The sequence below is a fragment of the Ruditapes philippinarum genome, unplaced genomic scaffold (assembly GCF_026571515.1).
Source record: "Ruditapes philippinarum isolate M1 unplaced genomic scaffold, ASM2657151v2 ctg2760_1_1_1_1, whole genome shotgun sequence".
NCBI lineage: Eukaryota > Metazoa > Mollusca > Bivalvia > Venerida > Veneridae > Ruditapes > Ruditapes philippinarum.
Genome location: NW_026866332.1, coordinates 22338 through 92485, shown reverse-complemented (window position 1 = coordinate 92485; position 70148 = coordinate 22338). Strand labels below are relative to the sequence as shown.

General features: G+C 32.4%; 4 protein-coding genes across 7 annotated transcripts; 1 reads left to right on the top strand and 3 right to left on the bottom strand.

Moving 5' to 3' along the window:
* The first annotated feature begins 11800 nt into the window (after positions 1-11800).
* Positions 11801-29963, top strand: LOC132732183 (vesicular glutamate transporter 1-like). Of its 3 annotated transcripts, none has more exons than XM_060718564.1 (13): positions 11801-11892; positions 17988-18401; positions 19168-19286; positions 20189-20306; positions 22041-22128; positions 22580-22666; positions 22966-23099; positions 24276-24422; positions 25765-25897; positions 26296-26406; positions 27979-28106; positions 29003-29087; positions 29615-29963. In XM_060718564.1, the coding sequence occupies exons 2-13, from the start codon at positions 18024-18026 to the stop codon at positions 29953-29955; spliced, it is 1869 nt and encodes a 622-aa protein (XP_060574547.1). In that variant the 5' UTR covers positions 11801-11892; positions 17988-18023; the 3' UTR covers positions 29956-29963. The 3 variants fall into 3 exon arrangements, with proteins under 3 accessions (XP_060574547.1, XP_060574548.1, XP_060574546.1); XM_060718565.1 differs by lacking the exon at positions 11801-11892 and adding an exon at positions 12794-13483 and having other exon boundaries at positions 17991-18401; XM_060718563.1 differs by lacking the exon at positions 11801-11892 and adding an exon at positions 12794-13483.
* Positions 29964-31518: 1555 nt separating this feature from the next.
* On the bottom strand, positions 31519-33966 carry LOC132732185 (serine/threonine-protein phosphatase 6 regulatory ankyrin repeat subunit B-like). Its single transcript, XM_060718566.1, has one exon. It carries the CDS (start codon positions 33330-33332, stop codon positions 31521-31523), a length of 1812 nt encoding a protein of 603 aa, XP_060574549.1. The 5' UTR covers positions 33333-33966; the 3' UTR covers positions 31519-31520.
* A 3291-nt stretch (positions 33967-37257) lies between these two features.
* On the bottom strand, positions 37258-52408 carry LOC132732186 (invertebrate-type lysozyme-like). 2 transcript variants are annotated; one of them, XM_060718568.1, is made up of 4 exons: positions 52093-52408; positions 50964-51052; positions 50316-50436; positions 37258-39202 (listed from the first exon to the last, which is right to left on the bottom strand). In XM_060718568.1, exons 1-4 carry the CDS (start codon positions 52220-52222, stop codon positions 38994-38996), a joined length of 549 nt encoding a protein of 182 aa, XP_060574551.1. In that variant the 5' UTR covers positions 52223-52408; the 3' UTR covers positions 37258-38993. The 2 variants fall into 2 exon arrangements, with proteins under 2 accessions (XP_060574551.1, XP_060574550.1); XM_060718567.1 differs by lacking the exon at positions 37258-39202 and adding an exon at positions 48682-48954 and having other exon boundaries at positions 52093-52404.
* A 1677-nt stretch (positions 52409-54085) lies between these two features.
* LOC132732187 (invertebrate-type lysozyme-like) lies at positions 54086-60032 on the bottom strand. Its single transcript, XM_060718571.1, has 4 exons — positions 59787-60032; positions 59389-59477; positions 58844-58964; positions 54086-56188 (listed from the first exon to the last, which is right to left on the bottom strand). The coding sequence occupies exons 1-4, from the start codon at positions 59914-59916 to the stop codon at positions 55980-55982; spliced, it is 549 nt and encodes a 182-aa protein (XP_060574554.1). The 5' UTR covers positions 59917-60032; the 3' UTR covers positions 54086-55979.
* Between the last annotated feature and the right edge of the window lie 10116 nt (positions 60033-70148).

The following is a 70148-nucleotide window of genomic DNA, read 5'->3' as shown; positions in this document are numbered from 1 at the left end:
TAAGGCTATGTGGTATCTCTTTAGTTGATATTATACTCTGACTGAGTAAGTAATTTGCCACTTTGTTCATTTCTCGAGCTGTAAGTGGTGCAAAAATATAATTCTCATAACGCATATCTTTCACGGGGCTCGTATTTTGGACAAACTCCAGGTTGTTCAGCGTCCGTTTTAACTTTTTTGGTGTTGTTCGTCTGCAACTGCTAGTTTTTGTCCTCTTGACTGTTCATCGGGCCCAATTGATTTAATATTCTTTTTTTTGGGGGTTCCCCAAATTAAACCCTTTAGGGCATAAATTCATACAAAGCCCACCAACCACACCAAGGAAAACCCAACAATTACGGGCAACATTTGCAAAACCAAACAAAATCTGTTTGCAATTTTTTCCCTTTCTTTTCGTCTCTGAAAAGGGTTTGCCGTTTTTTTCCCTTTTCTGAAAAAAATTTCAATATTTTTTAAAATGTCCCTTTTTTTCCCGACATGTTTTAAACCCCCAAAAAGTATTTTTTGGTTTTTTTAGTACAAAAAATTTTCCCAACCCAAAACCAACCCTCCCAAAATTTTATAAAAAAACCGATTAATTTTAAAATTTTGCCGCTTTTTTAAATTTCCCCTTTTGATGTATTTTTTAATTTTAAAAAGGTTTGCACGAAAATTTTAAAAAAAAAAATTTCTTTTAGCGTAGATCAGTTTACTATAACTATTCTCCGTTTCCTTTTAAAACTGTGTACTTTTGAAAACCTTTGCAGACTTTAAAGGGGCCTGAAACCCCGGTACGGAAAATTTAAAATTTTTTGTTTTGGCCTTTTCAGGAATTTAAAAAATTCGTAAATTAAAGGGAATCTATTTTTCCCAAAATTTTTTTTTTGTTGATAAAAAATTTGGGTTTAAAAAATTGTTTTCAGGACTTTGGTTTTTTAAAAACATTAATTATTTTTAAAAAAAACTGATTTAATGAGATATGTTTATCAAAATTGGGTTTAAAAAAATTGACAATAATATGTTCTTTAAATTTTAATGCAAAAATTTTAAGGTTTTAAAATTGGGGAATTTTTATATTTGTAGCAGCCCCATAGTGGAAAAGAAAAAGGAATAGAGAGCATTTTTAAAAAATTTTCATTGCAGGCTACTCATCAACACAATACATTTTACAGTACTGATCGGGCATTACTTTAAGTTGAAACATATACACTGTTGGAACAGCTTAATGCTGTTGTTTAGACTGATTTATTATGTTTTCATATACATTATAATAGTACGTGAAAAGTGGAAAACTTACAGGCCGTCCAACACAGCGTAGATGATAATGTTGCACACTCAGTTTTATTTAGGTTTATAGACAACAATGGTAATGTATGGTATCGTTCGCTCGAGCACTGTCCTATAATCAGAATTCAATATACATATATAAAAAAGAATATACATTTGAATTAAAATAAATAATAAAATATGCATATGTGTGAATACGTCAAAAAGCTTAGAATATTAATTGTTTTAAAGTTGTATCAATGAGACATACTGACATTAATTTCGTTTAGGGGTTAACATTATATTTTGTCGGAGGTGATCGTTCCGTTGTTCAAATTCTTTAATATTACACTTCATTTATTATATCTTCATACAAGCGTGTCGTAAAGATTTAGGCCGTGTCTACACCCATTCAAGTTTCTTACATAAAACTTATTTTCGACAGCATTAATTAATACTATCTGAACTGTTCGCGTAAGAGAGCCAGACATAAATTATGTTTTAAAGTTAAAACACGATGTAATCAGTATGTTGACACATGCCCAATTCTCGCAATAACAGTTAATAAGGTAAGGGACCATCATCAACAGTTACTGTTATCGTCGGGAAATTACGTGTGACTTCAAATAAGAACCATTAATTGTTACTTTGTTATAGATTCTGTAGACAAATTACTGTTGTTTTTTAACCCAGTGGAATTATTGTATTTATACATTGTCATCTGTACAGAAGAATTAATCCTGTATGCTAGGGTTAAATATAAACACGTGTAGCAGAATGTAAAATATATATGAGCCGCACTACGACAAAACCAACATAGTGCGTTTGCGACCAGCATGGATCCAGACCAGGCAGTCTGATCAGGATCTCTGCTGTTCGCCATCAGTCTCTCTACTTGTAATAGGGTTTGTAAGCGAACAGCATGGATCCTGATCAGACTGCACGGATGCGCAGGCTGGTCTGGATCCATGCTGGTCGGAAACGCGCTATGGTGGTTTTGTCATGGCGCGGCTCATATAATAGAATTTAAATGGCAACATAAAATGTTTGACAAGCGAGCATACGTCTTTAAGATAAAAAACAATCACCAAGCCAATTTAGCCCTTAAAAAAACCGCGTACTAACAATATATATAAGGACATGTATTAATTTTCAACTTGATCATTACTGATATTCAACCATTACCACTCGGCGCAGTCCTTGGATAGTGTAAAAACTACTAAAAAGTAATTATAGAAAAAAAATGATGACACCCTTAAACGATAAAATATATGTACAAGAAAAGCATTGATTCAAAAGCATCAAAGGTGACGCCAAAATATATGTCTAGATTAAAAGTATTAACTATTGTGCACGAATAAGGGGGCGGTTTATATACTTAATTCATTGTTTAAATTTTCATGTCTGGTTTATGTCTACGAATAACGATGTACTTTATCAAAGTCTAAATTTTACAGAGACTGGAATGCGGCACGGAAAAATATAAATATCCAAATTCTTAAAAAGCCTTAGAGAAGGTTTTCTAGATAACGGAGTTTAGCATATTTGATTTTTGGATTAACTTTAGACGTTCACAATAATAAGCAACTTATATACGATTTAACTGAAGCACACACTGATCATATAAAAGGTTCTTTCATATATATTTGTTATACTTTCATGTGAGAGAAAATCTTAATCAAGCCATAAGCAAAAAATTTGCGCATCGTATGATAAATGTAGAATTGAACCATGCTTTTCTATACTGGTTTCCGTTTACAAAATTATCTTATAATGGTTTCTGTTTACAAAATTATCATAGCGGGTTTCGTTTACAAAATTATCATCTTGGTTTCTGTTTACAATTTATTGTCATATTATAGTATATATAGTCCTAGTCTAGTGAATGAAATAAATAGAATAACTTTGTCTTACAGGATGATTAAGTATTTTTTGCAAGCATTGTTCTTAAAGGATAGACACTACAAATGTAATGAGTTCAAACAATTACTTTTATATTTATTATTATGGAATATTACGCGAGTGTTTGTAAAATGCTTCTCATGGATGTTGTGAAATATTAACTTTATTAAATGATAGGAATAAAAGAATAAATATTCATTTTATGTATGCATTCATTATGTAAGACACGTTTATATTGGATGTATAAGAATTAACGTATCTTAAATGTTCTCTAGAGGCCCAATTGATCATAGTTATATTAAACTTTTTAAACTTATCTTAAATTTATGAACAGTTTGATAGCTTATATAACCATGCGTGATTTTCATTGTAGGTGAAGCATAAATATGTTCATATATTTATTTCTTTCTTTTCAAGATAACTGTAAAATATTCTGAAACAAGAAGAGTTCTAACATTAATGAAATTAAGCATACAAATAATGGAGCCAGCTTAGCCCCATCATTTCATTTTAAATATTGTCTTTTACTTTAGATATTGACATTCCAAAAGTTCAATAAAACAGAACTAATATATTATACATATGAGGAACCTGGAGGGCCGTTTTAATGATTGTGAAGTTTGATTTGTAATCTATAACTTGAGAGTTATTCTCATTTTAGCACGTGCGCTGTGACAATGTAAACTTTTAAGCTTAAAGGAATTTCCTTTATATTACTTATTTGATCTTTTAGAAAATGATATATTTATATATGAACAAAAAGGTGATGTATTTGTCACTGGAGATTTTAACAGTAGGGTTGGTAAAAAGAATGATTTTATTGTTAATGATTTTTTAAATTCATACACAGATGATGTTGACTATACACCTGATATGAACCTATTACGGGCCTCAATTGATAATGTAAATAACAGTCACGGTGTTAAACTTCTTGATCTTTGTAAATCTTCATGTTTACGTATTCTTAACGGTAGATTAGGCGACACTTGTAAATACACCTATGTCGGACCGTATTTGGTACAAAAACGAATATGGTACAAATTTGTACCATATTCGGCCGAATATGGTACAACTGTCTAATTGTACCATATACGTATCTGCAGTTTTGGGGTAAAATGCCTGACCAAATATGGTACAAACTTGTACCATATTCGGATGAAAAATGTACCACATTCGTTCCGAATATGGTACACACTCATCATCGTCATCATCATCATCATCATCATCATCGTTATCTCATCATCATAACTACAATTTGCATCAACGTCATCAATACCATCATGAAAATAATCATCATCGTCATCATCATCATCATCATCATCATCATAATCTTCATCATCGGCGGCCGGTAATCATTGGCGTCAACATAATAAAAAACTTTTTTCATCATCATCATTATAATCATTATCATCGGCCGATAAACATCGCAGTTATCATCATCACAATCATCAAACCCCAATCATCATCACCATTGTCATCATCATCAATTACATCATCATCATCACCATTAACACCATCATCATCATCGTCACCATTAACGCCATTATCATCATCATCGTCATGATGATGACAAAAGTTTTGATGATGATGACGACGATCAAAATTACCGTCATCATCATCATCACAAACTTTTATCATCATTGTAATCATCATCACCATCATTATCACCACAATCATCAAGGTCATCATCATCATCAACACCATCATCATCATCACCATTATCATCATCATCATCACCATCATCATCATCATCATCATAATCATCATCATCATCATCATCATCATAACTACAATTTGCATCAACGTCATCAATACCATCATGAAAATAATCATCATCGTCATCTCATCATCATCATCATCATCATCATCATCATCATCATCGTCATCGTCATCGTCATCATCATCATCGTCATCATCATCATCATCATCATCATCATAACTACAATTTGCATCAACGTCATCAATACCATCATGAAAATAATCATCATCGTCATCATCATCATCATCATAATCTTCATCATCGTCGGCCGGTAATCATTGGCGTCAACATAATAAAAAACTTTTTTCATCATCATCATTATAATCATTATCATCGGCCGATAAACATCGCAGTTATCATCATCACAATCATCAAACCCCAATCATCATCACCATTGTCATCATCATCAATTACATCATCATCGTCACCATTAACACCATCATCATCATCGTCACCATTAACGCCATAATCATCATCATCGTCATGATGATGACAAAAGTTTTGATGATGATGACGACGATCAAAATTACCGTCATCATCATCATCACAAACTTTTATCATCATTGTAATCATCATCACCATCATTATCACCACAAACATCAAGGTCATCATCATCATCAACACCATCATCATCATCACCATTATCATCATCGTAATGAAGATCACAAAAATGTGATGATGATAACTGCGATGTTTTTCGGTCGATGGTGATGATGATGACAAAAAGTTTTGTAATGATGATAACGACGGTCAGCACATCATCATCATCATAATCTACCGATAAAAATCGCCGTCAGCATCATCAAAACACATTTGTCATCATAATCATCATCATTATAATAATCATCATCGACCGATAAACATCGCTGTCATAATCATCAAAATACATTTGTCATCATCATCATCATCACATCAATTATCAACACCCCAATGATCATCATCGTTGTTATCTTCACCAACACCACCATCATCATCACCATCAAAACCAACATCATCATATCCATTATCATAATCGTAATGGTGATCACAAAAGTTTTTTTTGTGATGATAATGACAGCGATGTTTTCGGTCGATAATGAGGATGTTGTGATGATGATGACGACGATGAGAATATCATCATCATCATCGGCCAATAAACATCGCCATCATCATCATCACAAATATTTTGTTATCATCATCATCATCATTATCATCATCGTCGGCCGATAAACATCGCCGTCATCATCATCTAAAATCTTATCATCATCATTATAACCATCATCATCGTCCGATAAACATCGCTGTCATCATCATCCCAAAACGTTTGTTATCATCATCATCATCATTATCATCATCATCATCACCACCACAATCATCAAACCCCAATCATCATAACCACTGTCATCATCATCACCACCACCATCATCATCACAATTTTTTTACCATCATCATCATCATCACAAATGTTTTGTCATCATCATCATCACATATTCATTTTACATTTTGTATTTTATAATTTGTTTCATTCAAGAGATTCAACAAACTTGTACTTTTTTCATTTATTGGTATACTGACAGGATTTTTTCAAAGTAATATTGAAGAACATAGAACAGCATTTAAATTTTAATCCAACTGTAGCATTTTGACCAGACATAATATACATATATACATTCATTTTAGTAGCAGCCAAAATATCCCAAATGTGCTTCGTAAAAAAAGTTACCATTAAATGAGCAAATGACAACAAATTTCCGGTAGAAGAACATAATCATCAATCACAAAAATAACATAACAGGTTTCCAAAACACCGATATACATGTATATTCCACCTGTAATGTCTGTACATGACATCTATGATATCATACCAACCGATTCCACTAACACGCAAACGCAGCCATGCGTTTGCCCATTTTGGCCCCTTGATGATTTTCTTTTATTGCCGAAATAAGAAACCGCTGTTTCTGCCCGCTCTTGTTAATAGGAAACGAACGCTAACAGGATTTCTGTTACTAGTATCTAGTCCAATATCCGGCCGAATGTAAATTCTAGTGTTTGCAAACTCATTGACCTATTAAATCTCTAAAAGAGTTTGCCGACCTTCGCCAACACAAACTGGATTGACGGGTTTGATTGTATGCAGAACTTAAAAATTTCAACTTGAATGTGAAGTGGTAACATCAGAAATGGAAAAGTCGTTCGCCTCTGTGCCCTCCTATTGTTTATCATATCTTGAAGCTCTTTCAGGGCTGAACACACAGAGACGTCACCGTTGTCGCCAGAGTCACCGTTGTCGCCGGAGTCACCGTTGTCGCCAGAGTCACCGTTGTCGCCGGAGTCACCGTTGTCGCCGGAGTATTAAAATGTATTAAATATAAGCATTAATACCGAGGGGTATTAAACGATCAAATTTTCCAAGAAGCGCTGGCGCGCTTCATGGATTTGCTCGCCTACCTTTACCCTTACAAGTTCACACTCTATGAACATAACCAAAATGCGATAATCCTCAAACTTTTACAGAGTTACCTGGAGCAAGCACGTCATTAGTCTTAGAGTACTAGTACTTCGCCAGTAATTGACAACTGCCCTACTTGAAACAGCGGTAGGGGAAGAATGGCCGTAGAAATCATTTCGTGACCAATCTCCACGAAAGTATCTGGCCCGCCCGGGAATCGAACCCAGGCCACCTGCGTGCCAATCTGACGCGCAACCGACTGAGCTAGCCGGCGAAACAGTTACACAACCAGCAAAATCCATGTAAAGTGTGGTAAGGTTAGCTGTTTCTGTTACTGCTAGTTACGACGACGACGACGACGACGACGACGACGATGATGATGATGATGATGATGATGATACTTTTGTCACTTCCAATATTAGGTTAATACAATGTATTTGAGTTTGAAAAAAAGTTTACACATCGGCAGACTATTTCATTTATTAAGAAATACATAATTTATGTACCATATACGTAGGCCATTTTCATTTTATGAGTTTTTTTGGTATGTACCAAATACGTTTTGGCGAGCATAGAAAAACTTATTCCAACCGAATATGGTACAATGTTTGTACCATATTCGGTCGAAAATTGTACCATATTCGGTCCGAATATGGTACATTTGTACCATATTCGACCGAATATGGTACATTTGTACCATATTCGTTTTTGTACCAAATACGGTCCAACACACCTATGTTTCTCCTAGAGGCGCATCGGTTATTAATTATTTGCTGACCAATGAACGTAACTTTTCATTGGTGGACAATTTTACTATAGATTCTATTAATGAATGGAGTGACCATGCGCCTTTGCGTTTTTCTTTATTTTGTAATAATAATGTAAATAAACCTGATAGTTTTTCAGAGATTATTTTTAAATGGGATAGTATACACACCAATAATTTTCGTAGCGGTCTGATAGCTAAATTGCCTGAGCTAAATGCTATTATTGATGATATTAATTTTTCAAACAGAGACTCTATAAATAGTGTATTAAATGACTTCACTTCTGTTGTTCGGAGCGTAGCGGACCCTTTATTTGGAAAATGTTGTAAATTTAACACATGTTCCAATTTTAGTGATAAATCAGTATTAGATAACTCTGAATGGTATGACAGAGAATGCATTAATGCAAGAAATACATTATTTGAAGCATTACGGGTTTTTAATACATGTACTAATGATTCAAATAGAATAATATTATGTAATTGTAAAAAGAAATATAAAGATATTGTGCGCAGAAAGAAAAAGACATTTAACAATAAAAAAATGTCTGAATTAGAAAATTTAAAGCATAGTAATCCGAAACAATTTTGGAAATATTTTAAGAGTAAATCCAGTTCAAAACATAACGGTATCCCTGTACATGTATTTAAGGATCTTTTGAGAGCATAAGTAGTGATTTATTTAACTGTACAAATATTGATGCGGAAAATTTTTGTGAAAGCCATTCTTTTAATGACTTGAATACTCCATTTGAAGAATTAGATAAACCAATAACTTTAGAGGAAATTTCAAAAGCTGTTAAATTATTGAAAAGGGGTAAATCTTTAGGTAGTGATTATTTAATAAATGAATATTTCATAGAAGGTTTTGATATAATAGGTGCGCATTTGTGTGATATATTTAATGCTATTTTAAATTCGGGTTTTTATCCAGAGAAATGGACTGAGGGAATTATAATACCTTTGCATAAGAAGGGTAGTACTGATGATGTTAACAATTATAGAGGCATAACATTAGTTAGCTGTCTTTCAAAATTATTTACCACTGTGCTTAATAATAGAATTGAAACTTTTTGTGAAAGTAATAATATTATATCTGATGCTCAATTCGGTTTTCGAAAAGGGCGTTCTACAATGGATGCTATATTTATTCTTTTGTCTTTAATCCAAAAATATTTAAATCAATATAAACGTTTATATGTAGTTTTTGTTGATTTGATGAAATGTTTTGATAGTCTTTACAGAAACGCATTATGGCTCAAAATGTATAAAATAGGTATCCAAGGTAAAATGTTAAGAATAATTAGAGATATGTACCAAAATGTAAAATCATGTGTTAAGTCATGTTCTAGTTATTCTGATTATTTCAATTATGCCATTGGCCTACGTCAAGGGGAGGTAATTTCTCCAATTTTATTTTCTCTCTTTGTTGAGGATTTGGAACTTTATTTGCAAGACAACATTGAAACTGGTTTGACATTTGATGATGTTATATTGATTTTATTATTATTTGCTGATGATATGGCCATCGTGGGCAAGTCACCAATAGAACTTCAAAATAATTTAGATCTTTTATATTCATATTGTAATACTGGACCTACGACGGCCAAATCCTAGATATTGTAAATGATTTTAACTACCTTGGTACTGTTTTTAATTATACTGGTAATTTCACACTTAATCAGGAACATCTAATAGGGAAAGCATTAAAGGCTCTAAATGTTTTATTTCATAACTGTAAGAAATTTGATTTAAAACCAAAAACATTATGCCAGTTATTTGATGCATTTGTAGGCTCAATCTTAGGATATGGATCTGAAATATGGGGTTACACAAAATCTAAAGAAATAGAAAGAATTCATTAAAAATTTTGCAAACGATTATTAAATGTAAGACCTAATACTTGTTCTGCTGCTGTTTATGGTAAATTAGGAAGATATCCATTATATGTGTCCCGTTATGTTAGAATAATTAAATTTTGATGCAAGTTGAAAAACTCGGATAATATCATTTTAAATACAATGTATAGAGAAGGTGTAATTGATTGTAAAAGAGGGTGTAAAAATTGGGTCTCAAATGTGAAAAAGTTGTTATGTGATTATGGTTTTGCTGATATTTTTGATAGTGATAATTATATAGATCCTAAATTGTTTCTTCAAAAATTTAAAAGTAGAGTTATTGATACGTATAAACAAGAATGGGCCAGTATCCTAGATCGAAGTTCTGTTTTATGTAATTACAAACATTTTAAATTGTGTCTTAGTTACGAAAATTATCTTGACATTTTACCACGTAAATTTAGAATGTATTTTTGTCGATTAAGACTATCTGTTCATCCTCTCAAAATACAAACAGGAAGGTATGCCACTAATAACATTCCTCGTGAACAAAGATACTGTCAGTGCTGTAATGTTTTGGATATAGAGGATGAGTATCAATTCATATGTGTGTTCAAGTTTTGGAGATTTACGTAAAAAATATATAAAAAGTTACTATTATAACAGACCATCTATGTTCAAATTTACTGAATTATTGTGTATTGAAAATAAAAAAATATTAATAAATGTTTGCCAATATATCAAAGAAGCTTTAAAGCTAAGAAATACAATTTTGAACTCTCAATTGTAGTTTATCCTCTCATGAACGTTGGTGCTTGTAATTGTTATGTTTATATTTATTATAATGACTCGCCATACATATATTTATGTGATTATGTTGTATATATTATTCAATTCATGTTAACAAGACGATGTACTTTGTTTAAGTCTACAAAAATAAAATTTCTGTTCTGTTCTGTATATTTTAGTAGCATGTTTTATTGAGAATAAAAAAGGTAACAATAGGCTTTAGTTACGCAGTCATGTTTAGGCAAATTATGTTATGTTTCTATACCTTTGCAAAATGTGGGAAAAGTCTTGTTTAATGCACACGTTGGTTTGTTGCTTTAACAGCATACATGCCTATTCTTCAGCGATATTCTATCATTACCATACATTTAATTTCTTTCTTGATTTCAGACATGCATTCTTGCATAAAAATTGCGCACGCAGATATAGAATAAGATCTACATTAACGGAGAAGAAAACGTGCATAAACAGATGAAATCACGTGACAAAGTGCTGTCATTGCGTAGGTGACTCAGGGCGCAATTTCAAAAAGCTAACTTCAACGGCGGCACCGTTATAATTTTATGTTTCTTTATAACGCAAAGGGCATCACCTCAAAATATATGCACGGCCGCGCAATATAATAGATCTACCATTTTTTTACGAACGTGTAGATCTCTATTTGTGTGTCGCATTATTTAATTCATGTTTGTTACAGTAGATCTACCAGGATTTCTTTGTTCATTTTTCAGGCTTTCAACACCTCGAGAAGAAAAAATTGGAATAGGGCCCGGCCTACTGATTGATGTCAGAATAGAGAAGTTAACTTATAAACCTCCTCCATCCCGATAACAATCATGTATTCGATTTATCCTGCTTTTGTCTAGTTAAACCATGTTTTTAGATTATTTAAATGGTTTCATTCTACATCTATTTATTACTTTTTCCCGAAAAACAACAACAAATACCCCTTCCCCCCCCCCCCCCCCCAAAAAAAAACTAAAACAAAAATAAATGCGTCTTTAATTTTTGCTGCTGCTAATCCTGTGACGTCATCATAGACTAACCATGTGACGTAATTACGCTGCAAGGTTTTATCTCAGTAGCAGGAAATGAGAAAAATATGAATGGTTTTAATATTTGACAAAATGTTACAGAACATAGCAGACTTCTATGGCAATGAGTAAGTCTTGAGTTATATGGTTACAGTAGGTGAAAAATATTACGAGCTTTAATCAAACCTATGTAAATCTATTTCAACATTAGAATAATTTACGCGATGTTGTATACATACTGTACATGTACGTAAACCACAGGGATAAGACGCTTCAAATGATCTAATATTCTCCACTACCGCTACACCCTCTCTGGACAGTCCCTGCTACAACCTCCAAAAATATAAATGTCATTTGTTACAACACTATAGAAGTATTATGAAAATTGCCCAATAGAGTGTCATATTATTAATGAACTAGATCTATGTGGGAAAAGACATATTTTATATAGATCTAGACTACTGTATTGGGGGTTGTAGTAGTCTAGATACTGTAAATGGGGGGGGGGGGGTGCAAGGGGGAAGGGGAAGGGGGGGGGGTATCGGTAGGGATAATATCAGATCCCTGTGCGTTAAACTAGTAAATAAACAATTATCTGAAAATGTGAGTTAGCCTCAAGATATACATGTTTAATATAGTTTAGTTCAGGTATGACGAGATGTATAAAATATTCTCTTCTCAAACGTAAACAAAAAATGTATGTTTATAAATGTAAAATCGATACGTTTTGAATAAATTTATCGTAAGGTATACTTGTAGATCTAAATGTAAATAGAATAGTCAAGGCTCACAGGACTTGAAAAACAACAGAAAAATTGTAATAAACTGTTTTTCATATGCAATTACATGTATTTTTAATGAACAGATTTTAATGCAAGATCAATACATAAATTTTAAGTGTAAACTTGCTGATAGATCTAATTGTTCGAAAAGTTAGAAATAATCGGTGTATATATAAATAGAAATATAGCATTGATACGTCGTGACTTTCTCTCATGTAACTAGCTGTAAATTATATACTGTTTAGATTGAATATACAGAAAGGAAATAATTTATTGAATTTGCGACAGCTGTATGCACAAGATAGCGCGCGTGTTTGTTCTATAAAAAATACAGTGCTTTACTTTTTGTAGTGTTATGTGAAAAGTGCCAGTTTTTCGTGCTGCTTTTTAAAGTAAATAATTTAAAGTAATCAAGAAAGTGTAAACTATATAAATGGATAAACATATATGTGCTTTAGATACTTTACTAACATTAGAGTCAATATTTTCAAAAAATATATTATTTATTATTCTAACCTTGAGCAGAGTTTCCTTTTCATTGACCGGAAAAGTATGAGATCTAATTGACTAAAATACGTTTTGATTGTTTTTGTATAAAGAATGAGGCAAAACTGAACTAAAGTTTGAATTACAAAAAGAAAAACAACAGGAAAAGAGAAAGATATTAAATATGCACGTGACTTTGCACCTATAAACTGACATAAAATATCGACATATTCCAACACTCGTATTTCGCTATAAATTTGATTTCATTTTTCCCAGAAGACAGGCAGCATATTCGACATGACCTTTATATGTATGTATGATAATTTTCCATAAATTGAACGTAGTTATGCAAATTACTTTTCGCTAATATAATTGACTCATACATACATACATGGTACAATCAAGTTATGATGCCAGGATATTAAATCAGTTCTGTTTGGACTTTCAATATGTAAGTATATCATTAGTTTTTTTAAATTTTAGGGTGAATCATCAGAATTTAGTGATTTTTAAAAGAGAATATATTCATTCTGTCATTTTTTTTTTAAAAGAAACAACTCTTTGTAATTCCGTGAAAAATCTCAGTTGAATTTATTTAGTGGTAGTCAATAGATAATGAAAACACTGAAAAATAAGATTAATCTGCTTTTGATATAAACTGTGTATCGAGTTTCAGTCTATTGCATAATACATATATAAAATGTTCTCAATTCTGGACAGTAAAGATCTAAATTAACATCATTAATACTGTATTTTTAAACGGTTATCTAACTTTGCATCTAGCTGAATTTAGCTGTAGTTGTCGCCTGATACTACATGTAGCAATGATACAGAGTTAAAAAGTGCAGTTTATGGTTCGAGTCCGATACCTTGCACCAGGACGGGTGCCTCCCTGTCGTTTTGTTTGTCCAGGTCCGATACCTTGTACTAGGACATGTACATCTCTGACATACTTTTATATGTGAATGTCGGGGATCTGAAAACCTAGAACTAAAACAGGCCCATCCCGACTTAAGCTTCATCCTTTAGAAATGGTCAAGTTATAGTTACCGGCCAGCTAGGTATAAGAATAAGACTAGGTGCAGTGTCACTTGTGAATAGACACCGTCGCCTACACACAAATATGATTGAACAGTACAATGCAAAGGAAGGAAATGTGCATACGACTTGGGTTAAGTTTTTATTTTGTGCTAACCAGGCCACAAACAAACATGGTTTCTAAACTCTTTTGAGTTTTTCTCTGCGCTTAATACTGACATCATTTTGATATCATACATGATATCATTATTAAGAAGGTTAATACACATAAACACTGTATAACGAAAAGTACGGCTTACAGTATATAATAATGTACTGAAGAAGCTTTTCATATAATTTGTTAGCGTGTTTTACATTCAAAAGTGATTCGATAGAAAAAATGTTTTGACGCAGAAAATGAACCAACAGCTGGTAACAGCAAACAATTCACCATGATGTTTTTGTTGTTTAACTAATTTATTTCCGCTTCTGATTCCATTCTAGAGAGATATATGGCCGTACAGTAAAACCTGTCTATAGATGCAAGTGTAAGAGCCGTTCTGTATTAGTTCTTCCGAACTTTGATCGTATTATAATTAAACGTTGCAACGGAAAATTTGAAAACTGTAACGATAAAATTATTTGAGATGTTTTTTTCAAAGCAATTTTTATTCGAAGCTGGTCTTTTATACAGGTTTGATGTTTTTCAGTGTAGCTTATTTATTGAAACGATCTCTTGATTATCTGTAAACATGCGGAATAAAACATGCATACTTTTGTTCACTAATGATATAAAAATTGTGATCTTATCAATACATGTTTAATCTTATCATAAACATCAATATAGCAATTATAAATCAGTGAAGAAAGTGAAAGGGAAACCAAAATAAGCTTTCCGCGCGGATACATATTGCGCTTTCATACTAACACATTTTAAAAGCGAAGGACAAATCAAATATGTAGGATATGAGTAGGCCTAATATGCACGTGCATAAAGGATTAAAATGATTGACAATAAGTTTTAACACTCACTTTTACATGAATTGGATTTCGCAGATTGTAAAATGTTAGACAGTTATGGCTATATGAAAGCTAGGAACTAAGTCAATTCGTTTTACTTCAGAACAAAATCAAAAGATTAGTAGAGAGAATCGACTTATTACACAAACGTTTTGGAAGGGGATTCAAAATATCATCCATTCGTTTCCATTGTTACTTACTTACTATTTTATAGTGTAGTTATTGGCGTCATTCATTTAGTTAACCATTCTTCATGTTATATATATCTAAGATGATACGTATATTATTTATTACAGTTTCTCCCTAATATCACATTTTGTCACATTTTTTCTGCGAAACAAAATTCCTCTCCTGGCATCAATCATGCATTATGTAATGAATACAGTTTCGTTCACATTACGCATCAAAGTGTGTTTATTGTCTTATATATCTTATAATAAGATGATCATTGTCTTAAATTACACACAATATGATGTTCACTGTCTTACATTACACACAATAGGGTGTTTACTGTCTTACATGACACACAATAGGATGTTCACTGTCTTACATTACACACAATAGGGTGTTTACTGTCTTACATGACACACAATAAGATGTTCACTGTCTTACATTACACACAAAAGGGTGTTAACTGTCTTACATGACACACAATAGGAAGTTCACTGTCTTACATTACACACCATAGGACATTTACTGTCTTAAATTACACACAATAGGATGTTTACTGTCTTACATGACACACAATAGGATGTTCACTGTCGTACATGACACATCGTAGGGTGTTTACTGTCTTAAATCACACACCATAGGATGGTCGATGTCTTAAATTACACACCATAGGATGTTCACTGTCTTAAATTACACACCATATGATGTTCACTGTCTTAAATCACACACCATAGGATGTTCACTGTCTTAAATTACACACCATATGATGTTCACTGTCTTACATCACATACCATAGGATGATAACTATCTTACCTTACACACCACATGATGTTCACTGTCTTACATTACACACACCATAGGATGTTTACTGTCTTAAATTACACACCATGGGATTTTCACTGTCTTAAATCACACACCATAGGATGTTTACTGTCTTAAATCACACACAATAGGATGTTTACTGTCTTAAATCACACACCATAGGATGTTCACTGTCTTAAATCACACACCATAGGATGTTTACTGTCTTAAATCACACACCATAGGATGTTCAGTGTCTTACACGACACACCATAGGATGTTCACTGTCTTAAATCACACACCATGGGATTTTCACTGTCTTAAATCACACAGCATAGGATGTTCACTGGCTTAAATTACAAATAATATGATGTTCACTGTCTTAAATTACACAATATATGATATTCACTGTTTAAATTACACACCACAGGATGTTCACTGTTTAACATGACACATTGTAGGATGTTAACTGTCTTAAATTACACACCATAGGATGTTCACTGTCTTACATGACACATCGTAGGATGTTCACTGTCTTACATTACACACACCATAGGATGTTTACTGTCTTAAATCACACACCATAGGATTTTCAGTGTCTTACACGACACACCATGGGATTTTCACTGTCTTAAATCACACACCATAGGATGTTTACTGTCTTAAATCACACACCATAGGATGTTTACTGTCTTAAATCACACACCATAGGATGTTCACTGTCTTAAATCACACACCATAGGATGTTCACTGTTTAAATTACACACCACAGGATGTTCACTGTTTAACATGACACATTGTAGGATGTTCACTGTCTTAAATTACACACCATAGGATGTTCACTGTCTTACATGACACATCGTAGGATGTTCACTGTCTTACATTACACACACCATAGGAAGTTTACTGTCTTAAATCACACACCATAGGATGTTCACTGTCCTACATTACACACCATATGATGTTCACTGTTTAAATTACAAACTATAGGATGTTCACTGTCTTAAATCACACACCATAGGATGTTTACTGTGTTAAATCACACACCATGGGATTTTCACTGTCTTAAATCATACACCAAAAGATGTTTACATTACACATCAAAGGATGTTTATTGTCTTATATATCTTGTCATAGGATGTTTACTGTTTTATATTACCCTCCTTAAAACGATATTGTCTTACAGTATATTGATGATGATGATAATGACGACGATAATGATAACCATCATCATCATAGTAAAACATCAACTAAAAGTATTTAAACATATCCACATTCATATACAATAAAGACAACTAAAGTTTTTTTTCAATGTAATTTGGCCCTTTCACAACATAAACATATATCAACATTCATACTTGCGGAATGTCTGACACAATTAATTTATATGGTAATTATATGATATTTTTGATGATAATAATTAATAAAAGAATGAATGAATGAATTAATTTCAAATTATACGAACTATAGAACTTGACAGTGTCTGGAAGTTGGTTTTTCTTTTTAGTATAAGACGCATACAATTAAGTTACTTACAATATAAATATTGAACAATTTTAACTATATGTTTTTAAGTCTAAATAAAAACAAGATTAACTATAGACTGTGTTTGGAGGATCTATAAGTAATATTGTATACTTATTGTTGACATACAATTTACATTAAATATGCTTTTAAAATATTAGTAGGATTAGGTGTTCAAAGTTTAGACAACAGCTTATCGTAAAATTCTAACCTTCATTATTTTGTTTCACAAAGTACGAGTTTATGGTACCGTTTGTATAACTCTTCCCATAACAGAAATTGAAATAATCTTAATTTCCATAATGATTAAAATATGCATTTTCAGCGGTAGAAATTTAAAAAAAAGTGCTTTTGTTAAACACTAGCACGCTAACTATGAATTCGTAAAGATAAAATTAATGTTCCATTTTTACTTGTTTCAGCAGTCACGATGACTTAAAGAAGTAAATTTATTTACAATGAGTAAACTTCCCGAAGCAGACGACACAGTTATTAGAAAGCGTCACGAGAGTTCCATATTAAACCAAGGAGCGGATACACTAGGGCAGAAGACAAAAGTTGAAAAACAAGTTCCGAATACTACCGGAAAGAGTGACGAGAAGATTTCGGACAATGATAATGGTAAAAATCAACAAAATTCAGAGAACCGTTCTGCAAATGAAAGAAATCAGGGTTCCAGTCTGTTTTATATTCCAAAACGATTGATAGTGACGTTTATGTTAGGGCTGGGCCTGTTACTAGTGTACGCGATGCGGACGAATGTGGGGGTGATGGTTGTTATGATTCTAGACGAGAGAGCGTATGAAAAAGTTGGAACAATTGATGCCGTAATAAATGTAAGCTATTTCTATACAATAATTCCACATTATCTACTATTAATCAACAAAATTTGATCTATAAAATTGTCTGCATCTTTTTCTTTTTCATATTATTTGCATATAAACAAAATCTTATCTTTGATTAAATTTTTCTTTACCATTTTCTCTCTATGTTAGCAGCCAATTTCCCTGGATCTTAATCATAACTATCTATGTTATACGCGTCCTCATTGCTTGCTGAAAAAACCCATTCCTTAATGCAATTATTGTAACGTGTCCTATTGTATATTCAAATGTTTACCTCTGGAATATTTTAACATTTTTACTTAAAATAATGTATAATACATTGTATAAAATAAATTGACATCAAGTATAAGTCGTTGACATTGTATAAAGGATTATGTAATCAATGTCAGTGTTTCAGCTTGTCATATAAATCTGTTACATTTATCTGTACTTCATGTGCTGACTATACATTACCTGTTTCATTCATGATACTGTTTTTTATATTTTCATAAATTTATTGATAAAACCATAAGAGGATAAAAACAACAAAAGATAAAAAAAAAAAAAAAAAAAAAAAAAAACAAACAAATTAGCAAAAAAGAGACCACCACAACAACAATCGAAAAAAATAATAACGACAGGAAAAAAAAGTAACGGAAAAAACATAAAAAGTCAAAGGCCAACAAACAAACAAACAAACAAACAAACAAACAAACGAAACAAAGAAACTCCTTTTGTGTGTTATTACAAAAAATGAAATATTTTTTTCCGTCGTCAGATTCCTCGGGTAAACTGGGACAGCCGGATGGTTGGTTTTCTACACAGTATTTTCTATATGGGATTCCTGATCTCTCAAATTCCTGGCGCATTCCTAACAACAATATTACCGACACATAAGTAAGTCTAATTTAAATCTACCATTTAAAGAGACTCCACCGAGGTTTATTCCCATGCCTGGACTTGAAGTATATTTCCTAGATTTATGCACAAAAAGATGTAGGTCTCGACCAATAATTTTGTGCAAATTTCAGCTCATTCTGTCCAGAACAATCTTTTTGAGTCGCATGGTAAATTGATTTCTAATTGAGTATATTTCGCTGATATCCTCGGTAGCCTCGCTTCACGTGGTATTTGTAAGATTTTAAAAATTTAATGTTTTCAGGCATTAGGACCTCAGTGGAGTTCCTTTAATTTAAAACTAAAACATACCTCAATATTTATGATTATACCGATCTACAGACTATATATAAAAACGTTATATAAAAACTGGTAACTGGTTTTAAAATAAGTAGATTATAATTTTATCATTTTTGTAGTGAATTAAAAAATGCTGAATATTCGTTTTGAGGTTATCTTTAAGCCGTCAGTCGTATATTCTATGCTGCAATTTACTACCAAATTACAAATTGGATAAACATACTATAATTACAATGATATAATAACTTGTTACGTAGGCAGCAGAGACACAAGCCGCAGAATTATATGGTGGCTGATTTGTGTCATTCGTGTTAAATGCGGGAGGATAGAGAGGATAGATGGCATTTCCTTTAACTTGTTAACTTGGCGGGGTCGCTGGATAGCGGGGTGCGCGGCGAAGTTTTATTTATTAAACTTCGCCCCGCGCCCTCGCTAATTAGCGTGTTTTCGCTCCACGCCCCCGCCATTTTAACTTGTTAATTTTCGACTTTTCGCTTTTCAGGGCGAAAACACGAATGGCACAAATCAGCCACCTCAACAACAATTTTAAGTAAATCTTGTTGTTCACATTATATGATATGTGTTAAAGTGATATTTTTCAGGTTATATGGTGGCTGTATATTCACCTCGGCATTATTGAACATTTTGCTACCTATATGTATAGATAATGGGCAGTTTTCTCTCGTTTGTTGTGTAAGATGTGTCCAGGGACTTGCAGAGGTACATATATTATTATCATTAAAAATTAGTGTCCTTGGTGATTTTTGATTATCATTAAAAATTAGTGTCCTTGGTGATTTTTGAAACTGAAATTTATAGTTATCCTATTTAATGGTATACTTTGAGTATCGTTTTTGAGTAAAATGTTTTTATTACAGGAATTTATTGAAATCTATGAAATTCTTACTGAATATGTCTAATTTGGATAAAAGATTATCCAAACTATCTTTAGGAAGCTGCACTTCTATTATAATATGTGTGAAGTCAAGTTGGCCATTTTTTAAAAAAACAAAACTGACAATTCTTAAATGACACTATACAGTAAACTTCACATATAGCGTACACGGTTATAGCGAACTTCCGGTTATAAGGAACAAATATTTTTGGCCCGAATTTCGCCCTTCTTTATTTAATGTAAAAAAATACGGTTACAGCGAACACGGTTATAAGGAATTATCGCTTATAAGGAACTCATTCTTTAGTCCCATTGCCATAAAAAGTACAGAAAATTACACTTTTATAACGAACTCCAAAATATCGATTATCCGTAAACAGATCGCGCATTTTCTACTTTCGTTTTCATCGGCACAGAACTTGGCGGAATGAAGCGGATATATTAGGAACAAATAGTGTATTTAGATGATCTGTCGGTTGTGTCAAAAAATGAAGCTGTTAATTGTTTGCACAAGATTAAGTCATACTTCGAGTCTAATGCACATGTGGATGAAACAGTTTTTAAAAGTTTATTGAATATTGAATTTAACCTGAAGAGTTCCCAAACTAAAATTAACGACTTCTTCAAAGCAAAGTGATTATTTTGTACATGACACTGTATCGTTAATAAATTACAATATTGCATATATGGTACATATCATAATTATCTTAAAGATATATTTATACATGAAAATTATATTTAAAAGAAACAACATTGCACTTAGTCCTTTTTTCTTTATTGAATCAATATAAGGGAGACAACAATGACGAACCCAAGGGTTATTTCTCTTAATCAAATGCTCTTCTAAATGGAAGACGATGGTTAACAATTAGTTCGTTATATGTAAAACTGTTCGCTATAAAAACTTCTGATACTAGGAACTAATTCGGTATATGCTTACAAGGAACTCCGGATATAAGGAACAGATTTTGAATGTCCCAATGAGTACGTTATAAGCGGAGTTTACTGTATATACATATTGTGTCCGCCTACTTTGGTTGGCAATCATCAATATTTTCAAATATCAATTTTGAGCATAGTATTTCTTTAACAGACTATTGTATTTCATTTTCATGATACATTTTATAGTCCTAATGATCTCTGTAGGCTACTGTTCATAACGATAAGGGAGATTACTAGATTGTTGTTGGTTTTGTTTTTGTTTCGGACACTAAATGGTCATATGGCTACTTTCCAGCTTTACTGTTGGGGGAAGATGGCATATCTTCCAGGACGGAGTGGCCACCTGAAAACTACCACCAACACGATAAAGAATTCAGTCATGCGCACAAGTCTTTTGTTATATAAAGCGCTCTATTCTTGACGTCATGATATATTATAATAACCTTCTTGAATATATATTTTGTTACACCAAATGTTTAATAATTGATGTCCAAGCTTTTTTTGGAGTGATCGTTTTATGACTGACGCATTTCATAGCAATACAAACATTTACAATGTTTCCCAATTACATAAATTATGAAAATGCTACAATTTGTTAACACATTGTTTAATTATAGGGTTTACTATATCCGGCATGTTACGGTATTCTCCGACATTGGACGGCACCCAGTGAACGAAGTCGTCAAGTATCTGCTGTCTTGTCATGTAAGGTGATATTTTATATCAATATTTAAACTTAATTGCTCACATGTTATCCTGTTTATTTTCGTTATTGATTTGTTATTGCACTCTAATGACGGTGATATTTATGCTCATATCGGGAATATGTCATATAAATTGTAGGTGTCATCAATACTTTATAGAATATTAAGTGTGGCTGATTCAAGCAATTTAGTTGTGTTGGGCATACTTATGCCATTATTCACGTTCAAATATGCTGACGCCAGGCCGACGTATAAATACATAAAACTGAATATCGTCAAACCGATATAGATCAACGCATTTTATTTAGGTTAAATGTTTCCAATGTTAAAGACACTATCTGACGCATAAGTTATGTTTACTCGTATCCTCAATGGTAATATTCTATGTTTAAATTTACTTGTAGAATTAATTTGTAAAAAAAAATTAATGAGAGTAACTTTGCCTTTTGTAGGTGCATATGCTGGAGCAATAGTTGGCTTTCCTCTCGCCGGAATAATAACACATTATCTAGGATGGCAGTATATATTTTATACTTCCGGTAAGTATACGTGGATATAGAGTATTTCCATGAAAAATGTATGATCAGACAGTTTTAATAATTTTGTTAAAACAAGCTAACTTCTTAAAGAAAATTATGAAATGTATATTGATTTATCAGATTTCACTGATTTTTCCGAATGATTATTTGGAGGCAATGTATAAAAATAAGTAAACTGTTCGTGTTATTTATATGTTCAAGTCTCCATGTCAATGTAGCATGGCTTTGTGTACGTACAGTATATTAACGAGTCATACTTGTTTTTACTTACATTTTAATTTATGATGTATATTTTTCAGGAACGGTGTGTATAATATGGTACCTGTTTTGGTTGTTTCTGATATATGAAAAGCCGTCCCATCATAAATACATCAGTGAAAATGAGTTTGAATTCATGGAAAAATCCCAGGGTGCTGACGTGATTGATTATGAGGTAGACTATATTCTAATTACATATTCGATAAAGCGGTATTTCCGGTTCTTCCAAAATATAGGTCAAGATGTAGATCAACTGTTCCCGCTCTTTAGGATCAACTGTCCTCGCTTTGTAGGATTAATAGCCCTTACTCTGTAAGATCAACTTTCCTTGCTCTGTAGGGTCAACTGTTCTCGCTCCGGCTCCGTAGGATCAACTGTCCTCGCTCCATAGAATCAACTGCCCGCTCCTTGGATCAACTGTACTTGCTCTTTAGAATCTACTGTCCTCGCTTTGTAGGATCAACAGGCCTTATTCTGTAAGGCTCTGCAGAGTCATTTTTCCTGGCTTTGTAGGATAAACTGGATCAATTGACACTCTTCTTTGGGATCAACTGTCCTCCTTCTATAAGATCAACTGTCCTCGCTCTTTATAGTTAACTGTTCCTGCTCTTTTGGATCAACTGTCCTCGCTCTTTTGGATCAACTGTCCTTGCTCTGTATGATTAACAGCCCTTTCTTTGTAGGATCAACTGTCCTCGCTCTTTTGGATCAACTGTCCTTGCTCTGTAGGATTAACAGCCCTTTCTTTGTAGGATCAACTGTCCTCGCTCTGTAGGATCAACTGTCCTTGCTCCTAGGATCAACTGTTCCCGCTCTTTAGGTTCAACTGTCCTCGTTGACATTCCATTTCATTATTTCACTACTATGAGGATTTAGTTAAATCCATAGTACAGGTACAGTGATTAGGGCTTTCAATTCTTATTTTCCTTAATATTTAGGGTTAGAGGTTGGAGATTACAAGTAACTGGGTCATTAACAAAAATTATATGCTTTTGAGGTTCATATATAAACAGTAGTAAAAGCGTTTCGAAACAACTTGTTTGTATAATGCTTTTCTGTGTTATTTTGATGAAACAATTGCATACTAAAATTATAAAGATGTGCTGTTCATATTGATTTCAAGATATTCTGTTATCATGTGTTTTACGAAATTAAAAATGTATGCTCAACACATTTTGTTGATGTTCACATGTATTGTTAATGTTCACACATATTGTTAATGTTCTCAAATATTGCTGATGTTCTCAAATATCGTAGATGTTCACATAAAAATTATATTGTTTCTGTTCACATTATCATATATTGTTGATGTTCACATATATTTGTCACTGTCACATTATTCATATTTTAGAATGTGCACGTGCCATGGAAAAGTATAATAACTTCGTTACCAGTGATTGCAATATGTGTGTGTCATTTTCTAAGGTACTGGATCTTTGTTCTAATGTTAACAAACGAACCACTTTATCTGAACGAGTTTGGATTCACCATAGCTGAGGTAGGAACAGATTTCAATATATTTGATGAAAATACTTTAAAAAAAATAGCTATTCAAACTCATGTTCAAGATATATATTTTGTCAGTGATAATACACGTTAAACGAACTTAAGTTCATAACATTATTGTACTTTCTATGATTTTTTTGTATGATGTGCCTTATTTCGAACCTTTGATTGTCGTTGACCCAAGAAACCGATCTTTTTTAACGTTTTAATCCTTACTACAATAAATATCATAAACGGACTTGTCCACCATATGATCAGGCATCATAATTAGAGAAATTTTCAAAATAATTGCTGGCTGAATAACGAACAGTGCAAACTATGGATCTGGTCTTGGTCGGTCAGCAATATCCAGTAACCGCGCCGGCTGTCTAATAGGACTTTATATTATTTGCACAAGTTTCACTTTGCTGTTATATCGATTAGCTTTATGTACATTTTACTGCAAATATTTGCATAGAAACATGGATAAAAGGTCCCGGATGATATTTATAAGGAATTTTTGTATTCGTTATCAGGCGTCTGTTTTGTATTTTTAATATCATAAAATGTTAACATTGACATTAACAATTTTAAAATCATTACAAATGTGTTCTTAAGCAGTATTCTTGACGAAATAAACTTAAGAACATTGTTTAATTCACTTTTAAAAGGATGTTCAATAAATCCCATATACAATGTTTATGAATTCTAGTCTGTTTGAATATAGCTGTACTGTATTAATATTGACCTGAAATTGTGATAAAGTATATGTATTAGTTACATATATACAGCATACCGGAACAATATCATAATGATGCATGAATCATTAGTGGAATTTTGATTCATATTATAATAGATGTTTCTGATTCATGAAGCAAGGAACAGATGTTTGGTTAATTAAAACAACAATGACACATTCTAGCCTTATATCTAACCAAAGCATATCTGTATCAAACGAATGTGGTATTGCTTTTTTGTACTGTTGTATATTTTATCTTTATATTAGCAACATTAAGTGATAAAAAAGTTTTGATTTCATTTGATTACATTATAAGAAATTTCCCCGAAACATACATTAAATATTGAGTACTTTAAATGTAAGATTGTTTCCTAATGGAATGCAGTACAATGTATATTGAAAACAGAGTTGCTCATTGTTAACAAAATACATGTCCTTCTATTTCCATACTGCATTTAAAATACTCGTAAAACGCTATGTTCTTGAGTTAATAAATGCATTAAGCCTGTTTCTTATATTCATTTAAAATGCTGTCATTGTAGTGTTTCTAAAAATAATCATTTTTTATGTTCCCTTTTCGACAAATGCTTACCAATTTTATATTTGATATCTGTAGACAGGTCTGTATGCAGCATTTCCACATATTGCCAAGGTTGTTATATCGTTTGCTAGTGGTTATATCGCCGATAGTCTTCTCAATTATAAATGGTTGTCAACTGGTGCTGTTAGAAAACTCCTCACTGGGATAGGTATATACACAATTATATAATATGTTATGTTATTACATGATTGACATAGAAAATATCTGTCATTTTTATTATGATATCATAAATTAAAAAAGAACACCATGGACAACACAACACTACAATTGTCAATACCATGGATAATTACACATTTTGACATTTTATAATTTTCCTTGGCTGAAAATGTGATGTGTACTTTTTATGCTTATGAATTGTTAAGAGTTACAGTAATAGATATAAATACTGTGGAACCTTCAAGGCAAAGTTATGCAGGTCATCTCCGTCGCACCGCTTGTCCCTTATCACAACAAGGGACATTTCTTCATTTGAGGAGTTTCTAAATAATTAGTTCGGATGTTTAGATGTTTAAGCAAGGTGCTTGATTATTATTATTATCATTATAGGTCTTGGAATTCAAGCAGTTGGTTTTATTGTTTTAACATTTGTGCGCAGTGGTTCAGTGGTTATCATTGTTCTTACTATAACTATAGGAGCATTTGGTCTTACAACATCAGGTTAGTGTTCATCTCTCTCTTTGAACTATTTTATCATAGATTGTGCAAATAGAGATGGTCTCGAAGCTATTAATTTTTTTTATAATAAGCCGTATAAATCGCGAAGAACCGAAGTACACAGAAAAACAATGAATAACATTACAGAGGCATGCATTTCTTTATCAAGTTTTGTTCTTTATAGTATATTTTCCGATTCAAATTTATTACTTAAGACAAAGAAAAAAAGGTTAAAAGCTACAACGCAGCTTGAATTACTTTTCACTGCACGGCGTTAGCGAATCCGTTTTCCCATTTGCTTCTTTGAATATAATAAATTTGTTATACAGCACCTCGGGTCATATTTATTTAATTCAGGCTGCATTATCCCGTATATCCTGTTAGCACCTTGTATAACTAATGTAAGCGGATCCGAGCTGTTGGGCAAGATAATAACATTGCAATATGGATGATAAAAAATCTTAAAAAACAATTATTTAACTGCACAGTTACTTTCTTTGATTAAAAAGAAAATAATACACACGTTTGTTGCAGTCCTATTCTAATGGATAAATAACGGATTGGGAAGGAATGAACGAATGGAGTGCTATCGGTGAATAATTAGTTAGATTCTCTTTTCTCTCCCTATTTTAATGAATCATTCATACCTCATATATACATATATAGTATAGGGATATTATAAAACACAATGTGTGCAAGTTTAAAAGAGATAATTTTGTTTTGTAAATGTATATTACTAAATACTGCTGGTGATGTTTTATTTTCAGTTAGACCAAAATGAAAATATAAAGTTCAAATTGAAATATTTTAGGATTTTATCTATTGACAAATCAGATGACAACATTTAATATAATCTTTTATTTGCGTGTGTGGAAGATCGAAGTGATAACATCGATATTTATAGTTAATAAAAACACGCAAGTTTTATACATTGACTTTACCCGTGGAAAAGGTAAAAGTTATATTTACAGTGATACACAATTGAATCAGGTCGAACATTCTAGCTCACTCGGGTGGAAAACATTTCGAGTATAGATGAAACATTCAAAGATAAAAGGAGACATCTTTATTATCTCCCTTACATTAACCATATTCATATTATATGTTACCGCAAAATCTATAGATCGTTTTAACTTACATTTAGAACTTAAAGTTTGTGTAGAAAATCACATGCGACCAAAATGTTTTAAATTGTGAAGTCAGTTACAACAAGTATCGCCGCGAAGGTTAATGTTCTCTAGAGACTCGATTCCTCAACTTGCATCCATTTTCATCAGCAATATCTTGCCATAGCCGATTGCCTATAGCTGTAGTTATCTAATTGCCTTAGGTGACTCGAGCGTCCGTTTCCTACTGACATTTTACACTATTTTAAACTATATAGACTGTTCTTCGACAGAAAATTTTTGAAAAAGTGATGTGAATATGAAATCCAGCACGGAATGTTACCTCATTAGATCAATGTGTTTCGTTCCATCATCGATACAGTGATCTATCATATAAGCAGTATTAATTATTGGCAGGAAATGGCGACATCTGGATTTCATGCATTATAGGAATTATCTATTTTAACAGGATGGTCGGTAAATCACTATGATCTATCAACACGTTATGCCAGTAGTCTTGTTGCTGTGACGTCAGCAGTGGGATCTCTAGGAGCTATCATTGTGCCCTTGGCAACAGGAGACCTTACTATGCAACAGGTGATCATAATCGATTTCTTTAAACCGACATTTTGATGTTGTAGATAATTTGAGGCAAACTTTTCCATAAACAATTTCAATCAAACTTAACTGCAATGTAAACTTTTGGAAATTGGTAGATTTCATTATTAGGTGGGATTACGTCAAATATAACTGTAAAAATGCTAACTAGCGCTTTTAGTCGCAAGTTAGTGCAAGTTCACGATCTTTTCTAAAATGTGTTTTATCACAAATTCTAGTGAATATGCATATTCATGAAAGAAAATGTATGTAAATGCAAATTGCCCTCATTTTTATATACATGTGAAGTTTAAAACATCATTAGTTTGTTGAAAAATCTACGGAAACCTTAGCATCTTTTGTCTACTCCGAGCTATTGTAATAAATGTAAAGTTACAACAAAACGTTCATTTCGGGATATGATAATGCTGTTTACTTAATCTGTCAATTAAACAATGTCATTTCATTTAAGTAATAGAAAGAGCATCGAAACACGAGGCTATCTGATTTGTACGAGGGGGCGTAACCCCCGAGTATAAATCAGATTGCCGAGTGTTTTGATGTTGTTTCTCTTTTGTATCATAGTCAAACATAAAAACACGTTCCTTGTTGTCACAATATGAAACCCCAGAAAAAGTAACCAATGAACGAGCATCTTAATATGATATTTCTGCCGCTTTCACTCTCCCTGCCGCCACAATACGTAAACCCCAGCAAAAATGAACCAATCAATGAGCATGCTCTGGAGTGCGGGTAACTAATACCTGCACTCCAGTTACCGCACTGTGCATGTATATGTATACGATTTAACTCTGACACTTTTTCAACAGAAAGGTCTCAAAACTATGATACAAGCGTATTTTAGCTTTTAAGACCTTTTTTTGCATTTATTTCAGACGGTTGAAAGTTGGGACAGCGTGTTTTATTTGACATCATCGTTGATAGCCGCTACAGTTGTGTTTTATCTAATATTTGGTTCAGGTGAATAGCCATTTATTGATATTTATTAAACATTTTATATCTAATTGGTTATCTGGTGAGAAAGTAATACATGTATATATACATTTAAGAAGCAAACAGCTAGTGAATAGGGTGCAGGTTTTCTTTTGATTGCGGAGAAATTCTTGTTTCGTAAAACAGAATGTCCGGAAAATACCTACTCTAGAAATTTAGAGTATAAATGCCAATGCATTTCTGTTCGTTTTATGTATTCAGATCAATGTAACATAATTTTGGTTAATTTGCAGACCTTTAATACAGTAACTGTTGATACAATGACCTCTGATGTTCATCAACATCGTCATCATCGACCTCTTTCTCAACGTAATCATCTTTACTATCATAATCATTGTCTCCCTCGACATCATCGGTATGTCTGTCGTCGTCATCATTGCCATTATCATCATCATCAGCATTATCAGCCTCTTCATCATCATCATTATTATAATCATCCTCATCAGCAACGGCCTCTATTTCTCTATAATTAATATTATACTTATGTTTTACAGGGGAGCAACAACATTGGTCCAATCCTCCAGCTAATATTTGTCTCATCCAGAAAATAGACCCGCTAGCTCGGAAACCTTACGGTACATATTCTGTACAGAAAAATACTGCGGACATTAAAACAGAAACCCTTGTGCCACGTGACAGCGCAATTAATAGGCCATTTAACTTATATACCGTGCAGGGAAATATTGACAGTGAAGATAAAAATCTCGGTCTAGGTAGTGCCATTTCAAACTCAAACATTGATAACACCAAAAAGAAATCTGAAAATGAAGATAATAATGACCCAGATCAACGCAACCATGACGTCATACCGGATATGGATAAAACAACACCATAGTTATTTGATTTATATACTTTTCTCTTATTATAATGGTATATTGAGCCACTATCTAAATCAGGGAAGATCTTTAGGCGAATGTTCTTGATATTTTCGGTAACGTTCACACGACTAATAGATCCAAATCGGACAACATGTACATGAATTTGGTTGATTTCTCTTAACCGAGCTAAAGAAAAGACAATAAGTAAGTGTTTTGACACACTACAGTACTTTTCTTACCATCAGAAACAGAAATATTTTCATGATATGAGAATGTTAGATATATTTATTGCTACGACGTATTTAGTCCAAAAAGAATACTTTTATCAGATTGTATAAACGACAAAGAATAGTAGAAAACATAGATCAATGTCCTTTTTTAATCCTACTTGGGTAGATACTACTATACTTTTATGACACACAAGTTTGTGAGTAACAGTAAAAATATCATACTTAGGAAAATACTGTTACCTGAGGCGTTAGTCGAGGTTAACAGTATTTTTACGAGGGATGATAATCTGTTACATGTATTTTTTTACCCCACACACATTCTTCATTGTGACACTGTTTCTATAGGCTTTTATTTTTCAGGTTTTTGCTGTGAAAACGTACTGTTACTGATACTATGTAACAACAAAAATTTTTTTGTCACATGGTTCACTTGAATTAACATTTAGAATAACTTTCATCAACTGACCTTTGGTAAATTAACATTACAAAAAGAGTGAGTTGTAATAAAAAATAACATCACATCATTCATTTATAATACCTGTTACACAGACAGACGCTATACATAACTGTCCTTATGCATTTTCTCTTACAAAACCTAAAATTGATAAATATTATTTTGAGTAGACTGGTTTATTTTGCATGGACTGTCTAACATATTTCATTTTAAATTTCAACCTTACAGTAAAAATTATGAAGAATATTTTTCACTATAATGATTTGATACCGGTATATTCAATATTTACAATGTACAACTCATTATATTAGTACAAGTGGATACGGTCCGTGGTTTTATTACCTTGTATTTCCAATAGGAATCTCTCAACCTTATCATTTTTGTATAAAACGATGGGAAAATGTTAATTTTTAATGTGTAATAGTTAAAGTGAATGACAAAATATAAGCATCGGTTAGTTTAGATAACAATCAATGTGAAAATTTACTTTTATTCGAATCTTTCAATAAAAAATATATGTTTTGTTTAAATAAAAATATACAGTTAAATTGACAACAAGTCAACTTTGTTATCTTTTGAAACACATTAACGGTTTACATCTGATGTTTCCTGTTTTAACAGGTATAAAGTAGCAATTCTACGTTTATATTCCAAAGTTTCTCTATGCTGATTGTAAGGATTAAAGAAAACAAAAACATTTTATGGTTTGTAGAAAGCATATTCGAAAACTGAGACTTGTTGTGCGCGAACTTTAAAGTTTCCAAGTTTGACTATGGGCATAATTGTATGCATGATTGCCCAATGATGGTATGGAGTACATAACATGATTAAATGATAATAATAAAAATGTAGTACATTTAATGCTGAAACGACCACTTATGGTTACATATCACATATTTTATTTTAATAACACAGCTATGCTATTATCTGAGTATATGGCCGCGACTTCAGCCGGAGTTTTGTTGGAATGATTTGTAGCAAATCTGTTTGCTCCAGCACTCAGCAGTAATCGGATACTTTCATGAAAATTGGCATCTATTAAATTGTCCTGAAAGTTAATTTCATCATTTTTATACAGCAGACCACTTGACGCTGCTAGATGCAATGGTGTATTCAGATCACAATCACGTGATTCAGGTGCTATACCACGCGCTACTAAAATCTTAATTGCTTCAGCACTTCCACTGGCTGCCGCTAAATGAATTACATACCTTCCATCACTTGTTCGTACATTAGGATTCCCGCCATTTTCTACCAGATAAATCATTGTTTTAAAATGTCCATTGGCTGCTGCCTTTGTCACAGAGTTTTCTGCTTCAAATTTGCAAATTTTATTGATACAAGCACCATACTGAAGCAGGATTTCTACTACACACTGATGTCCATTGGACGATGCTATATGTAAAGCTGTCATACCAGTATTGTCATACAAGTCGACTTCCGCGCCATTTTCTAGAAGCAAGGTACAGAATACGGAGTGCCCCAATAATGCTGCTTCTGTGAGTGGTGTATGATGAGACAGTGAAAAGTTTAAGTCTATACCATCAGCAATCAGTTGTTTTACCTGATCTTCATCATTTTCCAATATAGCAGTAGTTAATTGGAAACATTTCATTGGGTCATTCCTATCCACATCAAAATTAAAAGCTAAAAATTGTTTTAAACCTTTGGCGATTGGAAGGCGATTTATTCCTCGAAGAAGATTTGTGAATATTGCTCTTCTGATAACAAATCTACATATTTCCTGAAGACGGCTCGGATTTTTCATGGCAAGAAATTGCTCGAAATAATACTTGTCACGTGGTTCAATGTCCTTGCAGTATTCTAAAAATCTACATACCTCTTGCTCTAATTCAGCATTTAAACATACAACATGCAAAAGAAGCTCTAACAAAGTTTTTCTCGTGAATTTAGAAGTCGAAAAACACCCTGATTTATCAGTACTAAATCCCTTTAGAATAGATATCACCGGATGTATTTTTGGTTTGATTATATGAAAGTCATATCCGTACAGTAGAAGAACTGTTGCTACATCATAACGCTGTATGTTTGGTTGTATAGCCTCTTCAAATGCCGTCAGGCCAAAGTTATTACGTATATGAAGATTAGCACCGTTTTCAGACAACAAACTTATAGTCTGAAGGTCACTACGATCTGCAGCGATATGAAGTGCCGTGTTTCCGGCCCAGTTCTGTGCATTTATGTTACAAGCATGCGATAATAAGAGCTTTATTATGTACAAAGATTCTGTTTTTTTCTTCTTCTTCACATGTATTTCATATGATGACGGAAGAGCAGCCATTAAAGGCGAACTTCCAGTTTGCGCGTGAAGGCTGTTAGTAGTGGCATTGACGTCACTTCCTGCGTCCAAAAGTATTTCAACAATTTTACTATTCATTCGTTCACAGGCTATATAAAGTGGAGTCTCGCCATTTTTCGACGGTTGATTAAAGTCTGCATGATTATTACAAAGATATCTCACAACTGTTTCATTGTCATTTTTCACAGCGTTCATCAATGGTGTAACTCCCTTAAAATCTGATTGGTTAATTCCGCATCCATGTAACAGTAACAATTCCAAAATCTCCATGGAGCCTGATTCCACTGCACTGTGTAATAATTGCACTTTGTATGTCTCGGTTTTATCACTTAAATCAATGTAATTAATGTTGTTTACAGTACTGGTAGCCATGATTTTAGATAAAATCATTTCATTCTATTGTTAGATGCAGTCCGTACATTTTTACACTTACACTGTTAAAAAGCTAGCGAGTTTAAGAAGGAAGTTATAAAGTTGTTTTGTTATACACCTGCTCCTGCTTAAGAAACCGTCGTATCTATACAAAAATATCTTTTATGAAATCTTTGAGGATAATTTGTACACTAGAAAAAAGCGGAAATATGTATTCATGCTATTTACATTTAAGTTCGTTTAAACTTTTCAACTGTAATAGAGAAAAATAACTATAACTAATCAGAATTCAGCAAGTAACGTCTGCATTTTCCATTATTTTAAAGACGTTTTCATACACAAATATAAGTAGTAAGTTATCAAATGATTTTTCTTAAATCATTTAAGGACTAAAACGTTCAATAATTAAATAATTGAATTTACTTGATTAAATCGAATTTAAAGTAATTCCTTTCTTCTATGTATTTGTATAAAACTATCGCCACAAAACAAATTTAAAAACCAATATGTTAACACATACACCATGAAGTTTTGCACGCATGAATGAAATATGATATAATCATGAACAATAAATGAACTGTTCATTTCAGTTGAGTTCACAAAAACATGTTTTAAGTGTTCACCAACAAATTCTCTCGTGCAACATTAAAACTATATCCGCTTGAAAGATCTAACAAAAGACAAATTAATATATGAAGATACTTAAATTACAAAATCATCATTCCATATAATAATAATAGTGACGAGATCATAAACATTTTTAAATAATGTATATAAAAATCATTATATTGATAAATAATAAAAATAAAACAACCGGAAATTACGTTACATAATAATGTAACTAATGTAACATATATACCAGAGGTTTAACCCCGCTCCGCCAATATTCCAGCAGTAATGGCGGCAGTAATGGCGGCAGTAATGGCGGTTTAGTATCAGTGAGTTGGCGGTTAAAAAATCTGTAGTACTTGTCATGAGGTTTTATTTCGTCACACAATTTGCATGTTTAAATTATACAATCAAGAGTCATGATAATGCATTCAATATCTTATTATTTGTCAGTGTAGACAGTGAAGATTTTAAGTCTAGGGCAAGACCCCCTCTGTGGATTTACAGTACAGTTATGATTAACCCCTGAATGTCAAACGTGCCAGCAGTTTAAATAGCAATACTGACTGGTCACCTTTGTAAGGGCTGGCAACTCGGACATTTATACATATAATCTCAGATAACTGTCAGCTATACAGGGCTTTATTTATGTTTCTTTTTTTATATAATAATAATAATAATAATAATAATAATAATAATAATAATAATAATAATAAATGCATTTATGTAAGTTATTAGCCAACAAGCATTGTAACAGCATATAGCTCTCAACAAATAATCCCATGACACCTTAATACAATTACAACAAATATAATTCCTAACAAAGAGCATCTTTAATAAAAGATACTCAGCCGGAGAAAAACTAGTTTTAACTTGCATATGTTAATAAGCTCTAAGCATTCTAGCTATACACATAGAAAGGTTACCAATGCTTGCGTAATAATGACATAATAGTTTCTTGTAGGGTTATTAATCTTGAAAAATCGGACAATGTAAGATGTATCTGTTCCGTGATGAATCTGTCATGCTCAATTTCTAACCCCATAATCTACGCCGTCGGTAGACTACTATTATTTGTAAATAAACTTGATCAATATGCAAAAATATATGAAAATTATAAACATTTTATCAACTGAATACATTAATGGTCATATAATATATATTAGACAAAGTCCAGATTTGGGTGTGTTTTTCGATATTTTCATGTGCTTGAGTAAACTTACAGGATCGTGAACGTTATAGGTGGTCTCGTTATTTTGGATAAAATTTATAACTCAGTAAGTTCTTGTGTAAAATGAACTGTTTACTAGAAAATGCAATAATAACTAGACGCAGCGTAAAATGTTTTGTGGGAGGAAGTATTGTTAAACAGAATTTAGATATCTGTGCAATTTAACTAGAAAGTTAAAGAAATAACTGTACATTTTATTTTAGAACTATATATGCTATAATTGCAAGAACTATCCTTGACATTTTCTTTTAGAAATATCCTTAAAATTTCATTTGAAATTTCATATCTTTAACATTTTATTTTAGAATGGCAAATGAGATAAAGCTCCTCAAAAATAAGCTTGCAAGTAATATGTTAGACATATATGTTTGTCATTTTCATATATAGATTACTTTTACTATGTACATTATTATCATCATTATCACCAAGATCATCATCTTAATCATCAGCACATCATCATCGTCATTATCAGTACAACATCATTATCATAATCATTACACGATCATATAGTCATAATTATCATCATAAACATCATCAGTGCATCATCACCAATACAGCTATTGAAAAGCTATATTTGTTTCGGCGCAATGGAGAGCTGCGTCCGTCGAGAGCTATATGCGTCGTAACAAATGCAATTCAGAAGGCTTAGAATGAATACAGTGCTCAGCAATCATTCTTATTAATATCATGTGAAAACTAGGATTTAGTTAGTTTATACAAATTTATTTTAGTTCGTGTTGAAAGCTGTAAGCTTATTGAAACACCCTCAAATCCGTTCCTGGAACCAACCAGTACTAAGCAATGAATGTAAAGTTTCTTGCTCAAGGAAACAACGGCTTGCCTCTGACAGGGCTTGAACCCACGCGGTCAGCAATCGTTAGATTACTAGTCCGACGTGTTAACCACTCGGTCACGCCGCCACTCGTGTATTAAACAGCCTTGCATCGATTAAAGACTGAAATTTTCTGGGAAAACGTATTTTGTATGAAAGTCAAAATGCTACTTTGCTTTTTCATGACAATAATTTCACATTCAGCGCTACTTTCTTCAGGTAAAACGCATCTAACATGCTCTAAAACCATTATTCAAACATTATATGACTCATCTTGTTTTTTTCTAAAGAAGAACAAAATTATTCGTTTGAGACATAATGCTTTTATTGAGATATGAATACATTTATACCAACAAGAACTTCTTTATTTTATGTATACGTTGAAGTTGTTATCAGGACTAAGGCAGACTCTATCTATCTATCAATCAAGACCTCAGTTAGCGGAATAAGTATGGTATTGACAGAAATGTTATTTTGCCTTTACGTAATACTTTAGTTTATTCATAACGGTAACGTACATGTATGTTTTAGTTGCGTTTATATTATCTTGCACGTTTGTAAATAAAAGTACGCGAAATTTGCACTAATTACAGTAACAGTAGTGCATTTTGACATTATTATTCAGTTATAAATTTTAACAAACATAACCGTGGGAAATTGTGTCTATCATTAAATCTGATGCAGACATTCTGCAGACATTTTCTTATATATACAGTGTAAATAAATACATATCTTAATTCACAGCAGCGGTGAAAAAGATCAGTGTACACATACGGTTGAAATAGTGTTTACGTTTGAACGAATGTCACCCGTATACATTTTGCGTAATAATGTACACCATAAAATCATCTTTATTTTTTGTTTTGATAGACATCAGTTTTATAAACAAATTATAACTTTCTGTCATATAATCTTTCCCGGAATCTAAATTAGGTATGCTCTCTTTCAAAGACAAGTGCTTATAAATATGGTGATACACATGTCTTTAGAAAAGTAAAACATGTAAAAAATTTACGATATTATGTTATTTGAGCCGCGTCACGACAAAACCAAAATAATGAGTTTGCGACCAGTAGGGATCCAGACCAGCCTGCGCATCCGCTCAGTCTGATCAGGATCCATGCTGTTCGCAATCAGTTTCTCTACTTGTTATAGGGTTTGTTAGCGAACAGTATGGATCCTGATCAGACTGCGCCGATGCGCAGGCTGGTCTGGATCCATGCTGGTCGCAAACCCACTATGTTGTTATTGTCATGACGCGGCTCATTTTATAAACGTCATTTTTTTCTGAAGAAAACTATTAAAATGTCGAAAGCTAAATCCACCCAAATGGCCTGCCATAGTAGACCTTGGTACGATAACAACGGATAAATTGACGTACGCGTTCCTGACATTTTGCTTCTAACCTTTGACCAACTACATTTTTTTCAACATGACGAGGTATGTTACTACAGGGGAAAAAAATGAAATATCGCCAATAATAGTAATCAGCCATCTGACAACTTCAGTTATGGCATCTATCAAATTTGTAATTCAAGGGGAGAAAGCACGGGTAAAATGCTTTCAATGTCTTATAAGAGTTATGCAGATTTTTTATGCAATTTACAATTTAACATAAAGAAAAATATATTAGATTGAAGAAGTCGTAGTTTCAATTGCCGTATTGAATTAAAATGTCTTATCCAAAGGGAAATAAGAGAATAAAAACTTCTGTAATATATTAATTGTATCTAACTAAGATATCATTATTTTCTGCTAGAATCATAGTAATATAAAATTCAAAGGATCTGAGTAACACGATTTCCATTGCAAATTTCAGCACAGAAAAGCCATCGAAATAGTGGTGGTATTATTTTGGTTTTAAAGAGACTTTATAGGAAAATGAATTTCAAAAATTAGAAATCACTTTCACATAATCATATGGATAGAGCCGAATAGAAAACAAAATATACCATTTGATACCTTAAAAGTGATGAAAAAGATCGGTTTGATGACACGTGCAGAGAATAAAAGTAAGAGTATTAGGAAACATTACGATAATTTAATGAAGTGAAGACAAATGAAAATAAACACCAGTTAATGTTAAAAAAAAAGGGGTAGGCCTAATATAAATCTTTAATGGAAATAAGCACAATAGGCATAAACTGATAAAGATCACAGGAACTGAAGCCGTTTACAGTCAAAGGTCATGTGGTTTTTGGATATACTTTTCCAAGACAAAAGTATTCCTATGCAGGAGTTTTATGACTAATTTAAGAACTTATCAAATAACATTACCACTATATCAGATACAGGAAGCGAGAATTACTGCGATAACCAGATGGTGATACTATTTTCGTGGAATTAGATTATGTAATTACAACTGATGAAGTGGGTCATGCAATAAGGAGTTTGGAACGACGCACGGGAGGCGGGAGTGATGACCTAATCAATGGGTTTTGAATTTATTAAATAATTGATCCCAAATTATGATTTTATTGCTCCATAAATCACTGTTTGGTGTTCGGATGCGAGGAGTTATATCATCCGGTAAGGTTTTAACTTTGTCGTTAATTCGTCTTTAGTTCTGATTGTTATATTCATGATCACGCGTTAATAGTATAGCCAAATTAATTTATTACAGTGTGTATGAAAATGGTTTTTAATTACTTAACAGTACTTTTATTTTGTCAACTTTCAAACATTATAGTACATTATTCAATTACGTTCATCTTAAAAAATAAATATACCTCAACGCTAGAATTATCCGCTACTGATTTGATTATAATGATAACCTATAATCGAGTGAGTATTTTTTAACATTTCGTTTGCTAGACGGTTAGACCCAAAGCTGATTAAATCGTCGTCATCAGTGTGGGCAAATATTCTATTTTATATGAAGATCATGTCTTGTATTGTGAAATCGAAATCCTTAAGCAGGGAAAATCCATTAACAAGGTCAGAGTCGGTTGGATAAAATATTGTAGTCAATAAATTCTTGCTCATACATTGATAAATTCATTGTCAATTATTTGACGCCTTTACACCCGGGGACCTGTTGCACAGCATACCAGAAATCCATTGTTCTCGGGTTGTTACATCCGTTGGGACCGCCGATATAATCACGTGACACCCCTTCGCACGTGAGTTCACAGCGATATTCCTCTAAATACATTTGCATATAATTCTGCATACACTGTGATGCACATTTAATGTTGTCTGAACATTCCTTCCAGCCTGAAATATAACACATAACCTATAAATGAAATGTCTTCAAAAAATTTTAATTCAAAAGAAAGAAAAGGATAAATTAGATTGTTCACAAGTGATGACTTGGCTTTTCTACATATATTCGAAGTTAATTATCATGACAAAACTTAATCATCAGGCATCAAGTTAAAGTATCCAACACGTATAATATTATGTGACTTAGATAACATAACATCAAAGTAAAACACACATTTTTGTTGAATTGAGGTATCTGTACAGCTATGGGAGAGCTTCTATCTCGGTCTGAAACTAAACATATACTGGAGGGATCTGCTGTTTTCAAAATCAGTTGACTCTCTTTTAGTGAACATAACTAGACCATGCGGTATCGAATTATGAAGTATCCGCAAAATTCTTCTCTCAAGCACATTCGTCTGTAATGATAGGTTTTGATAACCAAAGAACCATTCAACCATAAAATATGTCTTTGAGCATTCAAGTCTGAGATGTGGGCTTTAAGGGAACGAATGTCGAGAAAACCTATGTACACACTTAAATCAGGGTCCAAGTTTTCGAATGGATGTTCCCAATAGAAAGCACATTTCTAACGCAGCCTGTACATTTCTTCTTAATTAAAGCAACTTGTTTATTTTGGCGTTGTCTGCAGCAAAATTGACTTAACTTCAAACCATCATGGGCCGGACTCGAAATATACCCTGACGCAGACCAAACCCTGTTACAGACGACGTTAGACTTTGATTTCTAAATGTGTTCTTGAAATTTGAGGTAGAGGTCAGGGTATTGCACGTGACATAATGCCTTATCATCATGGTGATCTTTGTAAACTTTTGTGCCAAGAATTTCAAAAACCCTTACTTGATAAAAAAAGCTATGGATCGGGCACAAAATATATCCTATAACACCTAAAGTATGACCTTGACCTTAAACATTTGTGGTAAGTAATTTCAAAATCCATTGATCTATGAAAATGTTATGGATCTGACAAAAATATACCCTACAACAAACCATGTTAAGCTTTGACCTCCAATTGAGATCTTGGCCTTGGAGGTAGGCGTTTGTGTGTCGTTATTGTTATCATTTGTGCCAAGTATTTTCAAAATCCCTTGACGGATGAAAAATTTATAGACCGGTCACCACATATACCATTCAAAAGACATCTTTAATCCCCGAGTGTGCCCTTGACCTTGGAAATTTGGGCATGGATGTAACGCATGACACCTTGTCTTATTATAATAAACATTTGTGCAAACCTGTTTCAAATTCCTAATAATCCTAGATGAATGGCTTAGTTTCGGACCGTACACTAGTGTGACGGACGGACGGAGAGACACACGGACGAAGCCCATTTATATATTACCCCTTTTCTCCGAAATGGCAGGGGACCATGACTGCATTAAAGGAAGAAACAAGAAAATTATAGGAAACATATACAAGTAGATGATATTGCATTATCGTGTAGAAATAAAAGTTACTAACCAAAATGTACACCAGGAAGCGTCTTACAATTTTCCCCCTGGGCTTGAGATAACGGAATTTACCCAAAATTTGGTAATGATTCCCAATTTTTTTTCCCCCCCAAAACCGCGTTCAAAAGTTTTGAAAAAACCCCCTAAAAAATTTAAAATTAAACACATTTTTAAAAAATTTTTTAAAACTAAAAACCCTATTAAACCCAGTTTTTTATGCTGCCGATCTTGTACCATTTAATTCAAGACGTCCATTCAACAGTTTATCCGTGTTACATTGTTGTTTTCTATTTTGATAATACCACCATCTAATGTTTTATTGTACCTTGACCTCTATCTAAACGTTTGATTTTAGATAGACCAAGCCATGCAAATCTCGGATGATACGAAATAACGTAAAGATTACATTAAAACGAAAACATTTTAAATCTAATGATTAATTGGCATGTACAATAATTGACTTTCCATCACATGTTAACTGATGTTAATCAAATGTAAATGGCTAAGTATGAAACCGATGTTTATCAAATGTATATGGCTAAGTATGAAATCGATGTTAATCAAATGTTTATAGCTAAGTATGAAATCGATTTTAATCAAATGTTTATAGCTAAGTATGAAATCGATGTTAATCAAATGTAAATGGCTAAGTATGAAATCGATGTTATTCAAATGTAAATGGCTAAGTATGAAATCGATGTTAATCAAATGTATATGGCTAAGTATGAAATCGATGTTAATCAAATGTAAATGGCTAAGTATGAAATCGATGTTAATCAAATATAAATGGCTAAGTATGAAATTGATGTTATTCAAATGTATATGTCTAAATATGAAAACGATTTTATTCAAATGTAAATGGCTAAGAATGAAATTGATAGATAAAAGGAAACTTCGCGAAATATAAATATCCTGCTTGTACAAACCAGACATAGACAGCGGAGACAATCCACAGACACCATTCCAGGAGCAAAACTGTAATTTTCCACTCCTTTTTCCTGCGTTTTTGATCCATCTTTAACAATAATAATAATAATAAATAATAATAATAATAATAAATAAATAAATATTAATAATAATAAAAATTATCATTATAATAGTGGTAATGATAATAACAATAATGTTCATTTAGTATGTGTTTTTTTAAATTGCATAAGTAAATTCAAAAAAATAATTTTCTGTTAATTCTAATAGTGTTAGGTACATAACACAATTGTTAAGTGTTACCGAACAAGTTAACACAATATGCTTCATTGATAATTGACTACAAAGTGCCATTACTATACAATAAAACTACCCATTGAAAATATGGCTGATAATAAAACTCAGTTAGAACTATCTTTATTTAACCGAGTTCTCACATTGCCTCTCATGATTATAGGATGTCTTGGTAATACTTTGTAGTTCATATGACAGGTAAATTATAGAGTTTAAAAACTTTTCCCTCACCATAATGTGATGGAATTCGTTCATATTTAGTCTTCCCACGACAACCGCTAAACATGCTCAATATAGAACACAAAATAAAAACCTATCATCTTAAAAGTTATTCACTGACCAACTTGAATGATAGAACTGTTAAGATTTGTCTAACGCGGTAATATTTAGGATACAAATGTACAATTATGATGATCAATGTGGACAGTTGTTCTTCTAAAAACGTCTTCTTACGTACGGTTAACTGGCAACGTCCACACTTGCCTTTTCCAATGTAACTGGTTAAATACAACAAACATGCCGTTCTTAAATATAGTTGTCAGGTTTATACAAAAGAAATATTGTTGTGTAAGAAAAATGTATGATTGTTCTTACTTGAATTTTGATGCATAATCAACATTGTTCCTGGTACCATTTTGTCATCAGTGTTCGCTAAAGAGGTTTTCATTGTACCAAATAAAACGAGACTGACCAGACATAGCAGAGTCACGTGTTTAAAATCCGCCATTGTCTGCCTGAAACTCGCTGTGTCTGAGTAATCCCTTTTTTGAAAATCTTAAATCTTTAAAAAAAACTACATGTTTAACTTTATTAAGCGAATTTTATAAAACCAGGAAGCCTTACCTTTGATAAAACAATTAACTTTTATAGAATACAGAAAGAAAATTGTATACCTTTGTGACAAGGATGTTAAAGGCGGTTCAATACGCTTTGGAGAACATATCTAACTTCAAAAGATAAATTTTAATGAATACTTAAAAAAAGTACGAAAGTACGAATATAATGAATGAAATAGTAAAACATTGTATTTCCCCACAAATTGTAAACTAACAATTGTTGTTTAATATTTGCTACAATACATTATGGGAAGGAAGATACACGAGTCATTCAATTAAAGTGACACTATGTACATTAAATTCAAAATGGTGAGTGCACAGGTAAATATCAAAATAACTTTACAATTTTTCATAATTGTTTTCAATTTTTGTATTCCTCGTCACAAAAAATGATCTGATTCAATAGCTCACGTGACACACTAAAGTTCTATAACTATTCCTCGTGATCTATGGGTAACGTGCAATTGATAAAAAGAGTGAGACAAGCTTTCTTATTTTATTTTAGACAGTTTCTATATATTATCCATATTATTGATTTTTAAGCATCATCTTTTAAAATGAAATATATTTCTAATGCAGTTCAACCTAACAATGAAAAATGAGCATAATATCACTTTGTCACAATATGAAATATTTACTTTAAGCAAACTTATTGGTTTCTGTATACTTTTGATTACATTGATGTACATCATATTCAATTTAATTAAAACTAATTCAAATAATTAATTATTATTAAATTATAGGGAAATTTATTACAAAAGATAATGATCCAGATTTTTTTATTAAATTAAAATTTATTAAATTCATTCATTCATTCATTTCATTCATTCATTTCCAGTCTTATCTATATACAACATTATAAAAAAACATGTATATTAATCATTCTATCAGAATTAATAAGGTAAACTGAATATCTAAATTATAACAGCACACACATAAAAAAAATAGGAATTAGGCATAGCAAATGTTAAACAAAATTATACACGGCTACTACATGTATTAGAATATTTCAGAAAGTAATTTTAGTGACCTGAGAAATTGATTAAAAGTTGTAATTTATTATTTGTTCCCCAATTTTTTTTCTATATACCTTAATGACTTTAAGAAGAGCCATTTGTCTCGGTAATAATTCAAAAGGCAATTGATATTTTAAAACATTGACGGACAATGTCCTTAACATATTTAAAATTGTACTGTATTATTATATGCCCGACGACCACACTGTCATTTATAAGAGAAAACGAATTTTTCAAAAATTTACTTAAATGATTTTAATCTGTAATTGTTTAGAATGGAAAATGACCGTGACTATTTCTAAAACTAAGATTATTGTGTTACGGAACCAATAAACCAAGAAAACTTTAAATATCCATTTAGGAGGTTTAAAATATTGAAAATAAGTTAAAGATTATAAGTATTTTAGGTATTCTCTTTTCTTCATCGGGTAGTTTTATGCTCGATAAACTGTTTGGCAAGCCCGGGGGAAAATTTAAAGGGAAATTTGCACCTTCGGGTATAAGGGAAATCTACAATTTGGATTCCATTTTGATAGATATTCCAATTAAAATTTTCCCGATCAAAACATTTTTTCAAATATTGACATATAATTGTGAGGTCTGGGGTCCCAAAAATCTAGAAAATGTTTTAAAAGAATGTTACAGATTTTTTTAGAAAAAATATTTAAAAGAAAAAAGAGAAACCCCACTTTAAAACAAGGGGAATTAATGGGGGAATTTGGAGAATACCCAAACTTGAAATGGGAAATTTAAATCGAAAAATGATTAAATTTTTGGGTAAACTATTATAAAAGTAATACAACGAAAAATTCTCACTTTTGTTAAAATAAATATCCCCTAAAACTCTACGGGTTAAAATACAAGTGGTTAAACCACATAAAACATTTTAAAACCCCAAACGGGCCCATAAAATATATTTGGACTTTTATAAAAAATGGGCCCCTAAAAACCATCTTAAAAAGAAATGAAAAAAGGGAAATTAATTTTGTAAAATTTTCGTAAAAAAAAGGGCCCACATTTCGGGGCTTGAAAATTCATCTTAAGGTTAAAAAATTTATAGGCTTTTTAAAAAAGGGATATATCTTTTAAAGAAATATCAAAAATAAAATTGCCAAAAAAATTCAAAAGGGTTTTCACTCTTTTCCTTTTTTTGGGGACCGGGAATCAAAAATTCCCTGTTGAAATGGGAAAGGTGGGCAACTCTTTTTCTTCCATTTTGGAAGGCGCGAAAAATTTGCAATTCTTCGATTTTAAATAAAAGGTCGGTAAATAAATTTTCACTAAATAAATAGTGTTTTTTCCTTTTTCTGTCTTAAAAGGAAACGATACATCCCAATTTATTTTTTTCAGTAGCCAAATTTAAAGGGGAAAATTACTCGTATTATCAACTTCTTAAAAATATTGTATTTTTAGCACGTTCTATTATTGAATATTTTAAGTCTAATAGCTAGAACAAGAACGGCTTTACGATTTTCTAAGTTAAATCCAAATGAATTCAAGTTCTACCTAATTTTCATATATTGCTCCCTGACTATCTTAAAAACGAACGATTTAATATCTATAGCCTTTCTTAGCAGTTGTAAATATTTGCAATATCGTAGTATTGTTTATGTACGTGAAAATCGTGCAGCTGTAGTGACGTATTAGTATTTTCTCACGCCACCTGATATTCCTTTGCATTAGTTTACATTAGTATGTATGATAATTTAATAAATAACTATACAATTGATAGAAGAAATAATAACAAAATTTGTTAATTTTTTTTATAAATATCGTAATGCTCTACTACTCTCTTTTGTTACACCTTCTCTAGATGTTTACATATATACTTTATGACATACATATATGTACATGTACTTACTATTTATCAATTAATCATAAATGTATATTTTGAAACAATAAACAACATTGCAGCAATTTTTGACAATATAATTACTATGCCCATGTGATGAAAATAACGTTTCAAGTAGAATTTATATTAAGTATCATGCTACCCACTCTTTAATTTATGTTAATCAGTCATATTGTTACTATTGTGACGTGGCTTCTATTTTATGACCACATCCGTGTTATTTGTGCCGTGTGGCGGCTGTAAAAAGTCTCCCCGTACATTTAATCAATGATGTTATATTTTCGATCCTTGAAGATCGTTCAGCACGACATTATTGTTGTGCTTGTGGTATTTTTAGTTTCAACTTTTCGGCATTTTCTAGTTGGGTGGTTCCAATATTCCAACTTGAATAATGTTGAATCACCCTTAGGATATGTTGCCTGCTTTTTAAATTTGTCTTTTGACGTCTTATCTGTGATACGCAGGCTTCATAACCTCTGATCCCCTTTCAAAATTCCATTTTATTTATTTCCGCCCATTGTTTTCTCGTTTAGGGCACACGCTTTTTATTACTTGGGGACCATACGCCGCTTTTCATGGAATGGCACGGAAGTGTCACATTGAAGGTTCCATGATAACCGCCGTATGAACACATCTGCGGATGTTTCTAAATTCAAAATTTTACTATTTCACGTTTAAATGTTGAATTCTGCTTAAGCCGGTGCTAGGGGGCGTGGACGGTAACTTGCACTTTCCAGTACCGTCCATGAACAGGCTCAATCAAACCGAGCCTGCAACATTTTCAATTTTGCCGTGTTGGGCTTTCTTTAGGGATTCTATATTTATCTATTCTAATAAAAGTGATTGTTGTTGTTGTTGTTGTACAGGTGATAAAATACCAAATCACTTTATGTCAATTTTAAATTTGAGTATTAAATTTAAACAGTGGGAATGTTTTATCTGTATGTTTTAAAATATATGTAATAATAATGAAATTGTTGCCATTTATATAATTAACTATTTACAGAATAAAAGTTTTATATATCACACAAAGTTTTACATCGTCGGAACGCCACGGGTATCGCTTTCGCTGAACTACACTGAAGATGAAAGTTTCATTGCTCAGTTTTAATATATCACAGCAGGAATTTGCGAGGATTAAAACATTTTCTGGTTGAGAGAATATAAAAACAAATTTAACAGTATCATACATATCATAAAACACATCTACAAATTGAGCCCTCTCATACACAACAAACGTATTTGAGCATATAAAGGATACTTTAGTAAAACACGCATTTCTGTTTCAATGCAATCTTTACAAAACAAAAATATTCAGGTACGTTAAAGATATACTATGCTCATCCTTGAGTAAAGTATTTTACTCACAGAAATTTAGTGAACTCTATGAAATTCTTACTGAATATATGTCTTGTTTGAATAAAAACATGAATAAACTAGGTATGGGAAGCTGTTTTCCTTATAACAGGTCAAGTTTAATTGTCTTTTCTTAAAAAAACTGAAATCACTTTCACACAATCATATTGATATAGCCGATTAGAAAATAAAACATACAATTTGATACTATAAAACTGATGAAGAATAAAAATCTGTAAACAAAGTGATCCCTCGGAAGCATTAATCATAACAAAATTACATAAGAATTGCAGACTCGGTTGCAACATCCCTCACGCCCCCTAGCACCGGCTTGAGCGGTACTCAATTCTCAACACTTAATAGTGCTGGCATCAATGATCCCGAAAGACCAGAAAAATATAACAACACTGAAGTGAAGTACGGGGCAACTTTTTACAGCTGCCAGACAAGTCGGATTTGCTTGATGACTGGTGCTGAGTATAGAAACATTACGATTATTTAATGAAGTGAAGGCAAATAAAATAAGACACCAGTTAATATTAAAATAAAACAATATAAATATTTGATAAACGTTAAACGGAATAGGTGTAAACTGATGCAGACGGGAGAAATTGAAGAGCTTAAAAGGAAACGGTCATGTGATTTTTGGATATTTTTTTTAATAGAAAAACTCAACGAACATATATCTTTGCAAGAATTTCATGACTATTAACTTTAACACTAAAACTGATCCAGAAAACGAGAATGACTGCGATAATCAGTTTTGTTATGATGATCCTATTTTCGCGGAATTAGATTCTGTAATTACGACTGAAGAAGTGCGTTATGTAATAAGGTGTTTTAAATGAAGAAAGGCAGGTGGGAGCGATGACCTCATAAATGAATATTTCATTGAAACATGTGACATCATATCCGGACATCTGCAGGAAATTTTTTATTATAAAATTATTGGAGTGGACATTTCTGCTAATTTATACTCAGACGATATGGTATTATTTATGGACTACAACATGTTAAGATGGCTATAATATTAATGAAATACACAAAGGACTTTGATTTCACAATACAATGCTTATTTATTTGATTCATTTGTTACATAAATTTTAAGTTCCTCTTCTGAACTTTCGGGTTTTACTAAAAACAAAAACATTAAAAGGGTACATTTGAATTTTTACCAAAATAAATAAAATGTAAATGTTAAATTATCACCCGGTAGTGTAGCTCTATATAGGGAATTAGGGCGATATCCATTGTATGTGTTAAAACTGTCAGGTATTTTCTTGAAGTAAAAACTTAAACAATTAAACGTTTAATATTATACAAATTGGATTCGGTAGGGTATTTAAATTTGTCATATTAATTCTGATTGTTATATTCATGATCACGTGTTAATAGGTTAATAGTATAGGCAACTTAATCCTTAAATTTGTTAGACTGTGTATGAAAATGGTTTTTAGAGTGCTTAACATTACTTTTATTTTGACAACTTTCAAACATTATAGTACATTATTCAATTACGTTCATCTTAAGTATACCTCAACGTAAGAATTATTCTCTAATGATGTGAGTATAAAGAAAACCTATTACCGAGTGAGTTTTTTTCAACATTTCGTTGACTAGAACCAAGGTGATTAAACCTTCGTCATCAGTGTAGGCAAATATTCTATTCTATATGAAGCTCAGGTCTTGCATTGTAAAATCGAAATTCTAAAGCAGGGAAAATCCATTAACAAGTTCAGAGTGGGTTGGATTAAATATATTTAGTCAATAAATTTGTGTTCACACATTGATAAATTCATTGTCAATTATTTGACGCCTTTACACCCGGGGACTTCTTGCAGAGCATACCATGATTCTATTGTTCTCGGGTTGTTACAACCGTTTGGACCGCCGTAATAATCACGTGACACCCCCTCGCACGTGAGTTCACAGCGGTATTTCTTTAAATACATTTGCATATAATTCTGAATACACTGTGATGCACATTTAATGTTGTTTGAACATTCCTTCCAGCCTGGAATATAGTACATACATTTTCAATGAAATATCTTAAAAAATAAATTCAAAAGAAAAAAATAAGAAAACTACAACAGCAACAATAACAATAATATACAATATAATAATAATAATAATAACATTATTCTAAGGGCAATGTTTTTTGCATCCAGGTTTGACATTTGGTTACGGTATATTGGATCATTGCTAATTTTTCTTATATCTTTCAATATTTATAAAATAAACTTATACCAAGTTCCAGATGAATATTTGCCTATTTAAATGATTTAAAACGTTCCATTGTAGTTTTCCTGTTATGATTGCAGACATTTTTCAATGCGGCAATATTTCGATAAAAATATGTGTCATGATTTCTGCAAGCATATCAACAAGTGTACAAGAGCTACATTGGAAAAATATTTGTACCACTGGAATCGGAAAATATTTCTATGGAACATGTTGTACGTTTACTCTTTGATTATTGCTAGACCATGCTGTGTCGGCATAAAGTATCCGTAGAACTCTTCTAAAGCACATTATTCTGTAATGAGAGTTTTTGATAAGCAAAGAGCATTCAGTTATAAAATATGTCTTTGAGTAGCCAAGTCTGAGAGGTGATCTTATTATTGTAAACATTTGTGCTAAGTAATTTCAAAATCTATTGATCTATGAAAATGTTATGGACCTGACACAAAATATACCCTATAACAGACCATGTTAAGCTTTGACCTACACGTGTGTCCTTGACCTTGGAGGTAGGCGTCTCTCTGTTGTGCATGGCACTTCGCCTCGATATTGTGAACATTAGTGCCAAATACTTTCAAAATCCTTTGATGGATGAGAAAGGTATGGACAAGACACGACATATACCATCCAACAAACAATGTTGATCTTTAATCACAGTGTGTCTTTGACCTTGGAAACACGGGTATGGATGTCAAGCATGCCACATCGTCTTATTATAATAAACATTTGTGCAAACATGTTTCAAATTGCTTTAATGAATGGCTTAAATATGTACCGGACACAAATGTGTGACAGACGGACAGACAGACGTTCTAACGGGACAGTAATAATGTGGCTACTCTATTGTTCTCTCTATTGTTCTTTTGAGGCACACAAAAGAAAAAATCCACATAAAATCATAACGGAATGAATGACATCAAAGAGAAAGAACAGTAACCTATTGCCCCTCTAGCGACATTAATACTGTCCCGTGAGTGCGGACTGACACGAGGACGGAGCCCAGTTCTAGATTCTCTTTTTTATCCTCCGAAATGGCGGGGTACAATTACTGCCTAAAAAAGGAGTAAAGCAAGAAAATTGGGAAACAGATATAGGTAGATGATAAGAAATTCCTTTAGAAATAAAAGTACTAACCCAAAAGTATACCAGGAAGTGTCTTACAATCTTCCCATTGGGCTTGAGATAGACTGAAGTAGCCACAATGTAATGATATCCCAAATATTTTACACCCAACCGGTTCACAGTTTGACAACTTCTAAAAAATGAAATTAAACACATATTTAAAACTTTAAAACTACAACCATTTGAACGGTTTTTATGCTGCCGATCTTATACCATTTAATTCAAAACGTGCCTTCAACAGTTTATCCGTGTTTCATTTCGATTTTCCATTTTGATATGCTTAAGAAGAATCACATGATTATCACCATCTAAGGTCTATTGTACCATGAACTCTGTCTAAACCTTGGATTTTAGATAGATCAAGCCATGCAAATCTCGGATGATACAAAAAATGTAAAGTTTACGTTAAAACGAAAATATATTAAATATAATGAGTAATTAGCATGCACAATAATTGACTTTCCATAACATTTTAAATGATGTTAATCAAAATGTAAATGACTAAATATGAAATCGTTGAATGGCTAAGTATGAAATCAATGTTAATCAAATGTAAAAAGCTAAGTATGAAATCGCTGTTAATCAAATGTTAATGGCTATGTATGAAATTGATATATAAAGTGAAACTTCGTGAAACCAAAACATCCTGCTTGTACAAACCAGACAAAGACAGCGGAGACAATCGACAGACACCATTCCAGGAGCAAACCTGTAATTTTCCACTCCTTTTTCCTGAGTTTTTGATCCATCTACAACGACAACAACAATAAAAATAAAAATGATAATAATAACAATGTAATAATAATTAAAATAATAATCATTATAATAATAGTAATAATAATGACAATAATACTCATTAAGTACGTTGCTTTTAAATTGCATTAGTAAATTCAAAAACTAATTTTCTGTTTATTCTAATAGTGTTTGGTACATCCCACATTTCTTAAGTGTTAATAACAGTTACCGAACAAATGTACACAATATGTTTCATTGATAATTGACTACAAAGTGCGATAAGTACCCTTTGAAGATATTGTTTATAAACATCCAGCTGTTAATAAAACTCAAAACTATCTTTAATTTACCGAGTTCTAACATTGCCTCTCATTATTATAGTATGTCTCTGTGTCAACTTTTGTAGTTTATATGACACGTAACTTAGGTCGTATTTGTTTTGCAAACTCGAGTGTCGAGTCGCAACACTAGGGCAAAACTAACACCGGGAACGTAACTCTCGCGTGTCAAGAACCTACTCTCCATTTGATGAGGAGTGAGCAAGAACGTGACGTCAGAAAGTGGCGGAAAGCAATGTGAAAGACTTTTGATATGTTATACAATATAGGTCTGGGGTTTCAAAACACTCAAAATATTTTCTGTTGCAATTTGTTTGAGGTTTGGCTGTATTTTGAGCTAGAATGACTGGACTATCAGATGATTTAGTCTTCCCACCACAACCGCTAAGCGTGCTCGATATATAACGCCAAAAAAAAAACAACCCTATCATCTAAAATGTTCACTGACCAACTTGAATGATAAAACAGTAAAGATTTGTCCAAAAACGGTAATATTTAAGATACAAATGTATATGATAATCTTAGGGAGAGTTGTTCTTCTAACAAAGTGTTATTATGCACGGTTAACTGGCAATGTCCACACTTGCCCTTTCCAATGAAACTGGTTAAATACAATAAACATGCCGTTCTTAAATATAGTTGTCAGATAATGAATATAGATATAGTAAAAAAGAAATAATCTTTTTTGTGTTAGAAAAATGTATGATTGTTCTTACTTGAATTTTGATGTATAAACATTGTTCCTGGTACCATTTTGTCATCAATGTTTGCTAAACAGATTTCCATTGTACAAAATAAAACGAGACTGACCAGATATAGCAGAGTCACGTGTTTAAAATCCGCCATTGTTGTGCCTGAAACTCACTGTGTCTGAGTAATCCCTTTTTAAAAAATCCCCCAAAAAACTACATGTATAACTTTATTGAGCGAATTTTATGAAACAAGGAAGCCCTGAAGCCTGGATTTTAAGTTTGCAAAATCAATTTTCATTTATAGAATACAATAAGGAAATTGCATATCTTTGTCAACAATTGTATGACAAGGATGTTAAAGGTGGTTCAATACCTTTATCACTTATATGTTAGATTTAGGGAAAAACATATCTAAAATAAATCTAAATGAATACTTAAAAAAAGTACGAATATAATGAATGAAATAGTAAAAAAAATGTACGGTTATATCCCCACAAATTGTAAACTAACAATTGTTGTTTAATATTTACTACACTACATTAAGGGAAGATATACGAGTCATTCAATTAAAGTGACACTATGTACATTAATTTCAAAATGGTGAGTGCACAGATTAATTTGAAAATAACTTTGCAATATTTATAATTGTTTTCAATTTTGTATTCTACGTCACAAAATATGATCTGATTCATTAACTCACGTGACACACAGAAATTTCTATAAATATTCTTCGTGATCTATGGGTAACGTGCAATTGATAAAAAGATAAAAAGAGTGAGACAAGCTTTTTTTTATTTAAGACACTTTCTATATATTATCCTTATCACTGAATATTTTAGCATCATCTTTTAAAATGAAACATGTATCTAATGCAGTTCAACCTAACAATGAAAAATGAGCATAATGTCACTTTGTCACAACATGAAATATTTACTTTAAGCAAACTTAATCGGTTTTGTTCAATACTTTTTACCTTGACGTACATCAATGTTCAATTTAAAACGAATGCAAATAATTAATTATTTTTAATTTATAGGGAAACTTATCACAAAAGACAATGATCCAGAATTTTTAATTTAATTAAAAATAATAAATTTATTAATTCCAGTCTCATCTATATACAACTTTATATAAAATACATGTATATAATAATTCTATCAGAATTATAAGATACTGAACATCTTAAATATAACAACACAAACATCAAAGATCGGTATGAAACACAGCAAATGTGAAACAAGATTATACATGGCTACTACATGTAGCAGAGTATACTTGTTTCAGTGACTGAGAAATGATTTGTAATTTATACAGGTGATAAATTACCAAATCAATATATGTCAATTTTAAATTTGAGTATCAAAACACTGGATATGTTTTATCGGTATTATTTTGAAATATATGTAATAATAATGAAATTGTTGCCATTTATAAAATTAACTATGTACAGAATAAAAGTTTTATATATTATACAAAGTTTTACATCGTCGGAACTCCACGGGTACCGATTTCGCTGAACTACATATATCATCGAATTAAGTGTATATGTAACGAGTAGACATGGGTTACCAAAAGTTTCATTTCTTAGTTTTAATATATTACAGCAGAATTTGCGAGGATTCTAACGATGTGTGGGTGAGAGAACATGAATACAAATTTATCATTTTCAGACATATAATAAAACACATCTACAAATTAAGCCCTCTCATACAAAACATACGTATTTGAGCATACAAAGGATATTTTAGTAAAACATGCATTTCTGTTTAAATGCAATCTTTACAAAATAAACATATTTCCAGATACAGGTACGTTAAAGATATACTATGCTCATCCTTGAGTAAAGTATGTTAATCACAGAAATTTAGTGAAATCTATGAAATACTTACTGAATATGTCTGTTTGGAATAAAAACACGAATAAACTAGGAAAGGGAAGCTGTTTTCCTTATTGCAAGTGAAGTAAAATTGTCTTTTCTTAAAACAACAACAAAAAAACCAAAAAAAAAAAAAAAAAAAACTGCCATTTTTTTTAATGAGTGATAGACATCAGTGTTATAAACAAATTAGTACTTTCTGTTATATAATCTTTCCGGGAATCCAAAGTAGGTCTACAATCTTTAAGTTAATCCACCATCTTTTCTTCAAACAGATGGCCTGCCATAATAGACCTTAGTTCGATAACAATGGATTAATTGACGTACACGTTACTGACATTTTGCCTCTAACCTTTGACCAAATACATTTTTTTTCAATATGACGAGGTATGTTATTACAGGAAAAAAACCCAAATATGTTTTGATGAAATATTGCGAATAATAGTTTCGAGAAGCTGATAAGTTTGATCCATCGGACTACTTCTTTAATTAATGGCATCATTTTAATATGTTCATCAAATTTGTAATGGAAGGGAAGTAAGCACGAGTAAAATGCTTTCAATGTTTTGTACGAGTTATGTAGATTTTTATGCATCTTACAATTTTACATAAGATTAAAGAAGGTGTAGCTTCAATTGCCGTATGAAATTGTAATGGCTTATCTTCAGGGAAAGAAGAGGATATACATTAATTGTTTCTAGCTAAGGTATTTTTTTCTGCTAGAATCATAGTAATATAAAATTCAGAGGATGTGAGTAACACAATTTCTATTGCAAATTTTAACACAAAAAGCACACCGAAATAGTGGTTGTATTATTTTGTTATAGCGAAATGAATTTCAAAAATTAGAAATCATTTTCGATATAGCCGGATAGAAAACAAACTATACAATTTGACACTATAAAAGTGATGAAAAAATCAGATTGGTTTGATGACTCGTGCAGAGAAAAAAAGTTAGAGTATTTGGAAGCATTACGATTATTCAATGAAGTGAAGACCAATGAAAATAAACACCAGTTAAAGATCCTGTAACTCAATTTTTTATGGTTTTAAGATTTTACCGAATTTAACATTTCATTTAAATAAAGGGAGGTAATAAAAAATTTATTTTCTATAAAGTTTAAGTCAAATTTTACAATAGGAAATGAATGCATATATTTTAATGATTACTTGTAATATGCACACATATTTGCAGTACATATTCTTCGATGTTTGAACATTGTTTTATTTGCATAATTATGTACATATATATATTTCCACTAAGTGTGGTTTACCACTTTGATCAGAACATACAGGATCATTAATGTTAAAAAGGGGCTTTATAAATCTTTCATAAAAAATAAGCACAATAGGGGTAAACTGATAAAGATCACAGGAACTGAAGCGCTTTAGAGGTGATTTTTGGATACATTTTTCCAAGACAAAAATTTACTAAACTAAAATATTTCTGTGCAGGAGTTAAATGACTATTTTAAGAACTTATCAGATAGCATTAACACTACATCTGATCAAGGAAGCTAAAATAAGATCTTATCCAGGGAGCGAAAATGACATCTGATCCAGGGAGCGGAAATTAATCTGATCCAGGGAGCGAAAATTACATCTGATCCAGGATGTGAAAATTACTACGATAACCACTGTTATATGATAATCCTGTTTTCGCGAAATTCGATTCTGTAAATACAACTGATGAAGTGCGCCGAGCAATAAAGTGCTTTGAACGAGACACGTCAGATGGGAGTGGTGACCTCATAAATGAATATTGAATTTAATAAATAATATATCCCAAACTGTGATTTTATTGCTCCAAAAATCACTGTTTGGAGTTTGAATGCGTGGAATTAATTCATACTGTAAGGTCTTAAATTTGTCGTCATTGTTTTATGATATATATTCATGATCATGCGTTAATAGTATAGTGAAATCGAAATCCTTTTAAAAGCAGGGAAAATATATTACGAAGTTCAGAGTCGGTTGAATTAAATATGTTTTAGTCAATCAATTCTTGTTCATACATTGATAAATTCATTGTCAATTATTTGACGCCTTTACACCCGGGGACTTCTTGCACAGCATACCAGAAATCTATTGTCCTCGGGTTGTTACATCCGTTTGGACCAGCGTAGTAATCACGTGACACCCCTTCGCACGTGAGTTCGCAACGGTATTCCTCTAAATACATTTCCATATAGTTCTGAATACACTGTGATGCACATTCAAGGTTGTTTGAACATTCTTTCCAGTCTGGAATATAATACATAACTTTGAATTAAAATATCTCCAAAATTGATTCAAAAGAAATAATAAGATTATTTCGCATCTATTTAGTATCATATTGTAGTTTACAGGATCGGCGATCACGTGACATTTGGTTACGGTATACTGGATCATTGCTAATTTTTCGTTATTCAATATTTGAATAGTAAACCTATACCAAGTTCAAGATGAATATTTGCCGATTTCAATGGTATAAAACGTTCCATTGTATTTTTTCAATGCGGCAATATTTCGATGAAAAAATGTGCCGCAATATCTACAAGCATATCAGCAAATGTACAAGAGCAAAATTGGAAAAATATTTGTACCACGGAAAATATTTCTATGGAACATGTTGTATGTTTACTATTCGATTATTGACAGATATATGAACCTTTAGCGGTGACCCAATGTCAGCGTAAACAAATGTCACGTGATCAACCAACATGAGTTTCATACTAGTATCATAATTGATAATAAGGTTCAATTTACATTAAACATGCTTATATCAAAATCGTGGATAAGCTAATCGGTCGGAGATTTTGAGAAAAGGACATGAGACCATGATATTGCTGTTTTTCTGCAGTTTTAAAATGTAATGAAATACGACTATCAAAGTGATGCTTTAATTAAAGGATTTTACATGCATACCAGATATCACATGGTATGACCATCTTGAGTATCTGAAACAATCTTTGAATAATGTGAATAGTTTGACATATACAGAGCTAAATTAGGATTAACAAGAATGTGAAACAGAGTTACCAACGTCCCCGCCTAAGGTAACATCTACACGAAGCCCAAAAATTATTGCTCTTTCAAAGGACTGCGGTAAAGATCTGGATTTTTTCAGAGACTTTCAGTGCAAAATCTTGATCAATGCTAGATCTGCACAAGAACAATAAATTCATAAAAGAACTAGAATTAATAACTCATGTGTATGTGTTAACAGAAATACATTTATATGGTTATCACTATTTAAAAACAACAAAATGTGACAAATACCAAATCAATGCAAACCAATTAAAAACAGATGTAATAGTCAGAAAATGGTCGATATAAGAAAATGGATCACTCCACTAGAGCTCTGCATGCTATCAGGTGCGAAAATCAGCAACTGATGAGTTGGCTGTTCTACATATTGTCGAAGTTGATGATCATGACAACACTTAATCACAACTGGATCATCAGGAATCAAGTTAAAGTCTCCACCAAGTATAATATTATATGACTTTAGGTACAGCATTCACGGCAGATGAGAGTAGAAACAAACATTTTTGTTGAATTGAGGTGATCTGTAAGTAACAGCTATGAGAGAGTTTCTACCTTGGTCTGAAACTTTTCTAGGCATACATTAGAGGGACCTGTCATTTTTAAAATCAGTTGAACATTGCTAGACCCTGTTGTGTTGGCTTAAAATATTTGCAGAATCCTTCTTAAGCACATTCTGCTATAATGTAAGTTTTTGATAAGCAAAGAGCATTCAACCATGCAATATGTCTTTGGGCAGCCTAGTCTGAGAGGTGGGCTTAGGGGAACAAATGTTGAGAAAACCTATGTGCACACTTGCATAAGGGTCCAAATTTTCCAATGGATGTTCCGAATAGAAAGAACATTGCTCACGCAGCCTGTACATTTCTACTTAAGCCGACTTGTTTACTTTGTCTGCAGCAAAATTGACAAACTTCAAACCATCACGGGCCGGACACGAAATATACCCTGTAACATACCATACCTTGTAACACACCATGTTAAGTTTTGACCTCCATTGTGACCTTGACTTTTGAGGTAGAGGTCCAAGTGTTGTGCCTGGCATATTGCCTAATCAGTGTGAACATTTGTGCCAAGAAATTTCATAATTCCATGATTGATGAAAAACTTATGGACCGGGCATAAAACATACCCTACAACAGACCATGTTAAGATTTAACCTCAAAGCTTGACCTTGACCTTAAAAGTAGGTGACAGGGTGTTGAGCATAATAAGCTGTACTATTATTGTGAACATGTGTGTTAAGTAGTTTCAATATCCCTTGACCACGTAATTTCAAAATCTCTTGAACGGTGAAAAAATTATGGACCGGGCACAAATATACCCTACAACAGACCATGTTTTGCTTTGACCACCAAGTGTGAAATTGCCCCTGGGAGGTAGTGGTCCGGGTGTTACCCATAACACGTGGTCTTATTATTGTACAAATTTGTGCTAAGTTATTTCAAAATCTATTGATCTATGAAAATGTTATGGACCTGACGCAATAGATGAGAAAGGTATGGATCGAACACAACATATACCATCCAACAAACAATGTTGATATTTAATCACCAAGTGTGTCCTTGACCTTAAAAATAGGGGTATGGATGTCACGTACGACACATCGTCTTATGATATAATAACCATTTGTTCAAACCTGTTTCAAATTCCTTTGATGAATGGCTTAGATATGGACCAGACACAAAAGTGAGACGGACGGACAGACGGTTGGACACACGGAGTTCATTTCTATATTTTCTTTTTTCTCCGAAATGGCGGGGGACAAGTACTGCATAAAATAGGAGAAAAACAAGAAAATTGGGAAACAGATATAGGTAGATGATATTGCATTATCTTATAAGAAATTCCTTTAGAAATAAAGTTACCTACCAAAATGTATACCAGGAAGAGTCTTACAGTCTTCCCACTGAGCTCGAGATAAACGGAAGTAGCCACAATGTAATGATATTCCTAATATTTTACACCCAACCGGTTCACAGTTTGACATCTTCTGAAAAATGAAATTAAACCCATTTTCAAAACCATCTAAAGTTTTATTGTACCATGAACTCTATCTAAACGTTCGATTTTAGATATACCAAGCCATACGAATCTCGGATGATACAAAATAATTTAAAGATTACGTTAAAACGAAAATATATTAAATATCATGATTAATTGGCATGAAAAATAATTGACTTTTCATGACATTTAAATGATGTTAATCATAATGTAAATGGTTAAATATAAAATCAATGAATGGCTAAGTAAGAAATCGATGTTAATAAAATATAAATGGCTAAGTATGAAATCGATGTTATTCAAATGTATATGTCTAAATATGAAAACGATTTTATTCAAATGTAAATGGCTAAGAATGAAATTGATAGATAAAAGGAAACTTCGCGAAATATAAATATCCTGCTTGTACAAACCAGACATAGACAGCGGAGACAATCGACAGACACCATTCCAGGAGCAAAACTGTAATTTTCCAGTCCTCTTTCCTGCGTTTTTGATCCATCTACAATAATAATAATAATAATAATAATAATAATAATAATAATAATAATAATAATAAATAATAGTAATGATAATAATATTTTGTCCAACACGGTAATATTTATGATACAAATGTATATGATAATCTAGGTAGAGACTTCTAATAAAGTCTTATTATGCACGGTTAACTGGCAACGTCCACACTTGCCTTTTCCAATGTAACTGGTTATATACAATCAACATGCCATTCTTAAATATAGTTGTCAGGTAAAGAATATTAGATATACAAAAGAAATATAGTTGTGTTAAAAAAATGTATGATTGTTCTTACTTGAATTTTGATGTATAAACATTGTTCCTGGTACCATTTTGTCATCAACATTTGCTAAACAGGTTTCCATTGTACAAAATAAAACGAGACTGACCAGACATAGCAGAGTCACGTGTTTAAAATCCGCCATTGTCTGCCTGAAACTCGCTGTGTCTGAGTAATCACTTTTTTGAAAATCTTAAATCTTTAAAAAAAACTAAATGTTTAACTTTATTGAGCGAATTTTATGAAACCAGGAAGCCTTACCTTTGCTAAAACAATTAACTTTTATAGAATAAAGGAAGAAAATTGTATACCTTTGTGACAAGGATGTTAAAGGCGGATCAATACGCTTTGGAGAACATATCTAACTTCAAAAGATACATTTTAATGAAAACTTAAAAAAAGTACGAATATAATGAATGAAATAGTAAAACATTGTAATTCCCCACAAATTGTAAACTTACAATTATTGTTTACATTTGCTACACTACATTATGGGAAGATACATGAGTCATTCAATAAAAGTGACACTATGTACATTAAATTCAAAATGGTGAGTGCACAGGTAAATATCAAAATAACTTTACAATTTTTCATACTTGTTTTCAATTTCACAAAAAATGATCTGAATCAATAGCTCACGTGACACACTAAAGTTCTATAAAGATTCCTCGTGATCTATGGGTAACGTGCAATTGATAAAAAGGGTAAAACAAGCTTTCTTATTTAAGACAGTTTCTATATATTATCCTGATCATTTATTTTTTTATTATCATCTTTTAAAATGTTATATATATCTGATGCAGTTCAACTTAACAATGAAAAATGAGCATAATATCACTTTGTCACAATATGAAATATTTACTTTAAGCAAACTTATTGGTTTCTGTATACTTTTGATTACATTGATGTACATCATATTCAATTTAATTAAAACTAATTCAAATAATTAATTATTATTAAATTATAGGGAAATTTATTACAAAAGATAATGATCCAGATTTTTTTTATTAAATTAAATTTATTAAATTCATTCATTCATTCATTCATTCATTCATTCCAGTCTTATCTATATACAACATTATAAAAAAAACATGTATATAATCATTCTATCAGAATTATAAGGTACTGAATATCTAAATTATAACAGCACACACATAAAAAAAATAGAATTAGGCATAGCAAATGTTAAACAAGATTATACACGGCTACTACATGTATTAGAATATTCAGAGTATTTTAGTGACTGAGAAATGATAAAAGTTGTAATTTATATTTGTCCCCAATTTTATTTTCTATATACCTTAATGACTTAGAAGAGCATTTGTCTCGTAATAATCAAGGCATTGATATTGAAAACATTGACGACAATGTCCTTACATATTTAAAATTGTCTGTATTATTATATGCCGACGACACTGTCATTATAAGAGAAAACGAATTTTTCAAAATTTACTTAATGATTTTAATCTGTATTGTTTAGAATGGAAAATGACCGTGAATATTTCTAAAACTAAGATTATTGTGTTCGGAACCAATAAACCAGAAAACTTTAAATTCCATTTAGGAGGTTTAAATATTGAAATAGTTAAAGATTATAAGTATTTAGGTATTCTCTTTTCTTCATCGGGTAGTTTTATGCTCGTAAACTGATTGCAAGCCAGGCAAATAAAGCAAATAAAGCAATGCACCTTCTGTATACACGAATCTACAATTTGGATTGCCAGTTGATAGATATTCATTTAAAACTATTCGATTCTTCCAATATTGACATATAATTGTGAGGTCTGGGGTCACGAAAATCTACATATGATTGAAAGAATGCATACAGATTTTCTTAGAAAAATTACTAAAAGTAAAAAGAGTACCCTGTCACAATAGGGACTACGATGGGATACCAGGCCGACCACAATTGCTATCTAAACCAACCAACAACTCAGAACAGAAAAATATATACAAATTTATTTACAGAAATGAATATTTATAAATGAAAAATGATTGTATATGATAAACTACTATGATAAGTCACTGCACAAACAAACACTATCAACGTATCTCAGTCTATTTCTCCTGTAAAGTTTCTGTCATGATGTATCAATAAAGTGGTGGCGTTGTTAAACAAAATTCGTCACAATGGCGGGCGTCTTGTATAAAATCTTATCAAGCGTAACTGTACTTCCTACAGTGTTGGCACAGTTGATAGGATCCCGAACAAGGGCATGCGTCACACTTTTAGCCATGGACATACGTGTGGAGGGCCCGTGTCATCTTCGGGTGTGTCCTCAAATAAGAAGCTACAAAGTATAAAACATGATAAGTTCCATGATAATCAAACATAAGGGTATAATAAAGTCCCTTGGAAAAGACTCGACCTTTGTCGGTTTCCAATAAAATAACGTGCTTCTTTAAATAAACAAAATGTCCACTATAGTACACCATACATTCCGTGGAACAAAAATTCAATCACATCCGCATAATACTGCGTTGCAAATATATTCAAATATACGCCACATAATAACCACCAATAAATAAACGTCTTCCAAAATCATGCCACTGAAGATCCTTCTAGAGATACGTTAGTTTTGATACGTTGTATTTACTTATAACAAAAACTGATGATAAATGAAATGAAGTAAGATGATAACGTAAATTAAATTGATCGAAACAAATCATTACGATACTGCAGCATTTTACATAAAGTTACACAAATACGGTAGAACCATAATAAATTACTTATGAATAGATATATATATATCTATAAAATATTCATAGCTCCTATACAATTACAATATAATCAAAACTTCAATTAACATACATCAATTAACATGTCTCGGTATAAATTTGCAATAGCGAAACACTAGAATAAAAAGAGCTTTTAAAATTTAATCTGCAAAAATTTAGAAAACAATAAATTACTGCCAAATAACTAAACCTGAATCAAATAAACTATAATTCTAATAGAAAATAGTATTTACGAAATAGCAAAAATTTATGAACAAAATCACTAGAAAATTAAATTTACCTTGTACAAGCTGTAATTTTATGACAAATATAATTTGTCTGTCACCGTCATAGTGACCTGTATAACGTCCAGTGCATTGCAATATGTCACTTAAAATTTAGTCAATATATAGCAAACTACTGAGTACTAAGCGGGAAAACAAATCGTGCAAAACATGAAAAATCGATTTGCACGAAATAAAGCTGGGACGGCGGGAAAAACAGTAATGTAAAATAAAGGCCCGTCCTTCAAATACAGACATATTACATATATCTGGTTCATAAAACAAAAATGTAACTTTCTTATTACTGAAAGGATTTTTGTGAAATAAACGGCAAAATGTTTAAATTGATACATGGAAATTTATGCAAACCATAAAAATACTCTGAATAATAATTTCACCCGAAAACTCTAAATTGAACAAAAGATGATGCAATCTCACAACAATGAATATAGAGTAAAAATGAGGTTCGGCGTGAAAATATAATGCAAGATTTTACAAACGTACTTTCACTTTGTGACATTTACGCCCCCCTTTAAATAAGAAAATTGATAAATTTTCTTTAAAAACAACAAAGTGAAAACGACAAATTGCAAAAATGTAAGTAGAAATACTGTACACCATATTTATAACCACCATAAATACTACACTACACTCTACATTATACCCTGCTTAAATAATCTGCACCTATGTTTTCTCTACCTGGGATTGCTCTAATCCTCATCCTGTATGGCTGTAAAAGCAAAGACCATCTCATTATTCTAGAGTTACTTAACTTTGCCTTGTTAAGATACAAAAGCGGCTGGTGATCTGTCTCTAGAATAAATTCCTTACCAAACAAGTATCTGTGAAATTTAGAAATTGCCCAAACAATACCAAGGCACTCCTTCTCTATTACAGAATACTTCTGTTCTCTTGGTAACAACTTTCTACTGGCATAAGCTACTGGAAATTTCTCCTCACCTTGTTCTTGAAGTAATACAGATCCTAATCCACAATCAGAAGCATCAACTCTGAGAATAAATATCTTGTCTAAATCTGGTAATTTCAAAATGGGCGGACCGGTCAAACTAGCCTTAAGAGTCTGAAAAGCCTTTTCCTGACTTTCACCCCATTCAATACGATTTGGTTGAAACTTTTTTGTCAAATCGGTCAACGGAACAGCAATGGCGGCAAAGTTAGGGATGAACTTCCGGTACCAAGACACAACCCCTAAAAATTGCCGGACTCCTCGCTTAGTCGTGGGTCTCTCGGTCTCCTGAATTGCCTTGACCTTACTGAGAACAGGTTCAATGGACTTACTACCTCCTATCATATGACCTAAACATTCCAATTTTTCAAAACATATGAAACACTTGGACGGTCTAGCAGTAAGCCTAGACTCTCTTAATTGGGTAAATAACTCATACAATGCATTGATATGCTCTGGCAATGTGACTGTATAGACCAAAATATCATCTATAAAACTATCTGAGTGATCTAAATCTTTCAAAACCTTTCTCATCAGTCTACAGAATGTTGCAGGGGCATTGACTAAACCAAAGGGCATTTTCCGGAATTGAAAAAGTCCCGACGGGGTTTCAAATGCGGTCAAAGGTTTTGCATTGTCAGACAAAGGAACTTGCCAGTATCCTTTACTAAGGTCAATTTTCGAAAAATACCTGTATTTTGATAATTTCGAAAATATCTGTTCCATATTGGGCATCGGTTCCGCATCAAATACCGTGCATTTATTGATCTGTCTAAAATCAATACAGAACCTAATCGTGTTATCTTTTTTCCTGATAAGGACAATTGGACTAGAAAACGGAGCATTAGAAGGTTCGATAACTCCCAACTCTAGCATTTTATCAACTTCTTCCTTTACTATCTGCTGTGAGTGAAAAGGAATAGGATAACCCTTAGTCCTTACCGGTTCTGACGTAGTCAACTTAATGTCATGCTGAACTAATGACGTATTTCCGGGTATATCTGTTAAAACATCTGAAAATTTCTTTAACAAGGTTGCAATCTGAGTCTTACAATCTGTTTGTAAGTCAGGATTGACCTGAACATCTTTATATGTCTCTGAACCTTTCTTCAATGGACATAACAATATGTCACTATCATCTTGGTAACTTGTTTCTAAACTATCATCTTCCTCTAATCTATCATACCCATTTTCCGCTTCTACAACAGCTGCACTTACCTTTGTTAATGCACCTCGTTCTGGTTCGAAATTTCTTTCAACATACTCCTTCAGCATATTGGCATGGAAAGTTTTGATCTTATTGTTACCTATGTCTATCCGATAATCTAATTTGTTCACGACCTCGGAAACTACAAATGGACCTTTCCATTGTAATAACAACTTATTGCGTTTTGTAGGTATAAGAACCAGTACTTTACTTCCCTTCTTAAAAGTTCTATCTCTAGCTTTCCTGTTGTAATACTTTCTATATCTAATACTGCTCTTCTCTAACTCCTGCTGTGCTATCTTACATGTACTTTCTAGTCTTTCTTGCAAATCAACTACATACTGATAAGTTGTCTTAACTTCGTCATTCTCTGTTTTTCCTGACCATAACTCTCTCAAAATGGTAATTGGACCTCTTATACTACGTCCATATAACAATTCAAATGGCGAGAATCCTAAACTCTCTTGTGGAACTTCCCGATACGCAAACAACATAGCATTCAAATACTTATCCCAATCTGTAGGTCTTTCACTACACATCCGTTTCAACATCTGCTTTAAAACTACCATTAAATTTCTCCACTAAACCATTACACATCGGATGATACGGTGTAGTTGTTAACTGTCTAAGAGACAGCAACCTACTAACCTCATTCATAATCTGTGAAGTAAATTGTGATCCACAATCTGTAAGCATTTCCTCTGGAACACCTAATCTACTATACATGTCAACTAATGCTTCGGCTACTCTTTCAGTCTCTATACTAGGCAATGCAATAGCTTCAGGATATCTGGTAGCATAGTCTACCATGGTCAAAATATATCGGTTCTTCCTATCAGTCATAGGTTCGATCGGACCAACAATGTCAACGGCAACTCTCTTAAAAGGAGTATCGATCAACGGCATCTTACCTAAAGTTACCTTACTTATTCTACCTTTAGAAATAGTACGTTGACAAATATCACAAGACTGACAATATCGTCTAACCTCTACAAGAACACCTGGCCAATAAAACTCCCCTAAGACTCTATCACTTGTCTTCCTAATACCAAGATGTCCTGCCAAAAGCGAGTCATGCGCTACTTTTAACACAGTCTCCCCTAGATCCTTAGGAACTACTAACTGCCTACTTACGTCACCATTTCCTGCCGTAAACTCTCTAAACAACATCTTATTCCTGACCTGAAACTTCACTTGCCCTTTACCTCTACAGTTTCTAACAGTACCTTCCTCTGCTTTCTTTCTACATCCATCTAATGTACCATCTGCCTGCTGCTTCTCTACAAACTCTACATTAGTGATGTCTAAAATCTGTGAAGGAACTTTAAGTCTTCTATGAGCTTTAACTTTACTCTGCGATCTTGTTTCTACTGCTGAAGCTAACTTACCAAAATTTGGTTCTACAGCACCCTCTATGTTACCGATAATTACATCATTTGTAGGATTATCTACACATAGTGCTTCTACAGTACCCCTGTAATATGGACAATCAAGATCAATTAACGCCATGTCTAATCTGTGCTCACTACCATCAATGTACTTACATCGTCTGGACTTCCCCTAACAATTGATTTGCATTTACCAAATTCCTTCGTACTATGACACATGTACACCCAGTATCTCTCATTGCAACTATAGCTTTACCATTACATATACCTCTAGTTGTCGGACATGAATTTATAGTAACTGTACCAACGTCTTCAAAATCCCCAAGTTCTATCAAACTACTACCACTATCTGATCTCGGCATCGAAATCTTCGAATCTGCATCTCTATTTCTTCCTCTACCTCTACTTCTACCTCTATAACCTCCTCGCATTCTATTACCCTGATAACTATTATCATTCTTACTTGGATTCATTGAGTTCGGTTCTATGTCTTCCGCTGCGTTAGCTTTATTTGTAGCCTTATTTCTACAGAAAAATGCTGTATGCCCTAAACGACCACAAATATGTGCATTTATAACCTTCATACTGCTGAGATGCTCTACCTCTATTTACCAGTCTATCGTTACCTCTTTGCATACGATAACTACTACCTTGATTTCTATCTACAGGTCTACTCGGCAGTGCATAAGGCTTAGCTCTTTCTTTAATTCCATGATTCACTACATACTTCGGACCTCCTCTAGTCTTGGCAAACAAATCTGCATCTTCCGCTACTTCACGGGCTGAAAACAACTTCTTACTACTAAGGTTCTGATATAGTTCTTTATTGCAGATATCTAAAAATTGATCCCTTACTATGAAATCTAACAACTTTTCATAAGTCTTCTCGACCTTACTCAATCTTAGCCAACCATCTAAGTATCTAGAAATTCTAGCTAGGAACATAACAAAAGTCTCATTTTCACGGGGCCTTTGAGTCCTAAACTTCTTCTTATACCCATCATCAGTCAACTCAAACTGCCTTAACAAAGCATCTTTCAGCTTATCATAATCCGTCCTATCTTCTAATGGAAGTCTATCAAATACCTCCCTAGCAGTACCTTTTAACAGAAACGGTAAGTTTAGTGACCACATTTCATGTTCCCAATTCTGAGCAGACGCATAAGTTTCATAAAACATTCAAATACGCATCCATAGAATCAATCTTTTCGTCGAATGGAGTCATCTTAACCTTAACCTTACCTACACTCTTCTTACCTAACATATCTAACTCTATCTTCATCTTATATTCTGTATCTAACTTCCTAGCTTCTGCTTCCTCCTTCTCTCTTTCTAACTGACGAGCTATTTCTAACTTCTCCTTTGCAACCCTAGCCTCATTACTTAACTTCTCTTTTTCCATTTCTATCACTATTTCTAACTTCCTAGTTTCGGCTTCCTCCTTCTCTCTTTCTAACTGACGAGCATAATCTAACTTCTCCCTAGAAATCTTAAACTCATAATCTAACTTCTCTTTCTCATTACTTAACTTCTCTTTTGCTAACCTAGCTTCTAATTCTAACCTATCCTTCTCAGCTTCTAAACGTTCCTTCTCAGCTTCTAACCTACTATGTCTTTCTTCACGCTCCCTTGCTTGCTCCTCTTTAACAAAGTTTCTCAAAGCCTCATCTGTATACCCTAACTCCTGACCTACCTTCATCAACTCATTAACACTAGTCATCTTGAACTTATTATGTATATATTTCCTACACTGTAACACTACTACAACAACAACTTAGGATACAAGTAAAATCGTACCGTGATGTAGAACAATGATATCAAAGTATCATTAAAGGGTAACACTACAACCCTTAAACACAAAACACTATATTCACTAAGTGCAATCACGGTGCACTATAACACTACACTTCAGTGTAACACCATATAATTAAACGCATTTATCACTCTAGCGCTATAATCACAATGTACCTTCACTGTACACAGTACTAAAATAAACAATGTATCATATATTCTAAACACTATACCTCACCACTACAAACACTAAGTTTCAAACTCATCTAAGTATCTCACCAAGGTTGTATAATAATAATCTTAAGTGTACAGTAGACAGTAGGCAATAATTAAAACTGTTCAAAATACTTTAAACTTCAAAGTCCAAACTACGACCCAAAACTCAATGTCGCGTAGCACTTACCACACAGTGCAAAAATATAAAAGGTATATGGCCAGTTTCAATATACTACAGACACAAAATAAACACAAAGTAAAATTGTAAATGACACAATAAATTAAATGTTCACCTAGATAACAGACCCAGTTTCTTTATCTAGAAAAAGTACTCAAGGCGGGTAGTACCTTAAATTGCAGAGTGTATGTGTGTATATATGTACTTCCGGTGTTTTACCGAAAGGTCACTTTCAGATTACAAAACTGGTGGTCTCATCATAAAGTGACACCTAAAAGGAGGAAAATGGAACGAACTCACCCTAAACGTCCAAACGTCCACTGTCGGGTCTGTGTGGCTGTTATAACCTCTCAGCTGGATAGCTGTCACGCACACAAGTCCGTTTCATTTGTCACGGTATCAATCTGAAAATGTTAAGAAATTATAATCACACTAAAATATAAAAGAATAAATAATTAAAAGTGATACAAAATTTAACTACCTTTAAGTAAACTAAATTTAACTTTTAATTGTAAATAAAACTTTTACTTAAAATAAAAACCAAAGTTTCTAGTGTTAGCTATATAACCTAGCTGCAGTAAAATGAGTGTGGTTTGTTTCAAATAACAACTATAGTCAACCGGTATCCAATCACGTCGAGGTCACCAAATGTCACAATAGGGACTACGATGGGATACCAGGCCGACCACAATTGCTATCTAAACCAACCAACAACTCAGAACAGAAAAATATATACAAATTTATTTACAGAAATGAATATTTATAAATGAAAAATGATTGTATATGATAAACTACTATGATAAGTCACTGCACAAACAAACACTATCAACGTATCTCAGTCTATTTCTCCTGTAAAGTTTCTGTCATGATGTATCAATAAAGTGGTGGCGTTGTTAAACAAAATTCGTCACAATGGCGGGCGTCTTGTATAAAATCTTATCAAGCGTAACTGTACTTCCTACAGTGTTGGCACAGTTGATAGGATCCTGAACAAGGGCATGCGTCACCCTTTTAGCCATGGACATACGTGTGGAGGGCCCGTGTCATCTTCGGGTGTGTCCTCAAATAAGAAGCTACAAAGTATAAAACATGATAAGTTCCATGATAATCAAACATAAGGGTATAATAAAGTCCCTTGGAAAAGACTCGACCTTTGTCGGTTTCCAATAAAATAACGTGCTTCTTTAAATAAACAAAATGTCCACTATAGTACACCATACATTCCGTGGAACAAAAATTCAATCACATCCGCATAATACTGCGTTGCAAATATATTCAAATATACGCCACATAATAACCACCAATAAATAAACGTCTTCCAAAATCATGCCACTGAAGATCCTTCTAGAGATACGTTAGTTTTGATACGTTGTATTTACTTATAACAAAAACTGATGATAAATGAAATGAAGTAAGATGATAACGTAAATTAAATTGATCGAAACAAATCATTACGATACTGCAGCATTTTACATAAAGTTACACAAATACGGTAGAACCATAATAAATTACTTATGAATAGATATATATATATCTATAAAATATTCATAGCTCCTATACAATTACAATATAATCAAAACTTCAATTAACATACATCAATTAACATGTCTCGGTATAAATTTGCAATA

Excerpts from the sequence above, each read along its gene's own strand:
- LOC132732183 (XM_060718564.1), top strand. The coding sequence starts at position 18,024 with ATGAGTAAACTTCCCGAAGCAGACGACACAGTTATTAGAAAGCGTCAC. Across the intron at positions 23,100-24,275 it reads CTGACGTGATTGATTATGAG|AATGTGCACGTGCCATGGAA; the intron begins GTAGACTATATT and ends TTCATATTTTAG. Across the intron at positions 29,088-29,614 it reads TTATCTAATATTTGGTTCAG|GGGAGCAACAACATTGGTCC; the intron begins GTGAATAGCCAT and ends TATGTTTTACAG.
- LOC132732185 (XM_060718566.1), bottom strand. The coding sequence starts at position 33,332 with ATGATTTTATCTAAAATCATGGCTACCAGTACTGTAAACAACATTAAT.
- LOC132732186 (XM_060718568.1), bottom strand. The coding sequence starts at position 52,222 with ATGGCGGATTTTAAACACGTGACTCTGCTATATCTGGTCAGTCTCGTT. Across the intron at positions 51,053-52,092 it reads GTTTATACATCAAAATTCAA|ATGGATCAAAAACTCAGGAA; the intron begins GTAAGAACAATC and ends TTGTCGTTGTAG. Across the intron at positions 50,437-50,963 it reads GTCTCCGCTGTCTTTGTCTG|AAGTTGTCAAACTGTGAACC; the intron begins GTTTGTACAAGC and ends TTCATTTTTTAG.
- LOC132732187 (XM_060718571.1), bottom strand. The coding sequence starts at position 59,916 with ATGGCGGATTTTAAACACGTGACTCTGCTATGTCTGGTCAGTCTCGTT. Across the intron at positions 59,478-59,786 it reads GTTTATACATCAAAATTCAA|ATGGATCAAAAACGCAGGAA; the intron begins GTAAGAACAATC and ends TTATTATTGTAG. Across the intron at positions 56,189-58,843 it reads TCTTCCTGGTATACATTTTG|ACTGGAAAGAATGTTCAAAC; the intron begins GTAGGTAACTTT and ends ATTATATTCCAG.